This window comes from Callorhinchus milii, unplaced genomic scaffold, assembly GCF_018977255.1.
Source record: "Callorhinchus milii isolate IMCB2004 unplaced genomic scaffold, IMCB_Cmil_1.0 Scaffold17, whole genome shotgun sequence".
In the NCBI taxonomy this organism is placed as follows: domain Eukaryota; kingdom Metazoa; phylum Chordata; class Chondrichthyes; order Chimaeriformes; family Callorhinchidae; genus Callorhinchus; species Callorhinchus milii.
In genome coordinates, this window is record NW_024704758.1 from 7316338 (window position 1) to 7377950 (window position 61613).

General features: G+C 44.6%; 1 protein-coding gene across 1 annotated transcript; it reads right to left on the minus strand.

The window, feature by feature from the left end:
- Positions 1-1023: 1023 nt before the first annotated feature.
- Positions 1024-59840, minus strand: trim66 (tripartite motif containing 66). The gene is made up of 19 exons (XM_042341576.1): positions 59287-59840; positions 20963-21066; positions 15939-16083; positions 14395-14527; positions 13781-13897; positions 13484-13598; positions 12275-12421; positions 11461-11575; positions 10369-11276; positions 9592-9774; positions 7629-7781; positions 7187-7382; positions 6979-7057; positions 6244-6412; positions 5388-5707; positions 4292-4424; positions 4022-4096; positions 3168-3320; positions 1024-2772 (listed from the first exon to the last, which is right to left on the minus strand). The coding sequence occupies exons 1-19, from the start codon at positions 59573-59575 to the stop codon at positions 2518-2520; spliced, it is 3789 nt and encodes a 1262-aa protein (XP_042197510.1). The 5' UTR covers positions 59576-59840; the 3' UTR covers positions 1024-2517.
- Between the last annotated feature and the right edge of the window lie 1773 nt (positions 59841-61613).

Below are 61613 nucleotides of genomic sequence, written 5' to 3' on the forward strand. Positions count from 1 at the left end.
TTATTTTGGCTCCAGGTAGTGGGCCTGTGCTGAAATAACACAGCAGTTAATGGGATCGACCATGTGGTTTTCATAAACTCATCAGTACTGCAACACGAGAGCCAAACAGCTCCATTAATATTATTCAGTAGGTAGGTTGGTTTGACTCATGGAGTTTTGTTTACAGAACAATGCCACGTGACTGTTTCTGGACGAGCGAGTGGAACTTTGGCACATCGTCGCTGGCTGCAGCTGGAAATCACTGACTGGAAACAAAATCTATTGTGGTCTGAACCATGAGCTTGAATTAAACTCCATGACTTTCTACGCTAGCTTGGCTGCACATAACTTGAAACAGGATGGCTTATTTCGGTAAGCTATAAACCGTTAATAAAGAGGATGGGGGAAAGTCTCCCCTCACCCAACGTCCAAATGTTCCACTGAGGATGATATTGGATCTTGACCAGAAATGTCTCCTGGGTGATTTTTCTCTCCCTTCTCGGTCAGTTAAAGGTTTTCCGCAAAAATTTTAAAGGTTATCGGTCGAGGATCGCTTGCTCGTGCTCTCGTTCTTCCTAAATAACAAAACAAAATTCCTCCTCTGATATTTCATACACACATACACCAGAAATCTGTCTACAAACCCTTAAAGGCATCAGCATTGCCTTGAAAAGGCAGAACTGCCACAATCAGAGGCAGTCCCACCAACCGCACTCCCTCAGAGAAGGAGACTGACTGCGTGATGGGTATGAAATATTGTAGACCTGTTGAGGGAGATGATCTTGAAAATGCAAAGCAAGTGGTGGAGCAGATGGAGGGTGTGGAGGCGTGGAATAGTGCGCAGATGAGGATATAGGTAATTTCCGTAGCTGCCGAGAGCATTAGAGGTGAGCGACACCCTGGATGGATACTCCCGAGAACTGGAAGGAATAATCCTTACATTTCATTCAGCCCCTTTCACATCAAGAGGCCGTCTCAAAGCACTTTGCAGGATTTACAGTAACGGTGTAGTGACTGTGTATTTTTGCAGGCGAACAGCTAAGATGTGTAGAAATCAAACTTTATTCATCAGTCATGGTACAATTGCATTAAATAGACGCCTGTCTGACAGCTCTGTGTAGCTTCAATATCATTACAGCCTCCATTAGGAATCTACAGCCATCTACTAGGTCAGACATTGCTACGGAGTGTAGTAAACTGTGCTCTCCTCATTGAAAACAGAGTTTGCTAGCGGGCAAACATACGGAGGTGAAACGGTTTCTAATCTATGTCTGACAAGTAACAAAGAAAGCCAATTGAATGATAGAAAATCTTTGCAGCTATTCGACAAGTTACCGTATCTAAGAAAAAGCCTCACATTCAGACAATGACGGTGTGCACCTCTATTTTTGGTTAATTTGCTCTCCCCAGCGATCGGCCTAGGCTTTGTGTCTCTCCCCAGTGACAGCAACTTCCTAATGCAACCTACCATCATAGCCAGCAGGAGACACTCACACGCTGCTTCCTGCATCCTGGGTGTAAGCCTAAGCTAACCAAAGCTGGTTTCGGTGGAGCTTGACAATCTATTGCCTATAGTAAGTCCTCTTAGGAAATGCATCCTCCTTTCATGGCATCTTACCTGACATTTTCCCCTTCCAAAAGCAATTAGAAAGGTAGAGGGACAAACGTTATCCTTACTACCTGGTGTGTATCATAGGGCTGGAGGCAATGGAGGATGATCTGGTTTTTTTTGGTGGTGAGGGGAGGGGGGGGGCAACATAGAAAAATCCACAGCTCCAAAGGGCTTTACAATCAACCTCAATGGAAACGACTTTACCAAGTTAAGAGTCCATGAATGACTGAATGACTGTCACACTGGTCATTAATAGATATATAAAAATAAGATAATCCAAAGCTAAATCCAACTGCTATTCTAAAGACTACCACATTCGAGGGGGGGTGGAGCCAACAACCAAATACAGTGACAATTTGTTAGCTCTGTAAAACTACCCCAAGTCCTCAGCTCCTTACGAGTACAGGAAGCAAAGTCACAGCAGGACTACCTGAAATCTTAATGGAACCCTCAACAAGGAAACACAACTCACATTTCATGGGCTGAACGCCAGTTTCATTGCCCAGACAATAGTTGTTTCGTGTCAGTGTGTGTGCGTACGCGTGGGTGGGGGGGGAGAAGGAGAGAGGAGATAAGACGCTTGAATGAATCATCATTCCGTCTGCATTCAACAAAGAACAGCTTCAAAGCCAACCAGAACAATATATGTCAGTGTCCTGGAGGCACCTGCCCTGGTCCCGTTCCTGCACTCGACAATCACCGGGCTCCGTTACATGGTGCGGAGGCTGACTGCACCGTATGGCAAATCGTGGATTAAAAAGTCATGTGGATTTTCTCCCATTCTCAGCTGCTTCAATCATCAACGAGGGGATAAAGGCAATTCCTACATTCGGGTTTTCGGATGAAAACCGAACAGAGCAGAATGAATTGCCAACAGGGGGAGAGAGAGAGAAAGAGGGGGGAATCGCAGTCGGCCCGCCCCACATTCAGCAGCGACTCCCCTTCCTGTGGCTGTCTCTGTGGCTCGCACCATATCGGCGTCGCCTCTTGCGTTTCACCGATTCCTTCTCCTCCGAAGGCCAAGTGAAGCCGTTGACGGTGACGGAGCCGTTCAAGTTGTCGATCTCTTCGAAGTCGGAATCCTCCTGCGCGGTTACCGATAAGTTCACGTAAACATCTTTCAGTTTCTCCTCAAAATACAGTTCCAGGCTCTTCCCAGCTTGGGCCACCTCTGAATCCGCCTGCAGATGATAAGGACACAGTTTGATACAAATATCAGGGATTTTAACCTCCTTCTCCCCCTCTACCCAACCCGCCCACCCACCCAACACACACCACAAGTTGTCCTCTGTAACTTGCGCCTGTTTAATTGATAATTCTAATATGTCTTGCATTTCACATAAGCACCTTTCATGTTGGGGGGATGTCTCAAAACGCTTCACTGCGAAGTATTTTGGAGGTATATTGATAACATTAGATGCTTTGAGAATGCCCTCCTGCTTTGAAAGGCACCGTATCAATACAGAATTGTTATCTACTCTCAGAGCTGTATTCACGCACCACACGCAGACACAGGGGGAGCATGCCTGAGGGGATCAACAAACAGCAGTGGCATCGCAGAGACCTGGAGACTTACGTAATTGAACTTGGCACAGTTCATGAACATGAGGCGGACGTCAGATACAAACTCCTCAGGAGTGTAGTAATGCAGGGAGTTCTTCTTCTGAAGCTTTGCCCGGATGGTGGAGAGATCCATCGGCCTCTTGATAATCTGGTAGTAATGGCGAGCCTGAACAAAACAGTCTACGTTGAGAAATATTATTACCTTTCTGCACCTCGGTGGTGAAGCCCATCACCTCATAGTGAAACTGAACTACAGACACCAGGAAATCAAAAGGCCTCTCCCTGGTTTCTGCTTCACAAAATTGATCTGAACTTAGCTCCTGTTGATCTGAACTGAAAGTCAGAGAGGAGAACAACAATTGGGAGGAAACAACTGGGGTCAGCAAACAATACGTCAGATTCCTGCCTTAACATTAATAATACATGCATTTGATGGACCGTAAGCACGGTCGAAAAGGAAGATTTTCAGGCAGGCGGAGGGATTGAGGGAGAGGATTCCAAAGTTTCGGGGTGTAGTGGCTGAAAGCGCGACCTCCAATGGTGGGGCAGAGGGCACAAGGGACCAGCAGGAGGCCGGTGCCAGTCGAGCGGAGACACCGGGTGGTGGATTGGGGAGTGAGGTCGGAGAGGTAGGGAGGTGTCAAGGAGTGAAGGGATTTGAACACGAGTGTCAGGAGTTTGAAGTCGAACTTGTACACGCTACTCACGCACCAAGCACACATTAAGTTAGAGGCACTCTAATTACACACTGCGTAAACATGCGCCACGTGCTATTTACACACTCGATCAACATTAATCAAGCTCTATAACCCTTCCCATCCCTCGCTGGGCACATGCTCCTCGGACACAGTAACCAGCTGTACTCACCAGAGGGCTGACCGGCTCATGGAAAGGCATGCTCAGCTGGTGGCAGTGGAGGTACAAGGTCAACTTCTCACACTTCTGCGAACAACACAATCCATCATCAATAACACAGCACGTCAACATTACACCCCCGTTCACTGCAAAGCACATGATAAACACTTCTGGATTCCAACACCCAGCTCGGGCGCAACCCTCAACTGTCCAGCGCCTTGGGACATTCTTCCGATGTGAAAGGCACTGTATCGATGTAGTTTTGTTGTTGTTGTTACTCACCCGCTGGTCGCTGATGGACAGCCCCTGTAACGTCCTCTTCCCCCGTTGCTCGTTAATGTGTCGAGTGTTTTCACAGTCATAGTCCACCTCCGGCATCACCACACTGCGGCACAGCATACACAGCCACTCCCCCCTGCAACACAGACTACGTTAACACACCACGTGCCACAGCTTGGCAGAGAGACAGGCCCTCACACAGCCCACAGCGTCGGGGAAACTCCAGTCACGCCAGCCCGACCGCTTTTCACTTCACACACTGCAATGCCGAACACAGAATCCAGGGACGACAAAAGTCAGGAGAGACTTCAGCAATGAGAAATAAGTTTAAAAATGCAACTTAAATCAATTTTGCTCAGCCGTTCCATCTATTTCTCGCTCTGTTCCATCTCTCTTCACTCTTACTCTTCTCAAATCTGCATTGTTTCTACGCTAAACATAAACTTTTTTTGTTGCTGGACGTTTGCTCCTGGCTCTCGTTGCCCGCTGCTTTTTTAAAAAAAAAACAGGACTTTGTTTGACTGAGAAGTGGATTTGAAGGCCGGAATTTCAGCCAAGCAACAAAAGGCAAAGACTTGTCAAATCAAATCATGATTCAAAGGCTGAGGTTTCTCTAGATTCTCCCAGAGAAAAACAGTGAGCCTCTCACCAAAGGGTTCAAAAAAAGCAATCATAACATACAATAGAATTGAGCAGCATTTTGTTCAAAACTAAACTCCAAATATTGATCTCAGAATTAAGGGGAAGCAAGCTTGAAAAGATTGTGGAGCTGGCATGAGATTAACGTACAATTAATTATACAGCCAGCCTTGCTGCTGTACTCAGGGTAAGAGACCGTTCAACTGACAATAGCTTGGCGCCCACACATAAACAAGGCGACAGTTATATCTGCTCCCGGACATCTGAAAAGTCCTCCAGATCATCACAAGGGGGCTGCAGAACCAGGCCCTTCGTGGTCACGGCATGTGGGAGCCAGCTAGACGACTCCGATACACAGCACGACTTGCGATGCAGCAAGGCAAAACAAACCAAGCTGCATTGTCAGGGGGCGGGTGCCTCATGCAAGGCTGAGACGCCAGGCGTCTGCGGCTAGACTTACATTGGGAAGCTGAGCAGAGCCGGAACGTGGCAGCCCAGGTGATAGACCTTGGGGCAGCGATCACAGCACAGGAGCTCTCCGCCGTTCAGACACACCGCGCACCAGTCCTCGTTCTCAAAGGCCAGGCCTCCCAGCACGGCCGGGGCCATGCGAGGAGGGGTTCCGCTCTCGCTGCCGTCAAAATGTTTCTTGTCCGGGGGCTGCGGGGGGCAGTCTTTGCTCGGCAACAGGGCAGGAGTGGCAGCGAGGTCCTCGGTATCCTTCAGTGGGGGCGGAGGGTTGGAGTTTGGTGGGGTCAGGGGGTTGTCCAGCGAGATGTTCTTCAATAAGGAGAGAAAAAGAACAGAATCAACGACTGCGGGATCCAGGATCAAACATCTCAGATATTCAAGAATTCCCAATCTTACAAACAAAGGACTATCAGGGCATAATGGTTAGTTCACTTGCGTTGCAACCAAAAGGACCCGGGTTCGAATTCCCAGGCAGGGAGAGAAACTTTTCGGCAAATTTCCTTACTCCACGTGCCTCTGTTTACCGAGTAGTAAATAGGAAACCCGTTTGTTAGTCGATTGGAGGATCGCTTTCCAGGGGTAATAAGCTCACACAAAAAAAATGTAATCAGTCAATCCAGTTTGTGGGACACTACTGTGCGCAATGGGCTGCCACGCTTCGCCCATGAAATACACTCTTTACTTTACAGAGTATATACTTTACAATGTATTCGGAGAAGAACTTTGAGACGTCTCAACCGCACGATAAGGCGCTATATCAAATGCAAGGATAATTATTATTATTATCAGGAGAGTTGAGTGGGGTGGGGGTGTGGGAGAAAGTATTGAGGTCCATTTCTGCTCACTTTTTCTGGAGTTTCTGAGGTCTGTTTTTCCATCGTGATGACGAAGTTACCTTCCTCTTCATTAGCGTCCGGCTGCACTTTAAAGACAGGCAGGGGACCGGTCACCGGGGCACAGATGTGGAGCCGTTCCAGCCGCACGTAAGGGACCTTCACTGCCTCAGCCGGGGCTCTGTAAACAGCAGCACAACTTACACCGTGAGCGTATCAGCAAAGCTCCGTGCGTTACACAATCCACGACTCCCATCAGCAGTTTGCAATACTGAGGGTTGAAAACGGGTATTGGAAAATTCTGTGCCGACCAGCAACTAAAAGAGACATTCACCCCCACAAAATACAAAGTCAATCCACTTTACAATGGATCCTGTGTCGCTTCAAGACATCTCAACTACATGATCAGGGGCTAGAGCAAATGCAAGGATTATTATTATTATTAACTGGTTTTGTCCATCACAGTCGCGATGGACATTGGATCACAGCGTTGAATTGCCAATTTCACCACCTTAGACGATCAGAGCAAATCCTACCAATTGCAAAGCTTTCTGACGTGAAGGGTGTTACATCAAATCCAAGGATAATAAATATTAATATCGAGGCAGACGAACGCAGTGAGCTTAAAACCGAGCAGGAAAAAAAAATGATCCCTGACATTTTGGGGGATTGACTTGCAAAACGGGGCCAATGTCATTTTAAAGCTTTTATTCCACCTGATTCACAAGTTGTTTAAAATCTTGTTACCTGGTGTTTTGGTTGTCAGGAGGCCGCGGTGACTCGGGGGAATCCGACGGAACATCGTGTGAATCACTCACACCGGGATCTAGTTGAGAGCGACGAGAGAGCGGTCATCAGTACATCAAGCACTCGCTATACAGTACACAGGTAACTACTGACAGGACAGACACAGCACTTGCACCCAGAGTGCAGATCCAAGAAAGGGTGGCTTTACCTGGCATATCCCCATCCTCGGATACAGGAGTGGAGTCCAGAGGAGGGGTGCTGCTCACTGACCCCGGAGACAGGAGAGAGAGTTTACAGCTAAGGTTGACAGAGAGGTTCATCGGTTCTTTGAAGCCGTTCTCTTCGGCAGGATTCCGCTTACTTCCCAGGGAATCGGTGGGTGACGTGGAGCCCGTTTCCTCACTCTATAAAGGGAGCAATAATTCTTTCTCACAGCCAGTTTGAATCTTAAACCGCGCACGTTTCTAACAATCATTTGTACAGTGATCACAGGGGCCCTGAAATGTTCCAAATTTAAGATGATCTTACAGGCTAAGGTTAGGTAGAATTTGGGGGCCTCAACGCTTTGCAAGAGCGCTGGGGGTACAGAGAACATTAAGCTAACAAAACAGTGGAGAGATCACATGGTTAATTATTTAACAGAATCTCACCTTATACACTGTGTTGCTGGGTTCCCAGTTCACGTCCAGTTTCTCTGCTGGGAGACCCTCGGTAGGGCAGGCTGAACTGCTGACTGGGTTAGTATCCACAGCGATGTCCTCCTCTCTGGGGGACGTGCGTTTGAAGCTGCCTGAAGCAGAGCGCTGCAATGGAAACAAGGATGAATCAACACTGGGTGACGTTGAACAATGCAACACAGTGAAAGCCAATCCACTTGAACACAAGGCAAACTAATCCAAAGTAATTATACCAGTCGCTCTCAACCGGTACTGCTCTCACACACCCTGGTAACCAGTTTCGGAGTCATTTGGGGGAGAGCGGACCAGGGAGTGAGACTAGAAATAGCTCTTAGAGAGAACCAACACGGGTACAATGATCCGAATGGTCTTCTCTGCACTCAAATTCAGATTCCATTTGACAGAGGTCTGCAACAATAATACCTGATATACTTTATTACATCATCGAGAAGTCTCAAGTCACATTTCCAAATTCCAAGAAGGTTGTATTCTATAGAGAAGCAATCTGAGCCTCAGGCAAAAGAGGATGTCTATCCAACATCAGCAGGGGCAGTCACTCTCCAGGTTCCTTATGCAGATCTACCGAGTGAGCCTGACGAGCTCCGAACACTCACTAAGACAGCAGAGCATGAGACAATCATGCAATATGCACGGGCACTGAACACCAGGACAGGAGCATCATTAGATCTCAACCGTTTATGTCAGCAACACAGCGAATGAAGACTCTGTAGGCACCTCCTCAGACACCTCGTTTCCTGGACCAGCAGCTAGTATTTCTAGGGTATTTGTGTATCAAAGATGTGAGTTAAAACAGAACCCATTGGCGTGCAGCAACAGCTTCCACGGAGATCAGCAAAACAAGCACACCCAGAGGTCTGTCAGAAGAGCAACAATTCAACACAGCCCCCTTTCCAATTACTGAAACCATCACCAAGGCATCCCCAAGGCTTATTTAACCAAGAGTGTGAATGCAGCCTGAATTGCTCCAGCTATCAGGCCAGCTAACTGCAGGAACTCACCGTGTGAGAATTGCAACACCATTTACGTGTATGTAAATTTCACATCGGGAGGATGCCCTTCACAGTTTTGGGCACGTGCCTGAGCAATGGACAAATAAAGAAACGGATGGAGTTGGGATACTTCTGTATCGCAGATGTGAGTTAAGATAGAAGCCATGGTAGAATTTGGTAAGTTAAGGGTTAATGTGTTTTTATTTTGCACAAGTAGTGAGAGGTCCCCGACTGCTTTGGCTTCTCTGAAACCCTCAGCTAAAGTAGCTGCTAACTGGGATCTGGGCTGGGAAAGGTGTTTGCCAGCCTGGGAGAGCCTCAGCATCCGGGATCAGGGCTGGGAACAGGCTGAGTTGATGGGGTGAGACACTGAGAGATGGTGTGCGGTGAGAACATGGGTTCTGTAACTTGATGCACATGTTATCCCCAGCTGCTCCACAGTGCTGAAGTATTAGGGACCCACCTGGCTAAGGAACCAAACAACGGAGGCCTTCACTCTATAACTAAACTCATGGAGCTAGGTCAGCTCAAGGAGACTGCTTACCTCCCCCAACCCGCACCCCCCTCCAAAAAAGCAGATGTTTTGAGTACATCACTCTTAAATAAGCACAGGGGAAAGTACACAATCACATTAATAGGGCCCAGATGATCACCTCTGCACTCCCAACCCCCTCAGCGTCTGAGCCTCTTTTAAGCGCTCTGAAACGCTGCCCGCAATGAAGGGCCCTGTAGTTGTTGCTGTTAATCAGAATGTTTCCACCCCCGTAAATAAGTATTACACTTTGTCAATAGTAGCAGTCGTCAGTCCTCTTTACCTCCCCTTTTTGTGAATAAAAGAGCTAGCACATTGCAGCCAATCCCAACACGTTCAAGACCAAATATTGGCACCAACGAGTCAAACGCCATTTGTCCAGAAGGCTGTTTACCTTTATTCTTCCTTTCTTCACAGGACATGAGGGCAACAAGCGTGCCGAGGCCGCCTTGGAGTGGGACACTGGTTCCCCATCAGCTCTGTGAGGCGCCTTCAACTCCAAGGACTGAAGAGGGATGTCGCCTTGTCCGAGGCACGTCAGGCCGTGTTCTTCCTCAGCGCTGTGGGAATCGGGCAACTGGAGAAGAAGATGGCGAGGTACGGGCGAGAGTTAAAACAAGGTCGCGACCCTTCTGGTTCAACCGAAATTTTGCAGCCGGCGAACCGCACGCCAGACAGTGGCGGTGAGCAGCGCCGATGGCACAGCCCAAATGCAGATATGGGAAGAATGTGTGGGCTTTGAAGAGAAACCCCATTAGCTCATGTACGATCTCGAGGATCTTGAATTTCCAGCTGCATAAACCACCAAGCATGCAGTTTCCTACCAGAGGCCGATGCAGATGTGTCAATGGAGGTTTCTGCTGCGCCTTGAATTTACGCCAACATTTCAAACCCGCCTGTCTCTTCCCCCACCCCACCCCCACCCTCCCCCGGTAACATTTCCTTCTTTGTGTTTTTTTTTCCACAGCCGGCGAGCTGTGCCCTTTGAGACAACGCTACTGTTCAGACACCTTTGACGCGGAATAATAATAATAATAATACTTCCATTTGATACAGCGCCTCATTAGGTCGTTGAGACGGCTCAAAGCGCTTCACCAAGTATCCTGTAAAGTGGATTTTTTGCGAGAAAATGCAGTCAGGGCAAAGTGCCCATCGCAGGCGCGCAACTTACGGCGACTCGATCAGCCACGGCAAGGGGTGACACCCTCTGGGTTTCCCGTGGCTGCTCCAGGCGTAGGTGCCGGCTGTGGTCGCTTGCAGCCTCTCTCGGGAGCTGGGGTTCCATCGTTGCTTCTTGCTGCCTGACCGGGCAGTTACGCTGGGCTCCGGTGACTCGCTCTCCATGCTGCGGAGCCCGGCTGTTGCTCCGCTGCTCCAGAAGCTCCTGAAGACTGACCGGCATTCGGTCCAAGTCTCGTTGCTCCTGCTGTTTCACCTCCGGGCTGTGCTGCTCGGCGAGCGACCCCTCGCGCTCCTCTCTGCACGGCGGCTGCGGCGGGGGAGAGGGCTGCTTGGGCCGCTTCCCGGCTTGCGCTTGGCAGAGCTTGTCCGGCGGCCTCTGCAGCTGCAGCGGGAGCAGCGGCTGTTTGGGAGGCTGCGCTTGAGGCTGCAGCACTCGCTGTTGCTTCGGCTGCTGCGCGGGAGCCATGTGCACTTGTGCCTGCACTGCGTACAGCATCGGCGGCACGTGCTCACCCAGCGCCAGCGCGCCGTGCTCACGCCCAGGGTGAGGGGCAACCGTGTGCCAGCGCTGCAGGCCGGGCGGCCCCTGCAGGGCCACGGGCTGCGAGATGCTCTGGTGCAGTCCGCTGTAATGCAGCTGCAGTTGGTGCTGCAGATGTTCGGGCAGATGGGGAGGGTGCTGCGCGCAATTCGCAGCCTCGCGCTCGCGCTGCACAGGATGGACGTTCAGATAGTGGCTGCCGCACACAGAGTATTGCTGCTGCACGGGAGTCTGGCGCAGGAGAGACGGCTGCAATGCATGTCCGTGACTGGTCAGGTCACAAGGCCCCGGGCCCGGGTGGAAGAGAGGCTGACATTCTTGGTACACCGGGTTTTCGCGATCAGCTGACAAATGACCTGGAGAGGAAGGCGGACACAACAACAACGACAAATTACACTTGCACAGCGGCTTTCACGGTTGGGAGGACATCCCAAGGTGCTGGGACAATCAAGAATCTGCGCCCGAGCCAGGGGTTGGGATCAGGAGGGGTACAGGGCAGGGAGGGTGACCGAAGGCATGGTAACTTGCAGATTTTCCTACCTAAATTGGAGAGCTGCTTGGACCAGGTGGCGGAATCCCAGCGAAACTGAATCTTGGACGGACCCAGGTCCACGTTGCACTGCGTCTCCAGCAACCGCCGCGTCTGAAAGAGGATCTGCAAATAATGTGAGAAATTAACCGTCAGGAAATAAACTCAAACACTCCCAGGCAACCCGCCCCGCAAGGCACCAGCCCGTCACTGCCCATCACCAGCCGGTTAGCAACTCTGAGCCGCTGCTAGTGAATCCCGGTGTAACGCGTGGCCTTTTCGAACCCCGGGATCTCTCTAAAAATGTTGCCGTCGGTAATCTTAGTTTTAGAGCAATACCATTCTTTGATTACATGGCGAGGAGCCATCACAGAACAGCAGCTGGAAGAAAGATTCACTGCAGCTCATGATATTCCCCTTCGCTGCTCACCAGCTCATCACAGCAAACAGGGAACACATCACGAACCAAGTCTACCCCTGGATAATAGTAGCAGCATCTCCATCGCTAACTCAACCACCAAATGCACCTTAAGAGAACTAAACTCTTTATGGATCCCCTTGGCTGTTAAAAGTACCTGTTCCGACGGGGGTCTCCATCCACATATGCTGTAAACCTCATCGTCAGCTATGGAGTGTTTCAATTATATGGATTCACTCAAAAAATGTACAATCATCACTACATTTACTGTGCTATGTGGGGTTAATGCCCTTCGCACCCTATGCCTCGTTTCTGAACTGAAACGGGAAGCTGGTGTCTCTGATGCACCCTCGCCAAGCTCACTCACTGATGTGCGTGTGTGGCACTCGCTCACCATGCTCACTCACCAGCTCTTTGCTGAACAGGAAGGGGATGCTGTTCTTCTTGGAGACGGCCCAGTTGATGAAGTTGAGCACGTGCTCCAGGTGCCGACAAACGCCCACCACCGCTTGAAGCTGATGGTCCAGTTTCCGACTCCGCTCATTGGTGACACGCTGCAAAAGGAAAGGGACGCCCAGTGTCAGCACAGAGAGAGAGAGAGAGAGAGAGCCTGCTCCCTGCACAAACAGGTCACAAACAGACTGGACTAAGTCTGGTGCAATGCAAGTCTGGCTCCTATGATGTAGACAGCGTTTATTCCGACAGATAAGCAGACAGTTCTCTTCATACAGAATCAGGGTCTGTAACCCATTACAGTAATGGCAGTGCTAACCCTTCATTTGATACAGCGCCTATTACACGCATTATGTGTCAAAACACTTCGCAGAAATCACTGACATGTGTGGTGACTGTGTGTAGGAAATCCAGTGGCATTGAGTTTTTTTTTAAAAAATATATTTTACCAGCCTTGCACATTGCTTTGTCCGAAGTAATGTATTTGTGATCGTTGAACATCTCTCAAAAGTAGAGATATTACAGCTGTAAGTCAATTACAAACTCTCACATAGACAGGCACTCCCGTTGGAGCAAATTCCTAATGGACTCCACACTCAGCTGCTGAAGGCCATCATTGCCGCTATTAAGTCTCAGCATTTTCTTTCCACAACCCCCTACCCACCTCCTGGATACCTTCAGCTAATGCGTTGGCTAAGTTCTAGTGCGTGGGAGAAAGGCAGAAGCCAGTGTGCAAGGTTACAGCGCTGTACAAAGCAATAAATTCTCACTTTGGGCAAGAAGCCACAGTGGCAGCTTAGAAATGAAGAAAACGTGAACAAAAAGAATCAAACGCCCTGTACCTATTAAACCACTCGTCTGTTACAGGAAAAAACATCAGTATGTCATTATACTGTAACAAAGGCACGCCATTACCTCTTTTATTGTTCTCTTTTCTTATTTTTCAACCTAATAAATAACCATGGTGAAAAGTACTGCCTTGTACAACTCAGGTCTATCATACAATGGTCACCAGAATTTGATTTGTTATGGCAGCATATCATGTCATCAAAATGTTCCGAAGCGCTTCACAGATTTACTGTAAGGTGTATTTTACTGTGTATTTTAGTGGCTAGCGTGTGATAGATCTCAGTATTGGCAGTTCCAGTCAGCTCGGTGTCTACCTCCAGCTGGTCCATCAGAACATTCACTCGCTTGTTCAGCTCATTGATCACAATCATCTTGGCCATCCTAATCTGATTTTCCACCTTCTTCTGCATCTGCTTCACTTCATTCAGTCTGGAAGACAGATTCGAACCCAATGTCAGCACCTCAACACAGTAGTTAGTGGTCCTTATCTTCACTTAGCAACTCTCATACGAGCTGCAGCAAGTTACACCAGTTAGCCCCAGTTAACCTGTGAGATTAGCCCCAGACACAGTGCTCTCCCTCTCTCTTTTGTGGTGAATGGGATGCATCACCTGTCCTGCACTTGCTTGGCTGAGTTCTGGATACTGACTTTCTTCTCCTCCACTTTCACGGTCAGTTCTTCCAAAACGTTCTTCTGGTTCTGTAGAGCATCGTCCAGGTATTTGAAACTGAAAAGGACAAAAATACACAAGAGTTTAAATACTTTTTAGGGCTTCGTTACATTTTCATAAACACTTTTTTCAAGACACAAACTTCTCGTTTCACATCATGGCACTGGATCTTTAACGTGCCGCTGGACAGGCAGACAGGAGCTCAGTTTCAAGTCTCATCCGAAGGTCGGCACCTCCAACAACACTGCACTCCCCCACCGGAGCGTCAGCCGAAAATTATGAGCTCAAAGTCTGACTTGGCGGCTTGAACCCACAAACTTTCTGACTCCGAGGTGAGAGTGCCAACAACTGAGCCAGGCTGACACCCATTTAGACTATCGTGGGGCTTGTTGCATGGAATTTCCAGCTGGTTCTGGATACTCTCAAGCACGGCGATGGGTTTCTGCGTGGGTTAGACACTTGGCTGACCAATAAAAAAACCTTTCATGTCGCGTCCCAGGCAGAGTTGACTGGGCGCTGGTTCTCTCTCGCCCCACGGTGTGCCCTGCCTTTACCTGTGCTCTTTGTGTTGTGTTAGCTGGCAGTTCCAGCATGCCAGCATGTCACAGGTCTCGCAGAAGAGCTTCAGCGGTTGCTTGTTGTGAAGAGGACAGTACAGCGGGAATTCGTCAGAGTCACTGCCATCACCTGAGCACAGAGCAGAGCGACAAGCACAGGGTAAGAATCAAAGCAGGAAGAAACCCAGCGGCACTTTCAAAACCTGACGGTCGCTTTCATGTCTAGACTTTACATCAATTGGGTTAATTACGCTCTCAACCTTCAAGTAAAGCCCTCCCTCTGCATCATTAAGGCATTCCCATTTACCACACCCTTAATAATAATAAATATCCTTGCATTTGGTCATAGCATCTTATCACGTCAGAAACACATCTCAAAGCGCTTCACAGGATTTACTGTGAAATGGAGTGACTCTGTATTTGTAGGTAAACGCGAAGGCACAAGTGGACCCGGCAATGTCTCACAAACAAAACTTTTTTGTGGATGGGGGGGTGGAAATTGTTGTCCAGGTCACTGGGTGAACATCTTATTCAAACGTTTAACTAAATAACAGAGTTTAACTAAACGGGTTGTGTATCCAGTTACTCAGCTTCACAAATCTTATACTAAACAGCGTACACCATTTAGATTTCTACCGAGGTGCAAGGAATCATTAGCTTATGGATTAGTTTAAATCCATTCCTACTGGTTATTCATTGACAATCCTGAGATTACCCTTGTATTTTGTCTGAATGAGACGGCCAATGTTTGCTGTGGACTCATGGCCAACATGAACTGGGTTGAGAGTTCACAGATTCCCTTCACTCTGACCCTTACAGCCAGCAAGGAGAGGACTTTCAGAGTCTCAGAAACATACTGCAGCTGATAGTCTCCTTGCAGAATTAGTTTTGATTTAAAAAAAAGTTAATTAATAACAATAATACTTGTTTTTGATATAGCACCTTATCACGCTGTTGAGACACCTCAAAGCGCTTCACAGAATATATTGTAAAGTGGATTGACTTTGTATTTTGTGGCTGAAATGCTGCAGTCAATTGCATACAGCAGGGCCCCACTAACAGTTGTGGAATGCACAACCAATTTGTTTTTGGAGGGATTGTTACCCCTGGAAAGCAATCTACCAATCGACTGACAACCAGGTTCCTAATTACCGCTAGGTAAACAGAGGCGTGTGGAGTGAAGGAAACTTGCCTAAGGTTTCGCCCCAACCAGGAATCAAGCCCAAGCTGATTGGATAACAACTTTTAAGAGAGAAGTAGACAATTATTTGGGGAGGACCTGTTTGCAGGGCTACGGGGAGAGAGCGGGAAGTAGAATTGATTTGGATAGCTCTTTTAAAAGAGTCGGCACAGAGACGGTGCGATGAATAGCCTCTGTCTGTGCTATATAATTCTATGATCGTATTTTTCTATGAAGTCCACTCATTTGCGAGGCGTTCGCGCTAACCACAATGCTAAGGAGATCTAGTTTGTGCACCCTCTGAGTAACTGCGGTCATTAAAACTCTCATGCTGCTTTGAAGAGTTCTGCACTGAAGTTACCTGTGGTATTCTCTTGGGCGGACAGCATGTGGTGCTTAGTTTCCTTCCCACGCACATGTTCTACCAGGCAGGTATTGCACAGCCACTTAGTGCAGTCGGAGCAGAAACTGAAAGCTTGCTTCTTTTCTTCGCAGTCTGAGCAGAACTGAGGAATAAACAAAATACTTGAGAAATCAGCTGAAAGCAAAATACCGACACAAAGCTCAATCTAGGTCAAGATGTTGCAGTGCTGCCGTTGACAGCCTTTACAATGCGAGATCTTAATTAGCGTTAATTTAATGCATTCCTACTTGGTATGTAGAGACTAATCTGATGATACCCTTGCAGTTTGTCTGAAGGTGACAGTCCATATTTGCTGTGGATTCCAGTGTCATCCTGCATTGACAAGACTATACCATTACAAAGACAGTACGTGTCAATTTCGGTTTGCTCGGTGGTTGGAGGGTGGCCAGAGAATAGTGCTGTCTCTTGTTTCCTTTGGAAAGACAATCGCTGATACCTTGGTTACCTGCAGGAACTGTGGGCTTCCAAAAGCCAACAATAAATTAATGTGTGAAGCTGTAGGGTGATTTGTGAGCTCGCAGACTGTTGCGCTGTGAAGCTGACTCACAGGAAACACCCCACCACAATAAATGTTACTTTCAGAAAAACAGAGAACTCACAAGAGAACAAGTGCAAAAAAAAACAGACTTGAGAAACAAGCTACAAAAACATCCATACGAGAGTTATAGAGAGTGTGGAGTAGAGTATTTGAGAGGGACTTGGGAGATGACCTGAGTTGGCAATCTGAATTTCTATCGGTAACAACAACTTGCATTTACACAAATCACTTCAAGTAAAATAACAACTCAGAGGAATTTCCAGTGGGGAGGACAGGCACTGCACAGGGGGAGGGCAGAGTGAGAGAGGAGAGGTGACCACAGACGTAGTTGAAGAGTTAAGTAGCCGGAGGATTACCTAGATCTAGGTAGGATTCCTAGAACAAGGGAAAAGAAACCCTCTCTCCTCCGACCCAGCCCCCACCACACTAAAATAGAACAACAACTGTTTTTCCCTTCCCTGTGGGACAGATCATGACCTCCAATTAACAACTGGTTCCCAGGGCCATGTATAAAATCAGAACCTCAGTGTGTGGGTGTTACAGAGAGCCAAGTCCATCACCCTGTGGGGCAATAACAGCAATTTACGTAGTGCCTTTCAAGTCAGAAAGATAGTTTTAAGTGAGGCACAGGATGGCTGAAAGCTCGTCCACTGATGGTGGGATGAAACGGGGGTGTAGGGACATAGTGTGTGTATATATATTCTGAAATAAATCTGAATGAATCTTCGCCCTCCCAGAGTATCAGTGTGTCAAATGCACCACTTTATTCAACATATTTATGTAACTTTTTACTTGGCAGATCATTAGAATGTATGCAATGAGCCTGAAGATCCTTAAGCAAGGCCCTAATTGGGATTAAGGCCCTTGATTACAAAAAACAGTGAGTTAGTACTGTAAACCAGCAAAGGAATGAGATGCCTGCACCTCAATTCACAGTTCTCACTAATTGCAAACCCAAAACCTTGAATCAGGAGCTGCACCTTCAGAAAGCAGATACCCGGGATTGTCAATGGAATTTATTTATAGCACGGCTGATGAAGCCAATGGCTCGACCAGGGGCGCTCGTACTCACCACAAAAAAATCCCAACATTGAAACGTGCTACATTGTAACACAGCTTTTCACGTAAGTCGTAGGAAACCACAGCAATGAGTGCCCACACACAGCTTCAATCCTCAAAAGTCTAAACAGTGTCGGATATAAATTCATTTGAAAAAAAAGTTCTGACGAAAGGTGATCGACCTGAAATGTTGGGCGTTCCCAGCGACTTCTGTTTTTATTATGAACTGATGACAGTTTGTTAAGAACCTCAAAGAAATGTGAATGCATCTTTCATCCCCCACCCCCCTCTTCTCTCAGAGTGTCGGAGTTTCAAATGCACCATTTTCTTTAAAAAACTTTATCTCTGGCTTTTTATTTGTCAAACCGATGGCAATAACATGCCGCATTATTGAGCGGATGGTGTTTTGGGCGTGAGAACGAGCACCTTGAAATTGAACAGCTGGGAAGATAGGAAGCCAGTGAAGACTGACGAAAACTGATGAGCAGAGCAGGAGACGAACAAGCACATTCCCCATCAATACTGTATTAACTTGTGCATTGCAATACTTGTGCTACTGCGAATACACTAGGTGATGCAGTACAAGAAACAACTGCTGCAGTGTAAGAAGCAATGCATCACAGGAAGGCTACTGCACAACTTCCGCAAAACCACATCTGTCGTTTCATCTCCATCCACGCTCACAACACAAGAAAACTATTGCTTTCGTGAGCTGACCTAGAAAATGCGCCATCCCTTTCTTTAAGCAACAACTTGGAATAATACAGCGCCCTTCACTCTGGACGGAGTCTCAAAGCTCATTAAAGGCAATGATAGGTTTGCATTTTCCATTGTACGCAGCAAAACTGCATGTAAGCACTTTGTAACTTCTTTTTCTTATCCCAGCTGAACCACATACCAACAGCTTTACAAAGCAAAAGATGTTTTGACCTCAGGCTACGATCAAACACCTCTCTGTCGAGCACAAGTGTGAATATTGTTGCCGCTTTGGCTTCCAACCACTAAACCAATCTATGATCCTATTAGATGCAATCGCTTGGGTGCAATGTTTCAAGATCAGAATGGGAGATTAGAGCATGAAGAAGAAAACAAGCTGAAGGTTGATGCAGCTACAGTCAAGAGAACAGCTTTGCTTCTAGGAAAGGTGCAGTGAAGCTGTGTAAGTGCACGAAAGCCACAGAATGTCACGTTCAATATCTAACACCTACAACCCAGTATTAAATTGTAGAATTAACGAGATTTGCAGAATTAGGAAGTAGGAGGAGCTGTGCTGTCTTTTAAGTCTTTAACATTAAGTCTTGTTTAACGGATCATTGGATATGAACTTGTTTTTATTAGTCTAATAATAATTAGTCTGATTAATAAAAACTAGTTCACATTTTTGTTGAAACCTAGATCCATGCCGATATCTCATCACGAAAGCAGGCACTGAACAGTGTTGTTTACTATAGACTGGAAGTTGGTATTTGGGAATCGTGAATTGGGGGGAGGACTTGGAATAAAGAAGTTGATGGCAAAGAGTGAGGCAACAGAATATCCACAATACAGAGGCTAGGATAGAGAAAAGGGAGGCAGTAACAATGATAGGAGGAAGCTGGAAATTGGGCATTGGAATGGGGATACAGGAGTTTAAGAGAGAATAAATAACAGGTACCAAAATAGAGAGAAAAGGATGAAGCCCGAGGACTGATAGAGTCAAGGAATGAGGATGTGGTGCCACACAGAATGGAGGAACTCGGTCACATACATACAAGCTGTTTCTGTACTACTGTAACTCACGCACTAACCTCCCGCTCTCTAGTGAGTGATTCATAGCTAGAGATTTCCCATCAGTTTCCTATAACCTCTACAGATGCAACAGCAAATACGCAGCAAATTTGGTGTGACAGCAAATACGCTGAAACTTCATTCTTTCTAAAATACAGACAAGTCAAGACCCACGTCCTATACTCATTGGCCACCATCCCATACAATGCCACCATTCACCTCCTGCATTTACAATCCCATTGTAAATAAACTAATATCTGCCCTTCCTAACCAATATGTCCAACAGGTTCTTCTAGTTTCCTTTAACATTGAGCTCACGGAATAAATCCACTCCAACCTTCCTTATCTTTTCATTCTTTTCGGAACAATTCTGTAAGCCCAAGACTCATTTCTGGAGTGGACTGTAGAGGAGAGAAGGAAAACCAGCATTGGTACTGACTGACTTGTGCCGCATGATACACACGGACCTGTTGGGCTGAATGGCCTCTGTGTTGTTCTATGTAAATCTACAAACAGCTGGGATGACACCAGACATGTGTTGCCATTACTTTGCCTTCGGGTCCATCTCCTTTGGACAAGAAGGGAAAGTAAGACATTGAAATAATAATCCTTGCATTTTAAATGGCAAATGCAGAGTAACCTTTCTTGTAATATAGGTCTCACGTCATACAGTACAACACGTCCTGTGATACTGTTTGTGCCATATTGTGTGGCACATCAGTCAGTGGCAACACTGGTCTTCCTTCACCACACCAGCTTCAGAAATCTTCCTACCAAAGGACACACCCTCCACCTCCCCACTGACTAAGATCAATAAAGGTTCAATGTCTTCCATATATTGTTGAGTAGGCAGAGAGTCTGGAGCAGATGATACTACGACTACATCACACGCAGTGTTGAGCACACACAGGAGCCGAGGTTATATCAACTAACTGTTAGCAACCACATCACTGTGCCAGAGAATTAACTACCACATATCTCCTCAGATAAGAAAATGGAAACAGTTCTACAATTGGATATGCACGACACTTGTGTTTGTAACACTCATCTGATCAAGGGGAAACCTTCGCTTTTGCTCCCACTTCAGTTTGCACCTGAACCTCTCAATGGAAGACAAATGAGCGCTACGGATCCTTGAAACAATGTCCCTAAACTACACACAGGGAATCACAGCTCATTTTAAATAAAAACAGATAAGCACCTAATCTCTGCAGCATTAACAGCATTGCATAAACCAACCTCCAGTTTTGAATAGATCAATGACACCAGTCAATAAGCAAACCCAGTCTGCTCTTTAACTTGGGCAACATACAAAACTAAAACCAAACAGTGTGCGACATTAAAAGCTTGTAACGTTTCAATATCCCTGAAGTTATTTGTGTACTCACTCCACAATCCAATGGCAGGTGCGTCCATGCGAGCACCATTTACACAAAGGTATTTTGATTTAACAAGCCTGTTACAGTCCATCTGTTCTTCGCTACAGATCAAAGCCCAACTTCAGTCACATTAACAAAGAAGAACACACGTTATTCAGGACAGCATATGGGGACGGGGATGAGGGGTGGGGGAGAAGAGAGAGAAGATTTGCACTTACATTTTCCATCTTCTCTACAGCTCGGGGATAGTCTCGGATGAACACGTTTTCCACTACATCTCCTGTGAAACACGTCTGCCTGCAAGCAGGGCAACAGATAACACCTGAGGTAGCCAGAGCAGCAAAAAAAAAACACACACACATCAAAATCAACAGCCGGAAATTAGATTAACCACACATACAGCATCAACATATTCAGTTTGATCTCCTGATTAAAAAAAATGCCTTACCTCTAAAAAAAAACGTTAGTAAGTACTACAACACCCAACTATTCATTCCTAGCCTGAAAAAGTACCAGTGAAATATGCCTTCCGACTGAGACTTCCTAAGTTGTATTTTAAATGTGGTCACCGTGAAATCTATCCCACTTCCTCACCGATATCTTTACCTTTGTGCTAGTAGCAATTTCAACTTTACTGCTGAACATTTTTTTTCAAATAATATTAAACCCTGTCCTCCATAGCAAGTTGAATATTGAATTTCATTTCAGTTAATAGGAAATGGCTTTGCTGATCAAGAACCCGATGGTAAAAAAAGATTACACACTTAAGAATAAATAAAACGGTTTACAATGTAATTGGCTTCAGTAGTGAGTGATATTCATTGGTATTCATTCACTCACTCACCGATAAGGAAATAGCTACCAGGGAGGACTGCTCTTCTTTCAAATCACACAGAGGCTGAACGTTCTGCTTGGGTTTCTTCGTGTGTTATTTCCTGAGTTGTCTATATCATGTACTCCAATAATAGGGTCCCTGGAGGACAACAAATGTCCACAGTGACCAGTCTAAAATGAGGTGGGAAAGAAAGCAGAGACAATCTCCCCACGCTCATCCTTGGCTTCCAACGGCACCATTGTGCAGCTCTCCAAAGCGCTATCCCGTATGATGGGCACGAATATAAATCCAAGTTGTATTTGTTGTTGTTGGTCCGTATTCATAAAGATCGAGATCAGAAGGATTTTTTTTTTAAATGTTCACCATTTCTTATAAAAGAGCCCTGGGTTTCGTGAGTAACAGAATTTTCACTTTTTGGGGGCTGATTAAAGATATGTCTTGTATTTTTCTTACACTATCCAAAGCTTGAATTTAAAAGATTTGCGGTTGGATTCATCTGCGTGTGGGCGTGTAAAGGCTATTTTGTCAGCAGCTCTGCGCTAACCTCATGCACATAGTTGCATTCTGAACTGTAGAATGAATGTCTTTTTCCACATTCTTGCACAATCATAGAGATTGCAAGTTCAGTTGTCCAGTGGAAAGATCAAAAGATTTATGCAACTTAAACCAACAACCAGAATCTTGTTAATAATTATGAATTATTGATGGTATAGGGAGAGAAAGAAAAGCAAAGCCAAACAAACACGTACTCCATGTTTTAGAGATTAGGTTCAATGCAACACGAGAAGACCAGTTCAAAACCAACAAGCCTTTTGTGCTATTGGAGATCAGAGCTAGGTATAGAAGGAGATAACTGCAGTTGAAATCGCAACAAAAAGGACATAGGTTTACAATTGAGCAGGACTTCAGATTAGAAGAATTTCATCCCCTCCCCAAAAACATGCAAAATAAAGTCAACAAAAGTAAATGACTCCAAGTCCATTAACTTCTACTGGAACAGTGTCTGCTTGCAGAGAGTATTGGTGGGCTCTAGGGATTGGTTTAGAGACTAAACAAAGACTGCCTAGTGGTTTCTGTACTGATAGAATAGTGGTGTGCAAACTGAAGGTAGTCATCATTCACTAGTGGAGATGGGAGGATGTATATTATGGTTCTCTAGTGGACATGGAAAGATGCATGTCCATTATAGTAAGAGGCCTTTTCAGGCCATTTCTGATTCATGCTTTAAGTTCTTATAAAATTAGATGTTCCAAAAACATATTATTCAGGTCAGCAAACCTAGAGGTAACTAGGATGTCCTGGTAACTCTTGCTCTCTTTGAGCCATTGGAAATAGCAGTACAATAAAGCACGCACTAAACTCGATCACATCAAAAGACCAAGTAGGTAAAGGAAGTCTGATTTCAAGATTCTCCATAAGAAGACATTATCAGTTTAACCTGAAAATGGCTGTAGCATATTGGTTAAAGTACTTGCCTCGCAAGCGAGAGAACCTGGGTTTGATTCCCGGGCAGGGCGAAACCCTTGGCAAGTTTCCTTACTTCACTTGGCTGTTTACCTAGCAGTAAGTAGGAACCCCTTTGTCAGTCGATTGCCGGGCCATTTTTCCAGGGATAGTAATCCCTTCAAAAATACAATAAAATAAAAACATAAACAATGTGGTCACTCAATCCATGACTGTTTGTGGGACACTGTTGTGCACAATTGGCTGCCACATTTCATCCACAAAAATACAGTCAATTCACTTTACAATATATTCTGCGAAGAGCTTTGAAATGTCTTGAAGACATGTTAAAGCGCTATATCAAATCCAAGGATTATTATTATTAAATTATGAGCAATTGTCAGACTTTCCTAAAATGGTGTTTTTCATAAGGCATAGGCCCTTAGCATCAAAAATGGGCTGCAATTCGTCAAGCACAGAACAAATAATACTTCTGGAGTCAAAGCAAAAAGGAGCACCAGTGGACACCATGCTAGTTTTGTAAATAAGAGTTCAAATGAAATGTATCAGATATAGTCATCTCTGAACTCTTTCACAAAGCTTCCGACCACTTGACTAACATTTGCTCAGTATCAGAAGGGACATCACCATTATATAGATCTCGTCAGAGCAGAATTCCCACTGGTGAGTCGACGTGACAGAAATCCAGTTACAAATAGGAATCACCATTTAGAACTCGGGATAAAAAAAAAGCTCATTTTGATCTCAATGAATTCCTCCCCCCCCCCCCCCCCACTCTTACCTCCAATGCGTTCAAGGCATTTAATACAAAAACAAAGTTGAAAAGAAAACATGGACTGGAATCTGTGTAGAATAAATTTACATGAATGTTAATTCTGCGGTCCTAGGATTTGGTCAGGCGTATCAAGAGGGAAATACGAACAGTTAAAGAAGCTATTTAGAGAAACTTTGACTAAATATCGCAAGCACACAGTTAGGTGGGGAAACCGCTCAGGCTCACGTATTCTACAAAAACAAGAAGTGCTTGGGCGGGAAAAGCTAGCGATACCAGAAAATAAATACCCTAAAGAGGGTTCAAGCTCAGTCAACCAATTCCCAAAACATCCATTGAGTGATGCAATGCAAACGGGTGAAGTGTGAGACGACACAAATGCAAAAGGTCCCAGTTTGTGGGTAACGGTAACAAATGGGCAGAAATTGAGTTACTAAAATATACAAATAATGTTCTTCCACTGACAAAATTCTGCAGAGATGGTACAGTAGGGTCAATGTCCCACTTGGTTGTTGAGTTGAGCATCAAAGAATTCTCCTGGCATTCAGATCAGTCCTCTCTTATCCCAATTGGTAAAATGATTAAGTCGGGCAACCTGTGCAGGTTGTGGGATTATTGCCTAGTTTGCTGAATATTATTAATAATAATAATCCTTACATTTGATATAGAGCCTTGTGGTGAGGACATCAAGCCAATTCACAGAGTATTGTAAATTGTAGTGGTAGGCAGACACGGCAGCTAATTGCTTAGTTTGTGGGATATTGCTGCTGCAAGTGCTTACTTACCGCCACTGTACAGTCTAACCACACCCTACAAGCCATATGAGGAACACAGCTTAAAGTAGCTCAAGGGAAAAGTCCTACAAAAGGGTCTGAATGGCTGGACAACATGAGGATTTTATGATTACTATCAGATGGGAGGCAGACTAAGGCCTAAAGCTAACATTATGGTAGTCTTAAACGAACCATACAAACAACTTGCACTGACTGAATATAATGTCCTTTGTGGAGGACAAGTAAGACCTCCATTGCCCAGATCAGACTGCACTTTGTAATTTATATTATGCAGCTATGTTCAGATAACAGATTGAGATCAGCCTGGTGAGGTGACAGTTTTTAAGAAGTCACCAAGTTGCACAAAAATTAGTCAGCCAAGATGCAGATTTTTATCTTGATACTTGCAAATCCCTCCATGGACTCTCCTCACCCTACCTCTGTGACCTCCTCCTACCACACCTTCCCAGCTGCTCCTTTTACTCAGTGAACACTTCAGGTCTCCCCCACCCTATCTGCCCCACCAATGGTGTGTGAATTACCAGCCATTCAGTCCCCGCTCTCTACAAATCTATCACAGGACCCCTCCAACTCGATAATAATAACCCTTGCATTTGATATAGCGCTTTTCACGTCTTCTAGACGTCTCAAAGTGCTTCACGGAATATACTGTAAAATGAATTAACTGTATATTGGTGGGCGAAACGCGGCAGCCAATTGCGCATAGCAGCGTCCCACAAACAGTTGTGGATTGTAATGACCAATTTATTATTGTTTTTTTTCTTGAAGGATTATTATCAGGCGTGTGGAGTAAGGAAACTTGCCCAAGGTTTCGTCCTGCCGGGAATCGAACCCAGGTCTCTCACTTGCGAGGCGAGCACTCTAAACACTGAGCTACAGGACTCTACAATCGCTCCATCCCTCCATTCCTTCCAAGGCACATCTCAAAACGTACCTGCTTCACCTCGCTTTTCGGTCACCTTTCCCCTCCCCCACCTTCCCCTTGGATCCCACACCCAGTTCGGATGCCCGTCCAATACTGTGAGATGTCCTCCTGATGGGAAGACGCTGTATAAATGTAAATTGTAAGGATGTGCAATATGTTAGTTTAAGCAGGAGGTGGCGATGTGATGCAGTGCAGGAAGAGACGTGATGGCAATCACTTCACAACGTTGATGAAGATTTCATCCCTCCAGAATACCCAACCTACCGTTCCCCCCACCCCCCATCACTACATCAAGCTGCTTTTTAAACAAGTCCAGCGTCTAGTCTCCACCACCTTTCCTGGCAACCTTGTAAGCAATCCAGAATTCTGGGTTGCTCGAGTTGACCAAAGGGTTGCACCCCCCTCCCACCACCATAAAAAAATCGTAAATGTTCGTGGACATCTTTAGAGAACACAAAGTTTTCAACATCGTCGTTGACGAGACATTGTTGTTGGTTACAAAATGGACTTTCTCAGACTTGTTTAAAACGAACTGCTGGAATCTTAATAGGGGAGGAGGAGATGTTGATGATTTTGGATATTGGTAACAGGAGAAAACGACTGACAAGAAGATGTTTTCGTGGAGCTGATGGCCAGATGTCTTTGCAAGATCGATGTGTCTAAAGGAAAGGGGCGACGCTGAGTTTTGCAAATGCAGTACCTCACAATAAATAATGTTGAGGAAAAGAGGGATATACTATATACAAAAAATACCTTCTTTGTTCGAGGAGTGGTTAAGTAGCTCTAAGTCAAATAGAGGTCAAAGGGACCAGGTTTGACAAGGCAAATACTAATATTTCAGCATGTTGATGATGCACCTACACTATGACTGACCGATGGCACATTGGAGTTTCAGTGAAAGAATCCAAAGTTCTCAAACTCCACTAAGCGAGACACCTGGGTTCAATTCCAGGCAGAGGGCGAAACCTTGGGCAAGTTTCCTTACTCCACACAGAGTAATAATCTAATAATAATCCCTTCCAAAACAAAACAATAATAAATTGTTAATTTTCAATCCACAACTGTTTGTGGGACACTGCTGTGCGCAATTGGCTGCTGCATTCCGCCCACAAATATATAGTCAATTCACTTTACAGTATATTCTGTGAAGCTCTTTGAGACGTCTAGAAGACGTGAAAAGCCGTACAACAAATACAAGGATTATTACTATTATTATTATTTCCAGATCCTGAATGACGGACTCCTTGCTGACTAAAGGACCACTTTCCTTTTCCTACACTCATCCCTCCCCATTATGGTACAGAGTAGTGGAGGCTTCCTTCTGCTTGGCTCACATTCCCTCCTTATCCAGATTCACCCCAAAGGTTCAATTGAATCAACTGCTCATCTCATTGTTTGTAGCGGGGCTTTGCTAACACAATTAGCCGCCACAATTGCCTCCTTAGCAACGTATCGATTCTATTTCTAAGCAATATCTTGTGAAGTGCTTCGTAACGTTTAGTTTACATGAAAGTTGTAATATAAACCGTTAGCTTTTCAATCATTCCCAGATCCTCACTAGTTTTGCCGCCACCACCAGTCCTGTTGGTCATATACAAGGGCCCAGAGAGTCAAGATCAGCCTCGTCCCCCGAATGACCCAATTACTCTACGATCAAAGATCTCCTGCATACGCAGACCTGTACAAATTCCGCTGCTTTGCAGACAGATCCCTAGGCCAACATTGGCTGAACCCTACCCTTCCTCACCACAAACCAAACCATATTCACATGACTGGCGATGGAGCTCTGGCATTACTGTGGCCCATGTAAAAGCCAACTCGTTAAAGGTTTTCTTTTTTTTTAAAAATGTTGGCTTGAAAGTTCCTGGCAGGTCAAGCGGATTGCCCTCAAGCTTCTGAATGCTATTACAGCCGGCAGCATTCCCAGGACTGGGAAAGCGCTCCTTCACTTGGATTCAGCTGCAGAACAGAGAAACTCTAAGCAAGTGTGTACAAGAGAAACTCAAGAGTCTAACTGCTGTAAAGCTGTATTTATTGAGTGGTGAGGTGCAGGCGGTGGGGTGGGGGCAAAAAGAGAAAGAGGAAAGAATAATCTAATTCATCTCTTGAGGCTATTCAGACCACAACACTCTGGATAGAGTCATTTACAGGTGGTCAGGAAAAGCCTGAGAATCTCAATACAGAGTCAATACGAAGCCCTTCCCCATTATAAGTGCACATCACCTGTGTCAGACTCAGCAACAATAACAAATGACATTTATATGGCGCCTTTGACTTCTGAAGGACACTACGAGGCCCTGGAACAGTTAGGCAGCAGCAAGCAGACTTACATCTCTAGTCGGATGCCGCGCAGACAAATCACAATGAGGATATAATTTTCCCTTCCCTTGCTTAAGCTTGTACCACACGTTTGCATGATCAGTTTACAAAGACAGCTTTCCAGGTGGTAGCACTCCCCTTTAAGTCTACTGGACTGTACCAGCTCACCTGCGGAACAAGTAGGAACTGTACGTACATTACCAGTCATCTGAAGGCACATTTGTCACTGTGTATCGCACCTGTCGTTCATCAACTTCCTCACAAAGAGGCCGTCATCTGACCCACTCACTTCAAGATCACTGCCTTGAACCTGATTCCAAGCAAGCGAACAGAGGTATTCAACTCTGCCCTACAAATGAAGATGTTGACTAGCACACTGGAGCGCTCTCAGACTCTCCTAGTACTTACATTGAGCACAACAATAAAAATCCTTGCATTTATACGTAAAACAAAATACGCAGTCACTGCATCTTACAGCATCTGCCGTTTGTGGGGCAAAGCTTGTGTGAAAACTGACTGTCGTCTTCGCCTACAAAAATGCAGTCACTACACTTTACAGTTAATCCTGTGAAGCGCTTCGAGATGTCCTTTCAATGTAAAAAGCGCTTATATTAAAAGCAAGAAGTGTTAAAACAGTTGTTGAAACTACAGACTCTTAAGCAGCCAAATGGAACAATCCAGTAAAGAAATGTAAAGCACCACACAGACAATAATCCTTGCATTTGATATAGCGCTTTTCACGTCTTCTAGACGTCCCAACGTGCTTCACAGAATATACTGTAAAGTGAATTAACTGTATATTTGTGGGCGAATGCGGCAGCCAATTGCGCACAGCAATGTCCCACAAACAGTCGTAGATTGAAAATGACCAATTTATTACTGTTTTGTTTTTTTGGAGGGATTATTATTAGGTGTGTGGAGTAAGGAAACTTGCCCAAGGTTTCGCCCTCTGCCTGGAATTGAACTCAGGTCTCTCGCTTGCAAAACGAGTGCTCTAACCACTGAGCTACAGGACTCCATACTACCATTCAGTCCATCGCAAGATTGGTTTGGATGAGGAATGAAGACCCTTTGGCCTGCCAGATAATATATGCAGGGTAATGGGAGTCTGAAGCCACAGTTAATTCAAACAGTTCCTGTCAGCAGAAGCCAAAGAAGGACGATTACGGGTGTAATGGGTTATTTGGCGGATTGCTTTTTAACTAGCAATTACATTCTCCTTTAATGATTCCGAGGCAGGCATGCTGACCTGGGTGAGCAGGTAATAAAGATTGGAGTAGGCTGGTCTGCTCTGCATGCTCCGTGCAGTAAATTTGCCTCTGTGGACTAAGCTAAGCGTTATTCTACTCCCTTGCTGCAAGTGTGAGCCGACGAGCTTATTAATAGCTTCACTGCCATTATAAATGTGTAGTTTAATGTTACTTAAACGGTGGAAAACTGCAGAGGGTCAAACGTACAAAACAAAGTTATCAGAAAGCGTTTGACCCATAGCAAATTCATTGTTAGGTGTCATCCTTTTAGAATGCAACCCGGCTTATCGAGTTGTTTTAAACAACTAACTTAGGGCTGAGAGGGTAAATGTGCCGATTAGTGTTAGCAAAGGTAAAGATATATTGGCTTGATCCCAACTGAGGTCAGGTTCAGATAACTTTCCCTTACTGGGTGGCTGGGTCCCATTGTCATCCTCCCATCTAAGAATTGAGTAATCATGTCCTTGAGCACAGATATGAAAACAACAACAACCACAAAATTGCATTTATAGAGCGCCTTTCACGTCAGGAGGATGTCCCAAAGTGCTGAACAGTCAGGTGTCAGGACCCGAGCATGAGGCAGGGGTGGTGTAGAGGTGAGGGAAGGCAGAGAGGTGGGAGGGAGGCCAAAGGCACGGTCGAAGAGAAGGGTCTTGAGACCGGACTTGAAGGAGTTCCAGTGTGTGGGGGCAGAGAGGCTGACAGCCCAGCCCCTGATGGTAGAGCGGGTCGGGCAGGAGACATGGAGCAGGCCAGAGCCCGATGAACGGAGGGAGCGGGCAGGTTGGTAGGGAGTCAGCAGGTCAGAGAGGTAGGAGGGGGCAAGGCCATGGATGGCCTTAAAGGTGAGGACGAGGATCTTGAACTCGATATTCTGGGGATGGGGAGCCAGTGGAGTTGGCCGAGGGTGGGAGTAATAGGGTCATGGAGCCTGGTGCGTGAAAGTACACGAGCTGCAGAATTTTGGATGATCTGCAGCGTGTGAAGGGAAGAGTTGGGAAGGCGGATGAGGAGGGAGTTCCCATAATCAAGCCTTGAGGTGACGAATGCATGGGTGAGGGTTTCAGCAGCCTGAGAGGTGAAGCAGTGGCGGAGTCTGGCAATGTTGTGGAGGTGGTGGTAGGCAGTGGCGGTTATGGCGCGGATGTGGGGGAGAAAAGACAGTTCAGTGTCAAACAAGATACCCAGGTTCCTGACTAGCTTAGTGAGGTTGAGTGTGCAGCCGTGGAGGCTGATGTTGCCAGCGCCTGAGGTGAGGAGACGCTGGCGCGAGCCAATCAGGAGGACCTCGGTCTTGCCGACATTGAGTTGGAGAAAGTTGGCCCTCGTCCAGGACTTGATGTCAGACAGGCAGTCGGTCAGGAAGCCAGTCGTCCTGGAATTCAGGGTGGAAGCAGAGAGGTAGAGTTGGGTGTCATCCGCATACATGTGGAAATTTATCCCATGTCTGTGGATGACGTCACCAAGGGGGAGCATGTAGAGGGTGAAGAGGAGAGGACGGAGGACACAGCCCTGAGGAACACCGCACGAGACAGTGCGGGGGATGGAGGAAAAGCCGTTTGCCGCGACGAAATGGGGGCGGTGTGAAAGGTAGGATCTGAACCAGTCAAGGACAGAACCTTGAAGGTTAAGGTGGGAGGAGAGGCGGTGGAGGAGGATTGAGTGGTCCATGGTGTCAAAGGCGGCGGAGAGGTCGAGGAGGACGAATAGGCAGAGGGAGCCCTGGTCACACATGGTCAGGATGTCGTTTGTGACCTTGACCAGAGCAGTTTCCGTGCTGTGGGCAGCACGGAAACCCGATTGAGGGGTTCATGGAGGGAGTGAGAGGAGAGGAAAGCGAAGCTGGGAGGCAACGGCTCTCTCAAGGACCTTGGACAGGAAGGGGAGATTTGAGATGGGACTGTAGCTAGATAGCTGTGATGGGTCGAGGGAAGGTTTCTTCAAGGTGGGGTGATAGTGGCCGTTTTGAGGGGGGAAGGAACAGTGCCAGATGACAGAAGAGGTTAATGATGTCGGTGAGTAGTGGGACAAGGAGGTGGAGCTGGGATTTAAGGAAAAAGATAGGGATGGGGTCGAGGGAGCAAATGGTGGATTTCATGGAGATTACCGTGTTGAAGACAGAGGAGGGGCGACAGGTTCAAAGGTGTGGACGGAGGGATGGGTAATTGTCGGATGGGTAATTGTGTGGGGTGGGGGTAGAGAGGGGTTGGAAGTTGGGAGGGCAGTGGCAGCTGAGCGGATTCCCCCGATTTTGGACTCTAGGAAGTCCAGCATTTTCTCGCAGTGATGAGAGTCTCTGAAAACAACCCAGAGAGAGAAGCGCAATCCTGGACATCTGTTTATCCCAAGCCTAAGAATATTCCAGTCTCTATATTCCAGCTTCTAAAGAAGGAAATTCAAGACTAAGACTTTGTCGACACTCTCAAACTAAGTAACAGTACTGAAGTACCTAGATATGTTTTTGTGGATCAAACGGGCAGCAGTGCATACATTTTGGTGGACATTTAATTGGACATTACTCCTCCATCTCTTCCGCAACATTTGGTTTGGCCAACCTTAATCGTTGTGAACTGTACGTGGATACGTAAGCATTATTCTGTTGTATTCTTTTAACTACCTTATAACCATCGCTGATATGAATCTATAAACCTTCATTAATTGTGCAAGATTTGTGTCAGTCTTTGCTTCGCCGCAGAGTTAAATTGGACATCTTACAAGCTCATAGTCTATCGCCAGTGTAGGGCTGGGGGAAGTGCTGCATTGTCAGAAGTGTTTTCCACAAGATCGGATGAAGAAGGCCCTTCAGCCCATCTGATCTCATTCCTTCAGAACACCCATTCCCCACTCACCCACCACCCTATAACATCAAGTTGCTGTCCTTCAGGTGTGACAATAAACCGAGATTGCATCTGACTGTTGAAAACAGAAGGGAATTTCTTCCAGTTTCGTGTACCAACTTGGTCTACTCTAGTTAAGTAACCTGACGAGCATTTTCCTCTCTCGCTTGCTGGCTGTTTGTGGGTTGTTGCTGTGCACAAACAGCTGCCTCTTTCACCTACAAAATGCGCAATCACTGCGCTTCGCAGAAAACCCAAGACCTTTTGATGATGTGACAAGGCACTATGACAAAATGAAAAGTTATTATAATGTTGTATTAAAATTCGCATATATCTGAAGTAAAAAAAAGGAAACGCAAATTTACATCCCCATCAAAACGTTCCTTCGGAATTCTGAGCTTGCTACTTTTTGGCACAATCCGCTCGAAGTTGGATCCAAATACTAATTTGCAGAATTACGGTGGAGCTGACCTTTTAAAAGCAACTGTTTGTTCTGTCTGATGGTGCACAAACAATCACCTGGGTCACACTGTGCCCTTCACTACTCACTTAATGTACCCTGTGGAGTAGAACAGTGCAGTCTTATTGTTGTGACTGCAATCTTCCAAACCCAAACTCTTAAGTGCCAACGTGAAAATTACAGCCAGCCTTTGGCCTCTGTTCGGAGCTTAGTTAACTCACATTACAGGTGGACCATCTGGCCATGATGGGGTGATGTCCAACCAAAAGGGGATGCAAAGACTTGACAACTGCTTCTTCATGTGGAAACTTAAAGGGTAGGGACTGATGATTGATAACAAAAATGTTAATAAATAAATAATGATGAGAGTACGAGTTCACTTTAGAGGCAGTGAAATCCCACACTGTATAAAACCCAAGAGGTGAGAAACGTATTTAAAAAAAATTATCGCACACACTTTAAACAGGGGATCTGAAAAATACTCCAAGGAATGACACAGGTTACCAGCGGAGCCAAAAAATGAAATACAGTGGAAAGTTAACAGCTATATAGATAAACCCACATCCTAGCATGTACATGTGAAATAACCAGTTTTTTTCTCTCTCTCCCATTCCTCAATATGATAGTCTGTGGTGTTAATGGTTAAAGTACAAGTTCATCTGTCTGCAGAAGTAGCCATCCTCCTTGACGGAACAGTTTTTGTTCCGTCAAGCCACAAATGGATATCAGAGAGAGCGAGAGAGAGAGACACACACATACTCAAGAACAAACAGTCCTGGAGACCCATGCTGCAACAAAGCCATTGAGCCATTTCAACATATGGCCCTAAATCAAATTGAAGGATTAATTAACTACAGTATTATTGTTTCCCAGAGAAGATTGCTCCCCTCAACACAGAAGCCTCTCTCAAAACCAGCCAAGCCAGGATTGTTAAGTGCCTTGGGACAACCTCCCAAAATGAAGGACCCTGTACAAATATGAATTTGTATTGGATAAAACGTTATTTAATGGGGGTCGGGGTGATTCCTCAGAAGACTCCTCATTTATTTAAAGAACTTTTTAAGGTTTGTACAAAGCTGAGCCCGTTCAAGCCATATTTGGCAAGAAAGCTGATCTCCTTTTTGGACGGGTTGCAGCTGTACTTTATAAACAAGCTCACTGTTTCGAAAAGATAAAAAGTCATTTACAATCTCAAAAATGTCACTATTTCAGGAAATATTACTCAGTTTCATCTGTAATTTAAAAACAAAATCAGTGATTTTGAGCTCAAGGCTCTCAATATCCTGTTTCTATTCAGACCCATTTATCTTCATGTGTAAATTATCACCATCAAAACCTAAATATACAATTCCCAAAATATCATTCGGGACTGTTTCCCCAAGCTGTTGTGCCAGAGAAAACTGTTATACAAAATTTATTACCCAGTGGATTTATTCTCCCTTTCAACGATTCAATGTAAGAACACAAAAAGTTCGTACTTTGATTGAAATTAATGTGGAACAAAAGGGATTGGAAGCAAAATACTGTATATTAGTGATCTTCAAGAGACAGCCAACTCCTCTGCACCCCCCTACCTCTCTGACCTCCTCTCTCCTCAGCACAGTACCTGTTGCCTTCGTTCCTCCGGGTCTGGCTTCCTCCTTGTCCCCCGAGTCCTCCGCTCCACCCTCGGCAGCCGTGCCTTCAGCCACTACGCCCCGAGGCTCTGGAACTGCCTTCCTCACTTGCTTCGTCTCGCTCCCTCCCTTCCCATTTTCATGTCTCTGCTGAGACCTTTCTTTTCGACCACGCCTTTGGTCACCTTCCCCCCCTCCCCCCGGCTCGGTCCCGGGATCCGTTACTGTAAAGCACTCTGAGACGCCGTCCGGCGTGGAGGGCGCTATATAAATCCAAGTTGTTGTTGTTGTAGCTGTAGCCAAGGTTTGAGGGAATGTTACAAATGCAATATTTGGTAATGGCTGGGCGGCGGGTGGTGGCGGGGGGGGGGGGGGGGGTAGAAAGGCAGGGTTACTACACACAACCACTAGTACTCTAGGAAATTTCCATGCATATTTGTCCGCTCCCTCCAATCAGCAAACTCTGATCTTCTCCATGTCCCTCGCACTGCCCGCCCCACTATCGGCAGTTGAGCCTTCAGCCTTTCTGCCTCGCCCTTTGGAACTCCATGCCACAGTCCCTTCAACTTGCCCCCTCCCTTGCCTCCTTCAAGGCCCGTCTCAAGACCTTCCTCTTTGACCTGGCTTTCGGTCACCCTCCTACCGTCATCCTCCCTGCCCTTCACCCCTCCTGATCCCAACCTCCTGCTCAGGAGCAAATCCTTGACTCTTAAGCATGGCAATGCGACTTCTGCATGTGTCAGATACCCAGCTGCCAAAATAAAATATTCCCTCGTAAAAACTTGCAGACACAGTTTTCCTCCTCCACCTTCCTGTGTCCAATCCACATATTGGCCCACTCTGTGCAACTGAATTCACTCGAAACCATGTCCTCTCGTTCTGCTCCAATGCCATCAGCCATCGTGGCAGTTACAGCACAAGAGTGCAAAACAAACAGGATCGATGAAGCATTATATTTCAACATTTGCATGTGTTCAGGAATCAGACTGCGGCATTTTTGCATTCAAATGGAAACAATACGTCCACTGTAGAGAACACTTTGGTTGTCAACCAACCTGAACACCAACTGCTTACGCAAATAAACCCTTTGCTTTATAACCAGTGAGTTTCAATTCTATCAGCTTTACCGGTATTGAGTGGGGCAGTGTTAATAATACTTGAATTTGATATAGCACCTTATCACATCATTGAGACGCACTTCACAGAATATATTGTAAAGTAGATATATTGTAAAGAATTGGAGAAATAGGGCAACCAATTCTGCACAGCGGTGTCCCACAAACAGTCAGTCGTTGATTAGTGACTACATTTTCTTTTGGAGGGATTATTACCACCGGAAAGCGATCGGCCAATCAGGGTGTCCTCAATAACCGGGTTCCTATTTACTGTTAGGTAAACAGAGGCATATGGAGTAAGTAAACTTGCCTAAACTTTCGCCCTGCCCAGGAATCAAACTTGCGTCCTCTCACTTGTTAGTACACTGATCTTTCCGCTCTAGCGCATAGGTTTTAATGCAGCCCAGATGAATGCAGAGAGAGTCCTCTGTGCCAGATTCCAATGTCAAGGAGTGACTGTTCAGCGCCTTGGGACGTCCTCCTGATGGGAAAGTCTCTATCCAAATGTAATTTGTTGTTGTTGAGCTTGCGCAGTCTCAGCTCCCAATGAGTGCAGCCCAATGCACAGGATGTCCTACAATTTCTTGACAAAGATCTCAAGGTTTACGTGCATGGGAAACATCACACACAGGTGGCAGAGGACGCACTCTGGGTTAAGACGTCACAAGTTCCAAGAGGAATAACTAAAGAGCCTCACTTGCCCACAGATAATTTGCTTACGTAGGGTTATTTGGTGCTCGGGTGAGCGAGGAGCTGAACCTTTTCCGTAGTGGACACCGTGTTTCCACTTGAATACAGAAATCCAATAGCCTAATCGGTGGAGCTTGCAACCAACATCCCTAATGGATGCATCAGGTGAGACCCGGAAGCAAATGGAGGAAGGCAGGGCCAGTTCATATGATAGTTATCCAGTATTGTGGGGAACCTTTATAGTTGGCCAACAAAATACATATTCTTATTGAATATTTCTTGATTTATGCTATAAATATGTTCTGGCCCACGGGCTGCAGCTTGGCTACCACTATCCTAGGGGTTTAAACTACTTGGGCTCAAGTTTTCAAAAGCCATTCAAATGCTCTTCGGAGACAGAGTATGGATTTGAATAGATATCAAACCTTTAACTTATTTGCACTTCATGGTTATTTGAAAGCTGATGGTAAAACCAACAATATGGTGTAAAGTTCTGCGTAATTACTGGGCTGATTTGAATGATTAAACCAGATTTTAAAATAAATTTGACAGGTTCAGTACCACTCAACCTCATTTAGTACTTGAGTCACTATATGGACCGTTTGTGCGACCCTGCTGTGGGCAAGTGGCTGCCAAGTTTCACCCACAAAACACAGTCAATTAACTTTACCGTATATTCTGTGAAGCGCGTGGAGATGTCTCAATGACGGGATAAGGCGCTGTATCAAATACAAGGTTTATATTTATTATAAATGCAGAATGCCCAACTCTGCCGGTTAGCCAGTTCTCCCCTTTCAGAGGCTGAACACACAGCAGGCAGTGATGGAGACACAAACTCTGACCGCGGCAAAGAAACCTTTAGCTTAAATATGTCACAACGACATCAGCTGCCAAAGGACAAGTCCCAGGCAATGATCGCAATTTATGCAACAGGCACACACCTAACCCGTACACTTCGGTAAATCTGGTGAAGCAGTTTGAGACGTCCTCCCGACATGATAGGCCAAATGCAAGAATTATTATTTCTGACTGAGTTTAGGGGCAAAGAGCATACAATTGCTTTGCATGAGGCTACACTATTTTTCACATCAGCACACAACTCAAAGACTCGACAATAATATAAAAGCTATCTGACAATACATCACCAGCTCTGAAATTCAGGTCAACTTGACACGGACAGGGATTGGGTCCAGGGAATGTTAGAAACCTGCATGCCAACAGATGTAAAAAGGTGCTACATAAAATGTAAGGATTATTATAATAATACAGCTGGAAGTAAGATCGGTATCCATGTGGACTCCAGCTGATCAGCAGGATTTACTGTCCCCCCCACCAACCCCCTCCCCACAAAGACTGAAGTGTGGATACATTTGAGGTGCTGCCACTTCACTCGCTGCTTACAGGGAAATGTCACTTGACATTCTTTAATGGCACTGGATTTCTGACCACACTATCTTAAATGATCTCAGCTCCAGAATCGAGCTGGCGATCAAACTTTCCACTGAAACCGAACCACATTTCAAGCACAAAACATTCTCCAGATTTTGATGCAGCAAATTTAAGTTGATGTGCCGTAGTCGAAAGATCATAACACCACATCTCAGCTTTGAATTCATAAAAATACCAGAGATGTAGTCTAGTAAAATATCTGACAGCAAATTTGTTAATGTCATGGAAGCTTATAGCACTCACCTGGCACAGAATAGCTGGGCTGTATTGTTTTAGGTCAAGGTGGTCCAACTGGCGGCCCACGGGCCACATCCAGCCCGTGGACCAATTTCATCGCCCCCCTCCCTCCCCACCCAATCATTTAATCTGGTCCACCCACTCCCTCCATAACCCCTCAATGTTATTATGTTTCTGGAGGGGAAACACAAAAATCTTGCTTATGCAGCCCGCGGACGTTTCTCAAGTAAGGCATCCAGCCATCATCAGCCGATAGGTTGGACCACTGCGTTCTAGGTTATTTATAAATCCAGTGTACTGAACACTTTACTTTGCTTCAGGAATTGTACAGCAACTCATTTTTTTCAATGAGCAATACCATTAGGGATGAGTTGGCGGAGGAGGTGTGTAATAAGCCATTAAAAACTCCATTAGATTGTTGCAGGCGTTTAGCAATTAAACAATGGGTTCCACCCTCCACAGTTTTTCTTGGAAGAGTCATTTGTTGCGTTAAAAGAAATTATGGGAAAGAAAAAGGTTCATTTCCCACAAGAATAAAAAGTTATTAGGATTTGCTGAGCATCCAGCATCTGGTACCACTGAATTCCAGCTGAATCCAAATGGCTTTTAAGAGGGAGAGTCTAAGAAAAACTGCTTTTGAGAAGAACTGGTACAGAACGCCGCCCAAGAACTGACCTGGGGCACAACCTAAGAATTGCTGATAAACAATCTGCGGATGAAACAATAGCCAAGCTCACTGAAATCCGAAGAGATGAGACGTTGAACCGTCTGCCTGTTCAGGTGGATATCCCATGGCACAGTTTAAAAACCAGGGAGTTTCTCCCAATGTTCTGGCCAACAAATCCCCCAAATAAAATTGGTCACTCACTCCATGGCTGTTTGTGAGAGATTGCGGTATGTAACTGGCTGCCGCGTTTCGCCCACAAAATACACAGTCACTCCACTTTACAGTAACTCCTGTGAAGCACGTTGAGACGCCTCAAAAATATTATCAGGCATTACAACAAATGCAAGGATTATTATTATTAAAATCTCATTTCTGCCCCCAAAATAAAACAGGGTTCTACAAATTGGGGGAAATCTCCTTCCAGGAACCAGAACTCCGCTACAACTTAAACTTATTTCCAGAGCAAATTTCGATGGGTCAATGAGATTCTCTTCTTTGAGGATCCCAGTTTGGAAATACTACAGATTGGAGCCCAGCTGTTTCAGTTATTAAGTAACCAGAAGGTTTAAGATGCTCCACATTCGGAAGAAGTGGCGACTCCCAAAATGGGACGTTTTGAAAGCAGAATCTCAGAGCAAACAGCTAGAATGTCTGTCTTCAAGAATAAGCAGCTTCAAACATCTGGCAACACACAGAACTGTTCCTAGTAAGTGGGAATGTGTCACATCATCACATAATTAGGATAACTAGTACTCAATAAAGACACTTTTGGGGAGAGAAAGGAAGGAAATGGACCTCTGTGTGGTGAGAACGACACCATTTGAAACAATCTCCTTCTACAGGAAATGCTGAAGTATCTTCTGCACAAAAATAGCTTTGTCACGTACTGCACTTTATTGCAGATCATTTAACATGTCGAGTTGTTTACCTGGATCAAAGGATGTCTCCCTGTTCCAACTCTTAAAATTCAACATTGGAATCTCTTTTGAAGCTGGGAATCCCATTAAGGTCGCCTCTCAAAATGCAAACAATTGCAGAATTAGGAATGTACTTAAAATATCCTTCATACAAAAAATGGCAGTTTGTTTTAAAGAGAGAAACAGACGACATCATTGGTTGAGTGAGAAGCCGCGTGTAATGGGATCGCAAAGGTAAAATTAACAGGAAAACTCAAAAGTAGATTGAAATTAACCCAATTTTTAAACAGTAATTTAGAACAAAGTTATTCTAAAGGCTCACGCATATAGTTGCATGGCATCCACATTTTAGGGCCCTTCAAATGGCATATTAACAGACTGAACACTTTCTCTTACAACAACTTGCATTTATATACTATCCTTCATCTAGGATAACGTCTCAGCGTCTTAAAAAGACAGGGTCAGGCCCCGAGGTGGTGGTGGGGGGTGTAAGGAAAAGAGGGGTGACCATGGGTGCAGTCCAAAAAGTAGGTTTTGAGGTGGGTCTTAAACACAGAAAGGGGGGGGGGGGTGCAACAGAGGGATTTCCAGAGGGTAGGGGCATACAATCTGAATGCTCCGCCATCAATGTTGGCAGAGATAGGGCTGGGAATGTGCAGCAAGCCCATGCAAATGAATAAAAATTACTGACAATTTTTTAAAGAGCAAAGTTTTATGAACTTTGAGTTAAAGCCAATTGCTTCAGATTTCTGAGACACCATCAAAAAGAAAGCGCTCAAACAACATAAAAAGGAGCTTTTCCATTTCTTGAAATGTCCCACAGCATCCAAATTATAATAATACTATAATAATCCTTGCATTTGATATAGCACCTAATCACGCTGTTGAGATGTCTCAAAGCGCTCCACAGAACATAGTATAAAGTGAATTGACTGTGTAATCTGTGAGTGAAACAGATTAAAACAAAGGAGAAGTCTTGCCGACAGCACATCGGTGTGAAGACGATAAAACATTAACTGTTAATCCGGTCTACAAGGAATACGCACATTGCCAGCAATTTCTGAAGCCAACCCCTGATAAACAACCTTTAATTGGCATCTATGAGATAGATGAATTAAGAGTGTCACAGTTACAAAGCTGAATACAATTCGCTGCTTAGAAACAGCACTTTAGGGCAACTGTTTCATAAATAATTTTTCTGGCTGCTGTGATAGCAAGTGAAGCACAGAATAGAACACAGCACCACCAGAAGAATATATTTCTGTCCTTGGCAATGAAATGCTCAAACATTACTATTGTAGAAATGCAAACAGTTATCTCGAGCAGAAAACAGGCCAGTAAAGGGCATGTCAACAACAACAACAAAATTACATTTGCATAGCGCCTTTCACATCAGGAGGACTTCCCAAGGCACTGGGCAGTCAGAATTTCAGACCCGAGCTGGGGGTCAGGATCGGGGATGGTGGATGGCAGGGGGAAGTAGGGTGATCGAAAGCACGGTCAAAGAGGAGGGTCTTGAGATGGGTCTTGAAGGTGTTGAGGGAGGGGGGTGAGGCAGAGGGACTGCGGGATGGAGTTCTAGAGGGTAGGGGCAGAATGGCAGAAGGCCTGTCCGCCAATGGTGGGGTGAGCGAGGTGGAGGATGTGAAGCAGGCCGGAGCCTGCTGAGCGGAGCGAGCGGGCAGGATGGTAGGGGGTTAGGAGATCACAGAGGGAGGGAGTAGCAAAACCATGGAGGGCTTTGAAGGTGAGGACCAGGATCTTGAACTGTATCCTCTGTGTGATGTCAATCAGTCTCTTTCATCACTGATATAACCAGGTTGTCCCACATGCTCAGAATCCATCTCCTCCCTTTCTCCCCCAATTTTCTCCAATTTTCTGGACTGAAAGTGCCCATCCTGGGGTTGCAGTTCCAATGGACATTGGCACCCTTCCAGGACCTCGACCAAAGGGCAGTCTTCATACATCAAATCATAGGGCACCGAAACAGGCCACCTCGCTCAACTAGTCCGTGCAGGTGTTTATATCCCACATAAGCCCCCATCCCACCTATTCCCCTCTCCTACACCCCTCTAATCCATGCATCAAGTTTTCTCTTAAACATATTGATGTAATTTGCTTGAATCAGTCATTAGAACTGATATTTAATCTAAGAATCATATAGACAGCAAGGATTGGGAGACTGTTTGACTCAAAAATACCACCAAGCCTGATTCAGGCATTACCCAACCAACCCATATATCTGCTTTCTAGTAGTGGTCACTGGATTAAAAAAAAACTTGTAATAGTCGTGGGAGGGTGGGAAAGGAACATCCCTACTCCCAGCTCAGATCACAAAGCCAGAGACTCAAAAGATGAATATAATTTACCCACTCTTGCCCAAAGGAGATTTTAAATTTATGAACGTTTATCAATATAGCATGAAAAGGCTTATGACTAAGATGCCTCTGCCTGGCTGGGCATTTTTAATAAAGAGCCGACTTAAAAACTACCTTCACATGGGTAATACAAATAACTATTTGATGATGGTGTCCAAGTATTTCAATACTATATATAATAATAAATAACAATCCTTGCATTTGATATATCGCTTTTCACGTCTTCTAGACGTCTCAAAGCGCTTCACAGAATATACGGTAAAGTGAATTGACTATGCTTTGTGGGTGAATCGTGGCAGCCAATTGCACACAGGAGTGTCCCACAAACAGTTGTGGATTGAGTGACCAATTTATTATTGGGGTTTTTTCTTGAGGGATTATTGTCAGCCGTGTGGAGTAAGGAAACTTGCCAGGTTTCCTTGCTCCATACACCTGATAATAATTCAAGAAAAAAAACACACTTTAACTACTGAGCTACAGGACTCCACAGACCTGAAGCAAAGAAAACTAAAATGACTATTACAGTATACATAGTAGTACACTCATATCAGTTATATTGTGCACGTACCCAGGCTGGTCACAGACTGAGATCTATAGTCCACTATAGGAAATCAAAACTAACACAACTAGGTGGAGGGAGGGGGAAGAGGCTTAAATCACGGGAGGTGAAAAGAATAAGTTGACAGCAAAGTTTTATTGAACTACTGTGAGAAGACAAAACAGAAGCCCAAAACAAATATAGCTTTGCAGAAATAGGCTGCAAAGTGTTGTCACGCATTGTGATTTGCAAGAGCAAATAGGATCCATGGAGATGGGCTTCACTAAATTGAGTGGGTTTAGTGTACGTCATCCATTCTGCTTTCACACTTTATACACCAGGACATTGCTGTGCACAAATTGGCTGCAAATACAAATTATCTACAAACACAGTCACAACACTTTGCAGTAAATCCTATGAATCCTTAGAGATGTCCCAATGATGTGATAAGGCCTTCTATCAAATGCAAGGATTAGTATACCTCCCGAGCGATCAAAATCAGCCAGAGACCGTTAAGCTCAGTGACGCATTTCAATTAACACATGCAAAATTAAAGGCTTCATTGTGGCTGATCAAATGCATGTATACATTTTTAAAAATTAAGATTTTTTAGATTCTCCATCGTTTTCTTTCTTTCCCCTCCTCCAATGACACCGACCTACTACCCAAATGTTTTTTGATTTATTCCTTTCATCTTTATCTTGTACGTTTTGAATGGGTCTAAAGTCACTTCCGAAGCGGCAACAGATTTTCCCAGAATAAAATGATGCAATTAGAGATGTTAGGAGGCGATATAGTGGACAGGACAGGGAGCAGAACATATGACGAGTTCTGCCACACTGTTGTAGGACATGGGGGTGGGGGGGGGGGGAAGGGAGGGAAGGAACCCAAAGGGCAAATTGCCCTGAGGTGCTCTCAAACATGTATAATTTATCAATATGATGAGAGAGACATGCAAAATCTGAAGTGGATCAAAGGACAAACTGGGGAAGATTGAAATGGTGACTGAGGAGACTCAGCACCGATAAGGAAGGAAGTCTCAATGGTGCTGAAAGAAATGGCATATAATTCTACAGGTAAAATTGCTTTTGTAATGAAGATGGGTTCAGTGTTGCAGGGGAAAAACTTATTCCAATTAACCTCATCTATGTATGCAAATCAGGTCTAATTAGCATTAGTTTTGCTCAGACGTTAAACGATTGGTTGGGGAAATCCACAGTAGGCCCAATGCTGGAGGCCACGTTTCAGATATAAAAATCCAGGTGTATTCAAAAGCATGATCTTTCCTAGGACTGTGAGAATCTGGGCTCAAATCCATCTTTGTGATACAAAAGTTGTGTTTTGTTGCCAACTTAAAAAAAANCTTCAATCAACAACAACAGCTTCACATTTATATAGTGGCTTTCACTTTGTGAGGACGTCTCAATGAGCTTCGCAGTGCTATCACAACATAAAGACAGGTCGTTGTCAAATTCTCGTGTTACCAAAGGCCATGTCAGTAGTTGCTGTAAAAATCCAACTGATACATCTCTGCTCCCTCTTAAGCTGGAAAATTACCCCCAAGATGATTATGACCAATAAAGAGAGGGGGATAGGAGCTTCGAAAGCATAGTCAAGGACACTCTGAATATGCTTGATCAGAATTGCATGACTTAGCAATCAAATAAGGTTGAGATGTGTTAAAATCTCAATGCTTACCCTTGAAAACAACGACAAAATTACATTTGTATAGTGCCTTTCACGTCAGGAGACCATCCCAGGGCACTGGACAATCAGTTTTTCATACCCGAACCTTGAGTCGGGCAAGGATGAAGGTGCTGGGGTTGCTGAGCCTGGTGCGGGAGAGGACACGGGCTGCAGAGTTCTGGATGATCTGCAGCCTATAGAGGAAGGAGTTGGGGAGGCCTACAACCAGGAAGTTTTCATAGTCGAGTCTGGATGTTATGAATGTGTGTATGAGGGTCTCAGTGGCCTGTGGTTTAAGACAGTGGCCGAGCTGGGCGATGTTGCGGAGGAGGGGGAAGGCAGAGTGGGTCATGGCACCAATGTGGGGTAGAAAGGATAGTTGAGGGTCAAACAAGATGCCAAGGTTCCGGAATGGCTCAGTAAGGTGGAGTGTGCATCTTTGTATGGTGATTTATAGCACAAGGCAAAGAAAGGCACAGCTTGAGAGCTTCAGGAAAATAAAAATGGGTCATGGTTAATGAAGCCATTTTCACTCCTCTCCCCACAATACACCCTGCCTCATCACAGATAGGGCTACTGCATATACAAAGAAGAAATGAAAGGAAATTGAGGTGATGCGGATGTATTGTGAAGTGACTCAGGATAAGTCTTGAGGAAGCAGATGGGTGGGAATGAAAAAAGCAACTCAAAAGGTCAGAGCTCTTCGTAAGTTAATGCAGTTGTGCCTATTGAGAAGATTAAAGGCTGTGTGACACACGCACTAGAGATTTTTTTTGATCATTTACCCTTAGATAAATGATAACGGATTAATTGTTTGCTTCAGTCCATTCATGACCAGAATAGCAATCCTTGAACAAACTCTTCCACGTGTGCTGCTGTTACAGTAAAGCGTTTACAATGAAAGAATTAGGTCATTGCAACTCTACCACGTCAGATCATGGTGATGGCCTGAATGCAGGAAGATCAGGATGGCTTCATTTAGCTTCCCTGACTGTTATACAGCTGCATTCTTGAACATTTTTAAAATCTTAGTAAGCAGGACAAGCCATGTCTTTGGAGAAGGAATCTATTGCCTTCAGCCAGCTACTAATCCACATTTTACCATTGAAACCCAGTGACATCACTTAAATTTAGCATTTGAAAGGGAATTGAATTAAAAACTTGGAAGAAAAAAATATATGCTATAGCGAAACTGAGAATAGGATTAGAAGAGAAAGCTCCAGTAAGGGAATTACACCAGAACAGACATACTCTGTGCTATAAACAATCTTCTTAATAATACTACTAATAATAATAATACTCCTTGCAATTGATATATCATGTCTTCAAGACGTCACAAAGCGCCAATAATCGCTCAGATCAAAATTGGTCATTCACTTGCTGGCTGTTTGTGGGACATTGGTTGCCGCATTCACCTACAAAATACACAATCACACCACGTTATAGTAATTCCTGTGAAAACGCTTTGAGACATTTTCATAACAAGATAAGGCACTGTATTAAACAAAGAGATTTTTAATGATCATTCTTCCAATGCCTCACAATGGTATTTCACCAAGTAGAGAACACTCAATAGTAATTCCTTCACACAGCAGTTTCTTTGCATTTATCACCCACCTAGTCGTTTCCTGTTACCAGTACCACAAGTTCTCACCACCAGAACTCTTTCTCGTCCCATTGGCTCCCACAGTCATTCTACAGCTCACGGTGCAACTTGCGAAGACTAACCAAATGAGACACCACACACAAGAAATGTAAGAAATTGTGCAGCAAATCCTTGAAGGAGGTAACCGATTACTGGAGCACCTCTATAGGACAAGAGCAGGCAGAGTTTGTGAGGAATTGAGTCAAGAGGAAATCAGTTTGGGAGTGTTGAGCACAAAGATAAAAAAGCACAGGATCAGGAGAGGGGTGGGTGGGGGAAGACAGGAAATGCACTGAGAAAACAGCTCCAAATGCAGTAAAATGGTCATCACGCCAGCTAACAGGTTAGAGAGGATCAGTGGTGCCCAGAAACCCTCACACTGTTCTGGTCCTAACTTCATTGCTGGGTTTAACGGCAATCGAGCAATTCAATTGATAACTCTGCAAATGAGGACAACTGATGCTCAGTAATTATCTGCACTTCACCTCCAGAGCATTTGTTTCAAAGGACATTTTGTTTCAAGCATTTCCACAGTGCCTTCTGTGAAGCCTGCTATGCTGATCATTTCATTCAGTTAAAAAAAGATTCTCTGGGGCTCCCATCTCACCGGGTCCAATTGAGGGGATGGAAGGTTTCAACATTATGCTTCTATATTGCCCATCTAGAAGCAACATTTTTCCAATACAGGAGGAGGCCATCAGATTTATCGTGTCGGTACCACTGATATCTCTTTCAGTCGCCGTCGAGCTATTATTGCTACATCTTGAGTAATCTCGTTCAAGAATTCCGTACCTTTACTAAATGACATTTTGTTTCCAAATCTTTTTTTTAAAGAAACAGGTGATTTTTATATTTTGCTAAATGAAGAGCTGCATAAAACTGTCGTTTAACAAACCATCAACCGAATAATCTAAAAAAAACTTCCACCTTACTACTACACAGGTTTTGAGGGTCAAGTTTCTGTCAGTAGATTTGCTTTCTGTCCTGCCACCATCGACCCTGCTCCCAGCTAAGCTCTTTCTCACTCAATAACTTCCCTGGTACAACCCCTGTAGGGTTAATGGTGCCTCATGCCAAGATCTCTTGTTTCGCCCAATCGCCCACAAAATACACTTTGCAGGATATACTGTGAAGCACTGAGACGTCTCAACGGCATGATAAGGCACTGTATCAGATGCAAGGATTATTATCTTGCCTTAAAGATTAGGACTGGGCAACCTGTGCAATTGCACAGCGCCCAAGCAGAACCAGAGAGAAGTTTAACTTGAAATTTGTCAGAAGCTCGACTACCCAGATATCACACGAGACTTTGCCACAGCTGAAATTTTAGCTAGTTTCTAAATTGTCATACAGCTCATACAACTTCTGTGTTTGAAGACCTTTATAATCGTTCTGCGTCATTTACTTTTGTGTTATCGCTCGTGCATCATTTTGTCAACTTTATTTTGAGATTACCCATCGCAAACATGCCTTTTCGCTATTTTACTAGACACAGAACTGAAACAGAACCTTTGCTCAGGGCCCCTTCGCAGCAAACAGCTGGCCTGTTTAAAGGCAGTGGCATGTTTGCAGTCAATACAGTACAGTAAAACTCGCCTTAGTCTGATCTGTATAAATGCCCACAAAATATACAATCAATTCCCTTTACAGTATATTCTTTGAAGCTCTTTGGGACGTCCTCCCGACGTGAAAGGCGCTCTATAAATGTAATTTTGTTGTTGTTGTCTCGAAGACGTGATAAAGCGCTGTATCAAATGCAAGGATTATTATTATTATTACATCCACACAAGTTCCGTTCAAGAGTTTATATTCTCTGCAAGTTTGACATAACTCATACTTTGCATAAGTCATATTAAACGTATGGTCCCAACTGGCACAGAGTTTATGTGAGGTTTCCTGTAAGTACCTCTCCACCCCACCCACACGCTTGCAACTCCTCAGCGCTACCTTCAGTCAATAGCAACACACTGCAGGCTGACCTGATCTGCCTGCTATATATTATGTATATTACATAATATATCTATTATACATAATATATATTTATATATTTATAAATAATATATACTTATGAATAATATATATATACACAGACACACACCTAGATGCACCTGCATCACTAAAAGTTACTGTCCTGATGTCCTCTATCGCTCCAAAAACACGGACCTGGTTTAAAATGATTATTTCTAAAAAAATATTTTGCATCTATCTTGCAGATTTTTTTATATCTATTCGGCGCATCTCTAGGAGCAGCAGCAGGACAAGCAAATGTAACAGTGGGGGGGGGGGGTTAGAGAAATTAACACAGTCCAGCACTCACTGAGATCAGCAGTTCACATCCCCCAATGCAGTCCCCAGCCCAATATCCTGAGCTGATTTACTTAGTTACTTAATTACTTACTTAGTTATGTAAGTACGTTGCCCAGTGAAGGGGGAAATAGATGGATAGGAAGCATCGCAATGTCCTTGAAGCTTGTCCCTATCCACGGACTTCCACAAATACTCTGCAAATCGCAATCTAACCACAGTACCAGCAGCAGAAAACATCTGCATTGGGGACCACCACACAAACTCTATGAAAAATACACACACATCATTACAACCTTGTGAACTGGTTGGTTCTGTCTCTTCCCCCTCCTCTCCTTGTTATTACAAGTATCTCATCTGACTGAGACTGCTCGACCTGGGTGTTTCTTTTACCTTTTTTTACACACCGTTAAATAGCAGCCACACACAGGGTGGTGGGGGTGTTGGGTGGGAGATATATAATACATGTCCAAATGCCTTACCTTACTCACTGGGGGAAAAGCAGGGAGGAGATTTGAGACGTGTCTGCTATCCTAGTCAGTAACAGCCAGCCCCCAGTTTGCCATGTTACTGCACACACTCTGAAAATTCAGCACAAGTCTCCAGCTGCTACACATTCCCAAAAGCTATGATAATCTGAGCCAAAAATCATACGTGATCGATCTGCTTTAGTAAGTAAGATATGAGCAGCTCTGAGACTCTGTCTCTCGACAGGTTACTAAGTCACTCACCTTGCCTCGAAAAGGCTTCTTGCGCTGCAATTGTGTGTGTGTGTGTGGGGGTGACCTCTGTGGTCTGAAACCCAATATACACACCACACACACACACACACACACACTGATTGCAGTGAATGCCAGCGTTTAGCTGGAAGGATTGACGGGAGAGAGCTTTTGTTTGTTGCACCTGTACTTAAGGATGACGAGAGCACTCCAGTGAGTTGCAATCTAAAAATGGATCAGGAGTGTGAGAGAGAGAGAGAGAGAGAGAAACTACCTCTAACACAGTGATACCTCAACCATTAAACTGGGTCAAACCACTAATAATAATCCATGCATTTTGCCCACAAAATATACAGTCATTTCACTTTACAGTATATTCAGTCAAGCACTTTTGAGAAGTCTTAACTTCGTGATAAGACGCTATATTAAATGCAAGGATTATTATTACATATATAGGTCACGGGTCAGTGGCGGAACATGACACCAAGCTGGGGGGAGGGTAGGTGACTAGTCAAATAGAAAGGTCATCAAGCACAAACTCAACAACAAATTACACTTCTATATCACCACTTCAAGTTGGAAAGACATCCCAGGGCGCTGGACAGGCAGGGTTTTTTGAGATAGAAGGAGCAATAACTTCTGTGTTATTAATACTGTACCATAATAATACATGTATTTGAAATACAGAACCTACAACATGTCGACATTGTAGTGTAATTGCTATGTAGTGGAGTGACTGCGCATTTCTAGGCAAAGGCGACAGCTAATTTATGCAATAGCAGGTTGCACAAACTGGCGTGAAGTAAGGCCATCTCCGTCAAGGCAAAACTTGCTCAGTAATGCATTGGAGTTTGCTTACAAGTGCACAATTTGCATTGGAGCACCAGCCTAGATAGTGAGCTTGAAGGGCCAACGTGAGACTTCAACACACAACCACCTAAGCTAAGCTAACACCTGCTGATATTAGTCACACCTGCAACATGTATAGATATGCGGAAGCGTACGTCATGGATGGATATGCACAACTGTCAAACTACTGAGGCGTTTATAAAACATGAACACAATTTTATCAGGCTATCGATACATTTGCAGTCGGAAACCACCCGTTGCTGAGTAATCTTTGCAGTAGGTTATAGTGGCAAGAGCCACTGGCCATGCCGATGCGGTATACAGTTATTTTATCCATGCCACCAGAACGTGCCATTAGCCCTGTCTATAATCAGTGCTTGCAATAACTGCAATGATTATTAATGGTCAGCTCATAAAACTGGGGGGTGGGAAGGAAGGTAACAGCTCACTCCATCACTATCCACTGACCTTTTGTGGAACATGGACGATTAAGACTAAATTGTAGTTTGAAAAATTCTTATATTTACTCTCAATTTGAAAGCCAGTTTTTCACAATCCTTTGAAGGACCTGAAATTAAGATTTTTCCACAATTCTACACTCTGAGCTGCTCAGGCTAATCAATGAGAAGTTTCAGTTCCTTATAATGACAGGATGAGATTTGACAGATGCTGCCCACAGACAGTCATCTTACAGGAGAGAAATGGCCCTGTTGGATGATCCATATATTCAACACAGGCATTTTTCATCGAATATTTGCATACATTTGTCAGTTTTCTAACTTATTTTTACACACATATGCTGCTTCATATCACCCAGTTATCATTTTTTTATTTCAGAATTTATGCGTCCAGTTTGCATATACGCACATACCTCTATTTCTAATCTTGTTCAAGGATGAGATTTTTCATAATTAATTTCAACTTAACAGGATCTTGGTCCAATAGAAATGGTGTGATAAATAATGTACAATATCTTGAACATTTTGAGAAAACAGAGTGTCGTTGAAGATGACTAGGAATTGTGGTTATGTGCAACTTGGTTGCAATTCTCCAGCAAGTCTTTAAGTTGCATTGATTGATTTTTTTTTACTTGTTAAGCAAGCTTTCATTTTTCTGCTTAAAAACATAAAGGAAATATTCAGACTGTCAAGCTCACATGAAGCCTATTTGGGAATGAAGTAGACAGCCCGTTGAGCTGTTAGGCGATTCCTATTTCTTCTAAGTGTCTAAACACACCCTTGGCCAGCTAATAAAATAGAGATCCCTGTAAAGCAATGCCACACCCTTCTCACCCAGTACACACGTGCTTTCGGGCAAAACTTCTTAAGTCTAATTTCTTATTCCCTCTTCTATGGAGAGAGCAAAGAGCTATTCTCACTTCACTGCATATTTCACTCACAAAATACATAGTAAACAATACACTGTACAATATATTCTGTGAAGCGTTTTGAGATGTCTCAACGATTTGATACGGCGCTCTATCAAATGCAAGGATTATTATTATTATCATCATTATTCCATCTAATGACAGTTTTGTTATCTTCCAAAACCTATCCTTACATATGACTGGTGGCCTAGAGCTACAATTCCACCTGGAGCATAACCCAGTTATCAAGCACAAGGCTGTGAATTGCACTCTAATGGATACACTGCACAGCTTCCACAACTGGGAGAGTGAGTCTTAACAGCAAGAAGCTCAACATTGGCCATTAAATCAATTCCCTGAGAAACTGTGAGTTTTTAAAAGTAAGGCAATAAAAGCTTTCCCTGCACTTACCAACCAAATCGATATGGGATAAATAAACTAGGCAACAAATTTGTTGTATCAAAATGAGAATGAGTTCAAATGCATGAAGATTCAAAAGCTTAGCAAATGCTGCTGATTCATCTTATCACTTCCCACATTTCTGTATTTGAAGATCTGTATCCTATTCCCCGGACTAGTCACTCGAGCATCAACACTCCTGATTGTGGGCAATACTGCTGGTAACCTTGTGTCTCAGACTGCAAGGGCTGAAGAAAAGTTATCTTATTTTAGTAGCGGTTCCAAGCCCGCTGGGCAATAATGCTTCACACCCCATCCCCTTCACATTTTAAAAATAAAATCCAGTGTCTTTAATTAGTCTGCACAGTCAGGACCTCAATCAAATAAATAAGATCACAGTGGAACTCGTTGGAGAACCAAGTCCTGAAGGTGTATTTTTTTTCTGGTCTGACACTTTTCGAAATCCATCACCATTACTGTGCTTAAGCATATCCAAACCAGACTGAGAAATATATAAGACACCAACACAAGGAAATTTCCCTGCGTCTCAAATGGAGTACGCATTCTCTCCCCGGAGGGACACACCCTGATTATCTGCCTTGCCTGTAGTGCAACGTAAGATCAGTCCACAATCTTATCCAAGTCACTGTGGTCAGGGGAGATGCTTGCAACAAACTGGATGCATCCAACACAGCTGATGGAGGGAGAAATAAAGGAAAAGTCATCTTCAGACCATTCCATCTTTTGGATGAGATGTTAAATCAATGTTCTTTCTGTTTATCGAGTGGATATTAAAGAACCCAATACACAATTTGAAAAGGGAAGACAGTCTCTTTCAGTATCCTGCCAACAATCCACCAGCTATATTGGTCATTAATATTATGGCTACTTCTAAGGCCTTGCTGTGTAAAATCTGACGACCATATTTATCTACAAATGTACACTCACTACACTTAATATCAATTCTCTGTGAAGCACTCTGACTTCTTGACATTGCAGGTGCAATGATGAAGACAAGGATGATTACTAATAATAATATCACTATTATTGTAACCATTCTTGTTATGGTCAGTAGTTCAAAGCATTATAGGGAGAGGACAGTTAGAGGTTGCCCTCAGGTTAGTTAGTGTAGGTGAGACGAGGGACTGAGGGGAGAACGACAGGAATAATAAAACGGAACTGAGCACCAGGTGTAGTGAAAAACACTTTGATCTGGTCCAGATGAACGGATTTCTTATCCTAGGAATACCTTCGCCATTATTTGTCAAGATTCCACTGAACTAGCCAGGAAGTTACATCCAAAACTTTTGCCTTCCAAGAATTGCAAAGGCAAGAGACTGTGAACAATGCCTCAACCTCTTAGAAGTCAAGCACAGCAACAGGAAGCTTGTATTAAATTATAACCAAAATCAGACAGGACTTCAACCCTGGCTTCCGTCAAGATAACACATCAGCCCTTGACATACGTCCTTGTAATAACAGCAACCATCAACTGACTTAAAGACTAGTGTTACGCACAACCTCACACAAATGACTTCATTTCAACAGAAACCAGCATTGGTTTGGTAACAGGCCTACTTTGGGTGTTGCAACTCTCATTAAATTCAGCCCATCAAGTCTATTTCAACCTCCCCCCTCCCATGAACTAGTAAACTGGAAGTCATGCTAAACCACAGTTCAGCCAGTCACAGAGGGAGTCACCATTCTGATTGTTGTTAAATTCAACACCTTGTGATTTTTTAGGTAATTTGAAACATCATTAGGATTGAAAACACGCATACACAAAAACACACATCAACCCAAGAACATCTCAACGTGCTTGCCTGGTTTTCGTGGTGACTAAAAGCTGGGCTAAAATAACAAGCACCTGGTATCTGTCTTACTTCCCCTTAAGCATGCAAATTGATAAGCAAACAAAGTTTCCTAAAATAATTCAAACAAAACTCGTAGATTTTGTTTTTAAGCAACTGACAACCTGCAACACTTCCCGCCTTACAAAAAGATATTTTACACGTTTCCCATATCGCTACTTTCCACAAATGGCCACTCGACATTTCACCAAAGGGCTTCATTGTGACTCAGTTGGTAGCACTCTTGCCTTTGAATCAGAAGGTTGTGGGTTAAAGCCTCAATATTTGACCTCACATTGTTTAGGATGACATTCCAATTCAGTGGGTGAGCCGCATTGTCGGAGGTGCCGTCCTTTGGATTAAACCGAGGTCTTGTCTGCCTGTTCAGACAAGATGTTAAATGTTATGGATGTTAAAGGCACTATTCCAAAAGAAAAGGGAGTCTCTCCCGGTGTCCTAGTCAACACTCCCCCAAATAAAATGAGTCAGTCACTTCAAGGCTGCTTGTGGCGCAATGCTGTGTGCAACTTGGCTGCTGCATTCACCTCCAAAATACACAATTTTGCAATTTACAGTAATTCCTGCGAAGTGCATAGAGACACCCTCCAATTTGAAAGGCCCGAGAACAAATGCAAATATTATTATGATAAATGAATCGTTGATGTCACTTAACAGCAGACTGAAACATCACAGGAAAGGCTTTGAACTAAACAAGCCACAATAATGAGGGTAAAGAAGTGATACCGTCCTACTGGCATTTTGTGTTGGTGCACAGTGTGATTTCTGTATTGTCAGAAATGCGAACCTTCAGAAGAGATGATAAACTGAAGCCCCGTTTATGAAGCCTGTCCTGGTGGCAAGATCCCATGGCAAAGAAGCAAAAGAGCTTGTGGCATCCTGGCAAACATTCCTCCCACATCCCCCCAAAATTAGATACTGGCTCAGATTAGCTGCTGCATTTGCCTCACTATCGGTCACTTACCATTAACAGATATAGGCTTTCCATAAAATGCGAGTACTAGTTATTTATCTCACCAATTGCAATTTAAATTTTCTGGCTGACAAGCCAGAAATACTTGATCATGCTTTTTATACCTTCTCTTTGCAGCATACAAAGGACCATACTGTGAGCTCACACCACCTCAATTATAATGGATCCAACAAACATACCCGTTAACCATGGATTCCTTTCTTCACATGGCCATTCATTTACATAACATATTGAGCAGCATGGAGGGGGAACTCATTTCCTGTTCCGCTTGGTCCCCTAAAGTACCGCAGTAAACTCCAAAAATAGCGAGTTCTAATTATTTGGTCTTTGTGACTCATTGGAACTCAGTTCTTCAACCAGCAGTTCAGGAAACAACTGCAGCAGTGGTTAGTGGCAAGGCTGCAGCACACACTGATAAGAAAAGCATTTATTCATATTCTGAGTTTGACAATATCAGGGAGCCAGAAACATAAACAAGGTCATTGGCACAATATTAAAATATACTGCGGCTGAGGCAGCACCTGCTCTCTCACAATGTCTAAATTTATTCCCAGGGTGCACAACTCTTCAGGGAAGGAGAACAAACACTCTCTGGTGTAAATATGTGGGAGGTGTTAAAACACCTTTTGTGTTAGAACGTCCCCGAGTAACATTGACGTTAGTACAGTGAGCAAAATGGAAAAAAAATAAAGCAGTGTTACTATTACATGGAGGATATTTGACACAGGATTAACCTGTGGCCTGCCAGCAACATAGCTGCAATTCCAGCCCTCAATGCCAGGGTGGGGGTGATGGGGTCATGGAGCCTGGTTCGGGAGAGGACACGAGCTGCGGAGTTCTGAGGCTTATGGAGGGAAGAGTTGGGGAGGCCGACAAAGAGGGAGTTTCTGTAGTCGAGACTTGAGGTGACGAATACCTGTATGTGGATTTCAGCTGTCTGAGGGGTGAGGCAATGGTGGAGTCGGGCAATGTTGCGGAGGTGGGTGAAGGCAGAGCAGGTCATGGCACGGATATGGGGGACATACAAGGCAAGGGTGGGTAATTGGAGTTGAGGTACAGATCAGCCATGATCTTATAGAATGGCAGAACAGGCTTCTGGGACTGAATGGCCTACTCCTGTTTCTATGACCATGATCCAGATGGGATTAAAGCTCAATTTCTACTGAAATAAATCAAAGCCAGCAGTGAAAAGATTAGGATTTCACACAAATTATTTATGAAATAAATGGATAAACTTCAAAGTGGAGGTTGCCAAAGGAACAAGCTAATTCTCAGTAATTGAGGGATAAAGCCACTGTTTGTGTATTGTTTCACGACTACCAGACCTTAGTGCCCTTCTGAGAACATCTGCATTCATAAGTAAATATGTTTTGTCAATGATTTGATTGGAATCGAAAGCCAGCACCAATCACTTGCTGGTCGCGTGAAGTACAGTCTGACCATTTCGGTCCAAAAATAGTCCTTGGAAATAACCCTTCATCAATCTACTGTATTTCCCACATCTGTAACGCTGATCACAATTGCCAATCTATGCAAAGTTGTAGATTTTGTGTGTCGTTGACTCACATCTAGCAAGAACTGGGTTGCGACTGGCCAAACTGTGGTACATAGCACCAGGAGCTGAATGAGCTGAATGGCCTACACCTGTTTCTATGCAAATGTAGGGGGTGGGCGGGGGACACTTGATTTTGAACCAGATTTCAGAAAAGGGAATGTGGACTCAATCCTTCAGGGGAGCAGCAAAGTTAACATTTCAACAGTGTTTATATAATCTGTCTGTGAAAAAAATGGAAAATCTTGCATACTAAATGAATAAGTTGCCATACAATAGTCAGCATTAAACATTTTGTGGTGGGCACCATCTGGAAAATGCTACTAATTCTGATTCACTTTGTACATTTGATGTGAGAGGTCCAATGTGATCGATCAGTGGATGAGCAACTGAGGCCCAGACCTTTCAAAAGGTTTACAGTTAGTGTCAAGTTGATGATCCGATTGACATTTACAAAGATGATAAGATCGAGGCTTTCGTTTATGGCCTAGAAAATCTGTGCTAGTTAGCAAATCACCAGACACATTGTCATCTGAACTTTGGAACTCCCTCCCTCAACCCCTTCGTTTCGCCCCCTTCTCCTTCATCTGCAGGTCATGCCTGAAGTTCTTCCTCTTCGACCGCGCCAACAACAACAAGATTCCATTTATAGAGCGCCTTTCACGTCGGGAGGACGTCCCAAGGCGCTGGACAGTTGGGTCAGGACCCGAACAGGGGGGAAAGGGTCAGGGTGAGGGGAGGGAAGGGAGGGAGCTAGCAGGGGGTAGAGAGTCGAGAGGGGAGCTGAAGGCACGGTCAAAGAGAAAGGTCTTGAGACCGGCCTTGAAGGAGGAAAGGGAGGAAGCGGCGAAGGCACTGGGGGATGGATTTGCTGAGAGGCTGAAGGCCCGGCCACCGATGGTAGGGCGGTTGGAGCGGGGGATGTGGAGCAGACCGGAGCCAGAGGAACGGAGGGTACGGGCGGGTAGGTAGGGGGAATAGTAGATTGGAGAAAAATTAAACAAACTTGTCTAACAGGCACCTTTCCCCTCCCCCTAGCTCGGCCTCAGGCTCCGCCATTGTTAAGCGCTCTGAGATGCTGCCCGTTGTGGAGGGCGCTATATAAATGCAACTTGTTGTTGTTTTTAATCTGCAGAGCCTTCTTTTGACTCACTGTTAGGCCGAGATACCCCAAAACTGACATGAGCAGTCCAGATCACACCAGCATATTTTAAGCAACGGCATTGAGATGACAGCAGACAACTTAAGTACTACAGTATATCGATCCATTTGGTATTGATTTGTAAATTGCTGCCGTTACGTAAAATCAAAAAAAATTAAACAAACATAAATACAGCAGAACCATTTGATAAATCACAGGAATCAATAGGGAATCAAGATAAGCTACAGACACAATGGGAATAGTTCATACATATCCCCCACAGAGTTCATTAAATCAATGCCGGTTTAAGTAAATCTGTGCTGCTGCTGGAACACTCCCATGCATGTCATACTACACTATACACATCATCTTAATTAATTTGAAGTGAATCTAGGTTAGGAAATCAGTTCTGTCAGTTTCACTGCTTCCTTCTTCCATCTCCATTACAAGATGTTTCTTAATGCAAAGCTAGTTGGCCAAAGCTCTGGTTCATACATGCAGAATAAGAAGGGACTTCATCATTTAATAGATCCGAGAGTCTGGATATATTCTAGATATGATTTTAAATGTCTAACTCCCAAGAAAAGGCTAAGCTATCTAAGTAGGTTGGGATTTTCTTGCTGCTTAAGACATTTAAAACCCACATTTCAGGCTGACATTGGAATTTATAGCTAACCACTCTTTTCTGCCTTATGGTATCTAGATAAGGGAAAGTTTACCTGATGCATGTTTCTTTTTTCCATAAGCACGCTTCCTGTAACAGTGCAAGCAGCCTGCCCTGTTACAGATTACCTGAGTTACAGCTATCGAGAAGAGGCAATAAATTTAAAAGTTTACTCAAAAGATTTACCATCATCCAATATTCCGGCAGAACATGCTGAATGTTCCTGCTGAGACATTCACATGGCAAAGGGTGGTCTGTGTACAATGGTTTGTTTTTAAAGTAAATTATTCTTTACACCTATATATGTGTATAATACAAATATATATATAATATACAGTATATATAAATTCAGGATGCCGAAAGCATCATCTGATGCTCTCCGCTTACTTGTCCAACAATAACCTTATTAAACATATTAAGTTTATTAAAAATGAGATGCACTTCAGTGTTCATAATTACCAGCTAGAGTCATACTCTCCCTCTTCAACTTACACATCTGATTTTAAATAATATCCTTGGTAGCGCAGGCTAGCTGAGAATTGACCAGACTTAAGACAAGACGATTTTGAGGTTGAGTCTCATCGAATCCCCTTAGTGACTCACATTGTTTGGGGGTGGGAGCGTATATGAAACCAAAATCCACTTGGTAAGGACTGGAGGCAGCTCCTTGTAGTAAACTAATTTCAAGGAGACATACAGTATCAGGCAGGTCTGTTCAGCCAGTAAACCAAGAAACCAAGGTACAGTTGATAGAGAACCAGGGTTGATTGCTTTTCAGAGAGACTTGCTTGTCTGAACCCTGAGCCAAAGTCCTACTTGGTATTCATTGAAGATGATCATACTGTATTACCAATGTTTTGGTGTGGTAAATAGAAATACTCCTTTGTTATAAACTGGCAGCGAGCACCAAATAAACCTTATGCAAGTCAACTGGCAGCTGGAATAAAAGTTGAAGGCAGGTTTGTGCCAGGAACATGCTTCCTTCACCCTGGGTTCCATTAGGCTAAGACACCAACTGATCTCAGAGATCAACTCAAGGATAAAAAAAAATTTCAGACATTTAAACAAATTTGGCTGGAGGATCTTGTGACTCGTGCAGGATCTCCCATTGGGTGACCCCGACAGAGAGAGGTCTGTAATGTGAGGCTCTAATGTACAGCAGATTTTTATAATCAAATAGCTGGTTTGTCCAAAAAGTCTGAGCTTCCCAATGGAGTGGAAGAACCATTATATTCGGGAACAGCGAGGGAAAGAAAGTTTGTGGTAAGACAAATACAGTGGAAGCAAATTTACCGCGGATAGGATTGTACAGTACTTGGCTTGCAAAGAGTTCTGTCGATTTCCATTTAAATAAAAACAAAACACATACACACACACTGGATTAACAAGCTGTCAGTTTGGCAAGTGTTTTGTTTTTGCAATATACTGCGCACTCGTTTGCACTGGGGTGGGAAATCACAACAACAACAATAACAATATGAAAAAAAGACACCACGGGGGGGGGGGGGGGGGGGGCTGGACTGCGTCGTGTCTGATCGCGCAATCGAAGAACCGTACAGCACTGAAAGAGGCCATTCGGCCCATCGCGTCCGGGGCCGGCTCCGGGAAGAGCAGCCCAACACCAATCCAGTGGAGCCCGCTTTCTCTCCGCCGCACCTGCGATCCCGTCCTACCCCCACCCCCCATCCCCCACCCCCCATCCCCCACCCCCCAAAGGAAAAAAAAAAACACCCCAACTACTTCGCTCTTAAAAGTTGTTATTGGAATCAGGTGTTGTGATGTTCGTTGCAAAGTCCCTCAGACCCTGTGTGTGTGTGTGTGTGTTGTGGGGGGGGGGGGGGGGAGAGAGAAAGAGAGGGCAGGTGCAGTGTGTGTGTGTGTGTGGGGGGGGGGAGAGAGAAAGAGAGGGCAGGTGCAGTGTGTGTGTGTGTGTGTGAGGGGGGGGGGGAGGAGAAAGAGAGAGGAGAGAGGGCAGGTGCAGTGTGTGTGTGTGTGGATGGATGGATGGATGGATGGACGTGTTAGGATGAGGACCACCGCAGGTGATGTGATGTGGTGCTGATGCTGCGCGTCTCTGCACTTAACCCCCCACCTCCCGCACCGTCCTCTTTACCTTCTTCCTCGCTGTTCTCCTGCTCGGGGGGGCGGCTGCTGCTGGTGCTGCTGGTGCTGCTGGTGCTGGTGGTGGGGGGGTCGGGGCCGGGGATGCCGGTGGGGAGGCAGTCCTTGCAGAAGGTGTGCAGACACGGCAGGAGTCGGGGTTCGCGATCTGTCAGCTCCCGTCCGCACACCACGCAGTTTCGGAGCAGGTTCCGCAGCTCCAGGTGGGAGTGACTCATCTGCTCATCCTCTCCCCCACTGGGATCCCCGCAGCTCTCCAGGTCCTGGACACTTTGGTCCATGGTTTTTTTTTCTTTTTTTCTCCCCCCCCTCTTTTTCTCCAGTCTGGGACTTTCTGCTTCTCTTTTTTTTTAATTCTCTTTCTCCTCTTTTATGTATAACTCACTCCTTTGCTGGTGAGAGCTCTCTCTCTCCCTCTCTGTCTGTCTGTCTGTCTGTCTGTCTTACTCACTCTCTCTATCTCTCTCATCCCTTTATATAATCCCTGGCTTTGCAAGAGCTTCTCTCTCTCTCTCTCTCTCTCTCTGTGTTGCCTCTTATCTTCTCTCTCTCTCTCTCTCTGTTGCCTCTTATCTTCTCTCTCTCTCTCTCTGTTGCCTCTTTTCTCTCTCTCTCTGTTGCCTCTTTTCTCTCTCTCTCTCTGTTGCCTCTTTTCTCTCTCTCTCTCTGTTGCCTCTTTTCTCTCTCTCTGTTGCCTCTTTTCTCTCTCTCTCTCTGTTGCCTCTTTTCTCTCTCTCTCTCTGTTGCCTCTTTTTTCTCTCTCTCTCTGTTGCCTCTTATCTTCTCTCTCTCTCTGTTGCCTCTTTTCTCTCTCTCTCTGTTGCCTCTTATCTTCTCTCTATCTCTCTCTCTCTGTTGCCTCTTATCTTCTCTCTTTCTTTCTCTCTCTCTCACTCACACACTCCCTCTCCTCTCTCCTCCTCCTCCTTCTCTCTCTCTCTGTTGGATTGTAGCAGCCACTCGAAATTGTTGCTCATTTAAATCAATGACCTCATTGCCCGAGAGAATTAAAACACACAAAACACCACCACCATCACGACGACGACAACAACCAACACCACCACCACAAGAGAAAAAAAGAAGAGAGAGGGGGAAAAAAAGGTCTGGCAGGGATGCCACCTTCCCAAAGTGGCCAGACTGCCTTTTATTAGGGTTTCCTTGTTAGGTTTGTCCTGTCCTGTGTTGTCTTTGCCTTTGCTGCTGCCTGTAAAGCCCTCTCTCCAATGGCTCTTATCTCCCCCTTTTTTTTTTGCTCAATCACTGGGCTGTGCTGTCAGCTGATGAGGTTGGGCTGAAATGGCAATGACGTTCAGACAGCTGCCCTGGGCAAATGCCATATTAATAATAATAATAATAATAATCCTTGCATTTGATATAGCGCTTTTCACGTCTTCTCCGACGACTCAAAGCGCTTGGCAGAATAGACTGTAAAGTGAATTGACCGTATATTTGTGGGCGAAACGCGGCAGCCGTTTGCGCACGGTGGGGTCCCCACAAACAGTCGTGGATTGAAAATGATCGATTTATTATTTTGTTATTATTTTTATGATTTTATGTAACTGTTACCCATTTATTGGTAATGATGCTCTTCAGTGATGGGGGGTGGGGGGTGGGGTGCAGGTGGGGTGGGGGGGCTCAGGTAAGGAGAGAGGGGAGACAACAATGTTCTTCAACCCTCTCTCTCTCTCCCCCACACCCCCCGCCCCATCCCCACAAAATAGAAAACATCAAGATAAAGAAAAGTCAGTTGCTCTTGATTTCCATGATTTTGTTTCCAACCAGACCATTTGCAAAGGTCATTTTAATAATAATAATAGTAATAATAATAATCTCTGCATTTGATGTCTGTTAAAAGGATGTTTGTCCCCCGAAGCTTGTTGAGTTGTGCTGTTTGTTGTTGCTGGAGGGGGAAGGGGTGGGGGTGTTGGTTGATGCTGTAATTTTTAATAAACCTCTGACATCTGCTCAGGGATTAGTTAAATTTAGGAGGTGGTGGTGGAAGGGATGGGGGGAGGATAGGAATGTTACTTTACCAAATGTAATTTCTTGTGGTCCGGGCTGGGGTCTTGCTGACACATTCCCAGTGACTGCTCTTCTTAACTCGCCCTTTCATCAGTTGGTAATCTGCATTGGATGAAAATAATAATATTAACAATCCTTGCATTTGATTATAGCACCTTTCACGTCGTTGAAGAGCTTCACAGGCTATACTGTAAAGTGGATTGATGGTGTATTTTGTGTGCGAAAAATAAGACAATCTTTATCTTGTATTTACCATTCTGTGTATTTATGCAATTAGTTACAAAGAATGTAACGATT

Bases quoted from the DNA above. Each gene is read 5' to 3' on its own strand.
- trim66 (XM_042341576.1), bottom strand. From the start codon at position 59,575: ATGGACCAAAGTGTCCAGGACCTGGAGAGCTGCGGGGATCCCAGTGGG. The intron at 12,422-13,483 runs GTAGACACCGAG...TTCCTTTTGCAG, and splicing joins TTCTGATGGACCAGCTGGAG to CGTGTCACCAATGAGCGGAG. The intron at 5,708-6,243 runs GTGAGCAGAAAT...TCCTTATTGAAG, and splicing joins CCTCAGAAACTCCAGAAAAA to AACATCTCGCTGGACAACCC.